This window comes from Triturus cristatus, chromosome 11 (genome assembly GCF_964204655.1).
Source record: "Triturus cristatus chromosome 11, aTriCri1.1, whole genome shotgun sequence".
Lineage (NCBI taxonomy): Eukaryota > Metazoa > Chordata > Amphibia > Caudata > Salamandridae > Triturus > Triturus cristatus.
The window spans coordinates 560,204,349-560,276,437 of NC_140594.1; the positions used below are offsets into that span (position 1 = coordinate 560,204,349).

The window sequence follows — 72,089 nt, forward strand, 5'->3', positions numbered from 1 at the left end:
GTGGCATAAGGACAGAGCAGCCGACCTTCGAGGTGAGAAAACAGGTTCGAGCCTGACTCCTGTGATTCAAAAAAATGACTATGCCCTTGTGTAATGTAACTGGCGCTCATGTAAAGCGCTCCACAGGGCCGGCGCTAGGCATGGGCAGTGTGGGCAGCTGCCCATGGCCTCGCACTCAGCCCAGTACTGAAATAGCATCGGGAAGGGTGGCTCAAAACCCAAAATGATCCTAGCAAAGTGGGCATGACGGGGAGTACAAACAACTCTAGAAGTCCGAAAGGCAGATTTACTAAAGTTGCACGGCCTGGCTTTGCATGGAATTCTAGCACCAAATGAAACCACGCGCAGACAGATGGCAATTGCATTATTGTAATATTTTCAACTGTAACGTGTCATTTCTGAGGTATTACAAATTGTGTGTGGCTTACCCTTGGATGGTTGTCTGTGAACGCAAAGAAAGGGACAAATCTCATGTAAGCCGCCAATAGCTCGCGTTTGCACAGTGGCGCAAAATACGAGCGTTGCGCTATTTTTAAAGCAAGTGTGGTTGATGACAATATCCACACGCACCTCCTAGCAAAAACAGAGCTGCTCAATTGTCTTCTTTTTGTGCAACCTTGCTTTTTCACTAATAGCTGCTTTACCGGATGTTCAGTCAATGTTGGCCATACTTCAATACATCCGGCCACATAGCGAAAATATGCAAACTGTATTGCCGGATGATGAAATGAAGTTTCGAATAGAGAACTCCCCAAAATAAATTGTGCGCCAACATATGTTGTACAGACCAACCATTTTTCAAACTCAGATTTCTGTTTAAAGGAAAAGACAAGCATTAACAGGATCAGGATTGTGGATAGTGCGATGGTATGCTGAGTTTTCCAAGGGTTTGGCTGAGAGACCTTGTTCCAAAGTTGGGTCTTCAGGAAGGACTAGCAAGTGACTTTGTGGTTATAGGTGGCGAGCAGAGTGCTGGGAAGTGGAAGACGTAAGAATGAAGCCAGAAGCTGTGGCTCTGTGAACATAAGGTACTATAAATTGAAGGATGAGGAGGGGATCAAAGCATGTTCTTTGTAAGGCAATGAGGGTTTAAATCACTCGATGCCCGATTCACAGAGCCCGCGCTGTGGCGTACTCTTGCAGTTCACCTGGTTTGCTCGTGATTTTCAGAAATACTTGAACCCTGGAGGATGCTTGTATTCCTCGAAGAATTCAGATGTAAGCCAGAAATACTATAGCCTTATAGCCCGCCGTATCGGGCTATACCGGCTATTAAAGGCCCGCTCGAGAGTTAAAGGCCCGATCCGAAGGCGATAACTTTAACAAGGGGGAGGGACTTTAATAGCCAGTATAGCCCAGCTATGAAGGGCTATAAGGCTAATTTAACATTCTGCAACTAGAGGGCAGAATGTTCTAACAAATAAAAGAATGGTTTCAGGGAGCGGGAGGGGATTGAAATCCCCTCAGGCTCCCTGAAGCCTTTGTTCACAGCCACAGCTGTGAACAAAGAAACATTGGAATGTTGGAGCTCTGGGCTTATACCAGCCATTATCAGCCCGGAGCTACTCCATTGTTTTCAATGGAGCTTCCAATATTCCAATGTTCTAATACAAGAGTAAGAGACACTGGGACTGGGACTGGTCTCACCGCTGCTTTTTTGGCGGCCTTCCCTCCCGCCGCTTTGGCAGTCAGCCCGCCCGCCCGATTTAGATGTTGGCTAGGCATTGGAAGGAAGGCCACGCTGTCCTGCTGACTCCAACAGGAACTGTCTCCCGCATCGATGGTGTCAGAGGTTAAGGCAGCTGTTGGAGGGAGTACCTCTAAGATTCCCGTCCTCCAGATTATGAAGTGCCTTTCTGTCAAGGCAATTGTTGTGGGAAAACCCCCGAGCTTGGTTTGGTGAAAATGAAGGAAAAGAGGTGAAAACTCACCATTTTTCAGGGTCCCACCACAAATTCCATCTTTAACGCCATTCTCCAGGTTCTCGCTGTGCTGCAGCTAATTGACCGTGACGATTAGCCACCCTGTTCTTGCTGGAATGTAAGGTAGGCTTTTGTGGTGGGTGTGCATGTACAGTAAAGGGTGTGCATATGCTGTTGGTGTGCAATGTTATATGCATACACAATGGCCAGTTCATATTACATATATGTACATATTGACGTATACACAACATATACGTGTAGTCAGATGTAATTAAGTAGTTCTTACCTGTTTCCACACCATCATTTCATCACTACTGCAGAACTCTGCCACAAGGACACTGGCAGCACAACGGTAACATCTAAATTGGCTCAGCGCAATCCCGCCGGCCTGACGGAGTACTGCTATCCAGCAGAGAAGACCGCCACCACGATGGTTCCTGTCTCTAGCCGCAACATCTAAATACGATGTGCAGGCTGCCGTCAACTCGATGGAGTACTTAGGACCGCCGCCAAACGGCGGTAAGACCGCCAAGATCTAAATCAGGCCCTTAATGTTGAAGTACTCTTGGCTTACACAAGAATTCCAGGAGTTAGCCAAGAGGGTTACGAGCCTACACCTGGATTACTTCTGAATCCCTGGAGTAAGCCAGGAGTACTACAAAAGCAAGCCACAGCAAAATGTGTGAATTGCCCTAATTGTTTGGAACTTTGAACAGCAGTGAAGTGGCTCCAGTTACCTTTATATTTAGTGCCAGGATTTCTCTATAGACCAGAATCCTACAGCATACTTCTGGGCCTTTAAATTCTGCCCAGAGACTTTTTAGGTGGCAAAGGTGGATCGGAAAGGCTTATTTTAGTTTTGAACCACTCTAGGCTCAGGCTTTGTCTTAAGCTGGGATGAACGAGAGAGAATCCTGAAGGAGCAGGAACTGGTGGTGGAAGGCATAATGGGCGACTTTCATTTGTGGATGCAGAGTAAGATCACCCAGACTCCAACGGGCGTAATTATGAGCCCTTGCGTCACTTTTGCGCCGCCAGTGCGTCACTTTTTGTGACGCATAAGCGGCGTAAAAAATTAGCCTTGTTGCACCATATTTACAAATTGGTGCATTCTATGCAGATGCGTCACTTTGTAAACCCCTGCGCCACATTATAGCTGCGCCAGGTATAATGTATGCAGGGGGGCGTTCCGATGCAAGAAAGGGTCGTAGAAGTGACGCTGTGAAATCTATAAGATTTCACTGCGCCACTTCTAGGACGCAATAACTTATGCCTGCCTAATGACAGGCATAAGACTGACGCAGGCACATTTCACATGGGACTTGCCCATGTGTAATGCCCTATTGCTGGAGTTGCGTCACTTTTGGGGGACACTCCAGCAATGCGTCATTTTTGCACCTACAGATACGTCAGAAATACTGACGTATCTGTAACTCTTTGCGTCATGATGCATCATATTGTAAATATGACGCATCCAGCATGTCGCAAGGAGGGCGCAATGAAAAGTGACACATCGCTGTTTTTACGCAGCGATGAGTCACTTTTCATAAATGAGTCCCCAAGTGTTTTGGCGATTGTTTTGGACTTGGACAAGAAATTAAAAATGTTGAACGACTTAAGTGTAGTGGATATGTTTAGCCTGGTTTTGGGAGGGGGCAAAGTTAATTTTGTTTTGGAGGCATTACGGTTGAACAAATATGATGTTTCACTTGTCCACATATTCCAGACCTTCGGTTTGGTTGTTTCAGTTGCCCAGATACTCTGTCACTTTGAAACAAGGCTGTGCGTCATCAGTGTAATTGGCGCACACTAACATTTGATGCTCTAATAATTTCGAAATGACTCGTTAGAGACATTGAGAAGATCAGAGAGACTGGGCGCGATGGGCCCATCTGCATTTCTCATTAATTGCTAGGTAGGAGAATGACTGATCTTTTATTGTGACCTTTGCTTTGGCTGCTTGTGAAAAATAAGAATGTATATTGCTTCTTTGACCTGCCCAGGACATGCTCATCATAGTGTAGATTTCTACAATTGTCATTCCATACATGTGTGGACACTTCTAACATGAAGACTGGATTAGCCATGAAGTGTAAAAATGCTCTACAAAAGCTCTTATGGCTGCAGCGCGAGGCTGATTCTTCAGGACCAACAATTTTTCTTATTTCATTGACCAGAATATATATATTTTTTTTAAATTCTTTTTATTAAACATATTTAATATCTTCAACACAGGTACAGTTCCATCAGATCAATGACAGGGCATACAGCGGCATCAATGTATACAGAATTAGGAAAATGAGGGTTGGGAGTTAAGATGTGGGGGAACTCTCACATTCGGGGTCGTCTGGGGGGGCACATATATAACCTCGATATGCATTCCAGGGAGGACCAGAATATTTTTTGACCCATCTTTGTTATTGGTTTAACTGAGCACGCCATACAATATACGGGGCACAGTATTTCACAGCAATCGCCTCAAGCCCTTCACCTCATTGACCAGAATATTTATACTGAGTTACTTTTTTGGCCGGGAGGGCATGTAGCATATCAAATCATTGAGTGGGTGTAAGAGAGGTGTAGATTTTTCAGAAGAGGATTTCATAAGATGCCAGTTGAGCTACTACTGAAAATCCCACATGCTCCAGAACATTCGTGAGCTGCGTTTTAACGTCAGTGATGGCACCCCCCCTTTGAAAATGGTATGTTATCTATTGGACATTTTTCTGATTAGAAGAGGCAATAGCGCCCCACGTAAAACAAATTACCTAATTTTTATTTCCTCCCTTTGCGTTTTTAATTGTCAGATAAGATCTAAAAAAATATATACACACAAACACACACACACACAGTGGGCTTTGGGTCAGCCTCTGTCTGTCATTGTATTTTTATGCCACTGGACTCATGGGCTACTCGATTGAGACATTGTCAATTACATCTTGGATCAGTCGACAGGAGGATTATAGGTTCAATATCATTCAGTTGACTATTTGGCGGTATGTGTTCTCCTATGGGATGCCGCGGGCTCTATTTTACATCTACAATGTGCAGTCAATTATCACAGATTCAGGGCCTTATTTATGAAGGCCTTGCAACACTTTTGCGCCGCCGTTGCATCACTTTCCGTGACGTAGCAGAGGTGTAAATAATGCGGCACATTGCACCATTTTTACTAAGTGACGCATCTAGGCAGATGCGTCACCTTATAAAGCCCTGTGCCACATTATACCTGCATCAGGTATAATGTGTGCAGGGTTGGCGTTCCCCAGCAAGAAAGCCTTGTAGAAGTGTTGCAGTGAAATCTATGATATTGCGCTGTGACACTTCTAGCACGCCAATGAGTCAAAACCTTACGCCTGCCTCATGGCGGGAGTAAAGTGGCGCCGTGCCATAGGCACATGCATACCCCATGCATTGCTGGAGTTAAATCATGCTTGCGACACAACTTTAGCAATGCGTGACTTTTGCGCCAACAGATACGTCAGGATTCCTGACGTATCTGTCTTTCCTTGCGACATGGACCGCCGTAAATTAAATAGGGCAAGGAGGGCACAGTGAACCTGTTGCATCGCTGTTTTGTCGCAGCGATGCACCAGTTTTCATAAATGAGGCCCTCAATTCTTTTCTCATAAGAAACGTCACTCACTAAACATTCAACACAAAATGCTCCTAACCTCTCCCGTGGAGCTGTGCCCAGAGACTCTGCCTTAATCCCTTCCAGCCGGCTCCTCCCACTTGACACTGGGATGCTGCTCACACAGTGAGCATGCCTTACAGCTCTTCTCTTTATCTATGTGATCCAGTTGTGGGCTGTGCCCTTTATCTCAGTGTCATGAAGACGTTGGGCTGATAGTTTGTGGTCAAAGGTGATTCGAGGTCAAGCAGCAGCAGAGCAACATCCCATTTTTTGTCAACAGTCTGCATGGTCATCCCAAACAGAGATTAGTGTTGATTCCATGCATCTTCCTAGTCTGATTCCAGTAACTGACAGTTGATTGCTTTGTTCAGTGAAAGGTGATAGCTGACTGATGGATGCCATACATTTGCCTGAAATGGCACCATTAGCCATTTGTATTTAATTAGTCATGTCTTATCAGGTAAGTCAGCCTGAACACATCCCTGTTTCTTTGAAAGGGTTTAATGCAGGGCATTCGTTTAGGTCACATGGAAATTCACCAGTCGATAGGGAAGAGCAGTGAACTCTCTGATAGCAATGGCTGAAGAAGACTCAAGTAAAGTTGTTTTGAAGATGATTGGCTGGCAAGGATTCGATGGGGCACCAGCTACATATTAGTCGGTTTAATTAGGTCATAGTTTCCTTTTTGTGTTGGTAAGTTGAATAAACTCATTATAGGTCAAGGGCTCAGGCTAGTCTTTTTGTCTAAGGAGCCAAAATGTGAGAAGGAGGTTTGAAAAGTCGGAAATGAACACCTTCATTAGGCATTTTTTGGCTTGAAGAGAAAAACATTTCTCAAGCAAGTTATGGCTATGCTAAAGCAAAGATTTCTATTTCACACTGTCACTTTTGTATTGCTTTTGGAGCCGCTTTTTACCACTGGGAGTGAGTGTTTTCCTTCAAAGTCGTTCAAGGGGTTGTGTGTCAGTTTTCCATAGTTTTACATTCAAGTTAAACTAGCCATCTCTCCTTCTTTTAAGTCAGAGGCATATAGTTTTCAAAGTGACCACATTTTCAAAAGCCCCTAATAACCATTAGTGAAACTGTTTTACATACCATTCCATGTCAGTGTGTAATGGATTCTTATAATGAGCTGAGAACACATTTATCCCAGGATCTTGCAGGTTGCATTCAAGACAACAGAAGGTTTAGTTGCCATGAAGATATCCATTGAAAATAACCCTAACTAAACCAGTCTTGTCATTCCCCAAAAAGTGCCAATCTAGTGCAATGTGATCCCACAACCTGAGCACCACTGCACCATTGCCAGGCGATCACGCAATCTGAACGCCAACCAGGAACAACCAAGAAACTGATCACTGAACTTCTCTACCCTTTATTCATCCATTAATCCAACACCATCCCCGAGCTCCTGTTTGCCCATCAAGCAATATCTAGTTATGTACTTCAAGGCTCTAAGGTACTAAGTGCAGATCGGACACCCATGGAAAAGTGTGAGATTAAAGGTGGTACCCAGGAACAGCCTTGGAAAAAGGAAATTCCAAGCTATAAGTATTTGCCCAAATATATATTTGTACTTCTACTTCTAGGCACTAACTATATCACCGAGCACTTCAAGAGGCATTATGTTGTTGCCATGCCTAATTTATCATTTTAGGTCGAATGGGTATTTTAATTTTATTTTGTGTGCCTTTTTACTGTGATCAAGGTACATTTTTACATTACTTGCTGGGCAGGTCTGAAAGGAAAAGAGACAAGGAGGAACACACAGAAATAAATACCAATGAACACATACCTACGATTTGCACAACATACACATATTAAGTACCATCCATACTGTGAAACAGTATTAACTAATTTAATCAAAATTACCTAAAAGTCACCAGCTTAGTTTGTTTATATTACATCAAAAACATTCCAAGAGTTTCTTCACTGGACTATTGTCTCTACCATACGTACCACCAAGAGCACAAGTGGTGACCAGTAAGCTAGTGGTCCAAAATGTTCGACTCCAAAGAGCTATGGGGAATATCATCAAGACAATTATCGCCGCTTTATCGGCTGTTTTCGTCCGGAAAGCGGCGATAATTGTATCGCCCTATCAGCATGGACACGCTAACGCGTGTTTCCATGCCTCAACGCCCTTTCCCTTAACACCCAGCTTTGCATCGCTAATGAAATGCAAAGTGGGAGTTCCTCCCCAAAATAACTGGAGAAATGTCGCTAACCGACATTTCTCCAATTATCAAGTTGCACGCTAACATGCAGAGCGATAAGAAAAGTAGCGCTAACCTTGGTTATCGCTACTTTCCTTACGCCTGCTTTCAGGTTGACTTAGCCATTATATCCAATGGAAGGTGGATATAATGGCTAAGTCCACCCTGCCCTATCAGCAAGGTATCGCCTGTTTTTTGTGCGATTATCGCTGGTTTTCCAGCGATGATTGCACGTTATGTAGCTATCGCTGGTATTTTTATCGCTTTTGAGATGGATAAGCGTCACTGATAGCGTGCTATATCAGTGATAAAACACAGCGATAGCAGGCGATAATTATCCTAGCGCTAAGTGCGCTTAGCGGTAATTATCGCCCCCTCTTGATGATATGCCCCCAGGTTTTTTGAATTTATGTGTCAGCGCTACGTTCTGTTGCAAAGCACTATAGATTTCGTTCTTCTTCTGTATATGCTATTACTCATTTTATTATACAGTTTTAAAAAGTGAACAGAACCAAGACGTTCTGTAACTCTTTACTATAAAACATGAATACTATATAAAACATAACATATTATGTTTATTGTGTTTTCGTTTATTGAATTTGTGAAACTTAATTGTAAAGGCAATTGTTTATGTGCTCAACCAGCAACAGTAATTAAATTAGCATACATCATCCACTTTGTAACTAAAATACATAAAACAGAACAAACTGCACAGACAAGAATTAGAAGTGGCCTTCAGACAGCAATAAAGCGACAGCAATTAAACACTTAAAAGAATGAATCCCGTTAAACAGTAGTAAAATAGATAAAAATATGATAAGATAAAGTCAACAAGCATTGGCATAGCCAATAGGTCTCGCTTTTTGCTATGTAAGTGATTTTTCATAAGATTTTTCTTTGTAGTGAGTTGTATTATGTGTTGTGTCTGTGGTATAATTTTTTTTTTTTTTAAATGTGTTATGTAATTATATTGTTGTGGTAGAAGGGTAGATGGGTAGTATAGGGGTAGAAGAGGGTAGAAGGCTAGAGGGTTATAACAGAGTAGAGGGCTAGAAGAAGGATAGTAGAGGGCTGTAGGGTTAGTAGAGGGGTAGAGGGGTATTAGAGGGCTAGAAGGGTAGTAAAGAGGTAGATGGCTATTAGATGGGTATAGGGTTAGAAGGGTAGACGAGGGGTATAAGATGGGTAGAGCGATAGTATAGTGTTTGAGGAGGGGTAGTAGAGTGTTAGAGTGGTAGAGGGGTAGTAAAGGATTAGATTTGTAGAAGATGTGTATAAGTGGGGTAGTATAGATGTAGAAGAAGGTTAGTGTAGGATTTGGAGAGTGGTAGTAGAGGGGTAGTTGAATGTAGGTGATAGGTTGTATCCCAAAGTTTTTTGAAAGGTGCTGTAGTGGTAGCTATGCAGATCTGCCTTCTGTTTAATTAGCAAAGCAATGTAATGCATTACAATTTTAATATTATGTAATCTTATGAGTTACCAATTAAAAGGAGACTTGAATATTAATTTTTGTACAAAAATATGTATTTATGTTAAACACACTGTACTTCTCTGTTTATGAGGCTAGAGGTTAAAGCATATCACTCACATTTAATAGCATATAGTAAATTACCGTAATCTATATTGATCCGTAGGGGTGTAATAAAGTAACTAAAGTAAACAAACCCGGACACATTCATTTGTAGCAAGCAAGGGGGAGTAAGTGATTTACCCTGAATCACAGGATGTTCAGCCGACGCCCAAAGACCGCAGCCGGCAATTTTAGCTGTGTGACCTATCCCTCGCATTGCGTACTCCCACAGGCCACTAACCAACACTTGTTTCTCCAAGGTAAGCTAGTAAAACTAGCGCCTTCTCGTTAGCAGACTAAAGTGGTGTGTGCAGTGCTCACAGCTCCCCTCACGAGACCACACTTAGCTCCCTTCTCAGAGAACCTTCAGGGTTATCCACAGCCAGAGATTACAGTATGAAGCCTCTTCGAGCACCCTGATTGGCAAAAGCATCCAAACCCTCTGAAAAGTAGCAGAAAGCTTGTGTTGCAACTAGCCTCCCAGAGCGAGTCACACGTTTCCAGGCCAATAGCAACACAGCATTAATTCAGAGTGTTGTATCGTGTGCATGACCTGCAAATCCTGGACTGTTGCTGTTACCGAAATGACCAAATATAGAATACGGGCGGGTTTGACACGTACATCTGTCACTTACACTGTCTGCGGAATGTACAACGTAAACATTTAGGTGTGGCAGCAGGGGGAGGCGCGTGCGCACGCCTTGCGCTGCAGCAGGGGAAGGCGCGCGCGCAGCGCCTTCTCGTTAGCAGACTAAAGTGGTGCGTGTAGTGCTCATTAACAGTTAGGTGTTACTAGCACAGTTTTTTTGTAAAGATGGCAGACGGTTGATCCTGTCAATTGGTGGCTCCTTTCATTCAGTTTAATATGTAAATGTAGGTGGTGCCAGTAACCTACAGATGTCTAGGTGGATGTAAGTCAAATGTAGACGTTTAGAGTGCGAATGTGTCTGTAGGCAGTTTCTATGGAAGGAATCGCTCTGCAGGATATGGCGACTGTCTTTGAGATAAAGTATGGTGTTTGAGGTAGGGGGGTTGATGTAAGTAGTAAGAGCAATGCAACATCAAAGGTTTTGTGTTATATGTTTGAGCTTAAAATGCTATTTTTAAAAGAACCCTGTAAGAAATGTTGTTAACGTTATTCCTGCTGAAGACATGGAGGGCATGTAATGTAAATTATTTTTATGGATACAATTATTTGTAATAATTTTTTACAACGTGACTGCAGGGAGTCGTAAATGCTGTGTATTTCTTTCTGCGCGATGCGCGTGCTCATATTTGAAATACATTTGTAATGCTGCAGCAGCAACATACTTAAAAGTGGCTTGGTATAGATTTTTTTGTTGTTGCTGTGAATGGCATAGCAAACGTGCAGCTGCAGCATTACAAATGCATTCAAACATCAGTGTGTAATGGAGGGCACAAAATGGAAGCAAGGCCTATTGGCTTTCCAAATGCATTTTGTAACCCATCCGAGACGGCACCAAGTGTTGGCGACATTACAGAGGCTTTATTACTGCGTTGGATGGATGCTTAGTTTCACAAAGATGGCCCAACTTTTTAACCTTATCCTTTACCTCCACCCAGTGTTAATATTGACATAGTCAGAGTGTTTCTTTGCCTACAATTGTCTCTTCGAAGAACTTGTAGAGCGAACCTGAAGCATTACAATTTTACACTCCGGGCAACAATAAAGACGAATCCTTGTTTTTATGTAATTTTTTATGAGTCATTTTAGATATCAACTTAATGCAAGTTTGACAGAACTTGCCCTCTGAGCACCTTACCCTAATAGCTGATGCTAAAAAGATTCTTTTGAAGTTTTTCTTATCAATTCAACAAAATCAACCATATAAATGTGAATGAAAACAAACAAAACGATATTACACGATCTCTCAATACAGAAATGACATTTATTTTGTTGAAGTCACAAAAAGTGTCTTGATTGTAGTCTGAAACATAATAACATATCAATCCATGATTTTCGTATTCATGCCTGCCCAATGCATTTCGGGCCTCTTATGGCCCTTCTTCAGGGGAAATAGTCTGCAATCAATACAAACAATGTAAAAAAAATTTAGTGTACAGGGTAGCACTTTTATCAAGAACTAAAATACAGTGTTGTGTCATGAAAAGACAACTGAGTATCATCATTACTTTGATATAAAATCAGTATTATTGCCAGACTGTTTCACAAAGAAATTTGCACTAAGACACGAAAGAAGATCCCATTCACCCCGAGTGATGGTGAAGTAATAAATAAATAAAGTGACTGGTCTAGAATATAATGTGGCAACTACTTATATAAAGAAAAATACCTGGTATGATCCGTCCTCATGGACTACCTAAAATGCAACAATGACAACAACTAAAATTACTGAAAAAGGTTTTTCACCAACGGTACCCTCTGCAGATAACATAAACTCGAAAGTAACTGACCTACAATTACTTCTTCGATCGGTATGCACGTTCGGATTCCAAATCTGTACTGCAAGCCGTTAAACAATGAAGCTACAAAAGTTAAAGAACGAAATGAGATCCCAATTCAAATGAGGTAAGCCTACATCACTACCGTTATGTCAAATATCGTGCTCACCTTAAACGAAACCCGCAAGAGTCCGTACTATATCAACAGCGAAGAACCATTTCCAATAGTTAACAAGCTACCAGTTATTCCTCATTGCTACCGCGTCTGACGTATAAGGCTTTCCGGACTGGAAATTAAAAACGGACTTCACCTCGCTTCACAGTGGAACAATTCCCGCCATCTTAGAATGGGGAAACCATTTAAGATAATAATCAGAATTCTAATACGATACAGTGTGATGCATAGCCGACGCATATTTCCCAATACCTCTGGCTCGAATAAATAAGTTACAAATACTATTCCTAAAAAACAACACAAATGCGATGAGAAAAATAGTGAAAGAAATGTGAACAAGAAAGTTCAAAATGAAGTAAAAAAAAATGGAAAAACGTACACTTCAAATTAACAAATGTACTTCAATCTGGCATACTACAAAATTCTGGTCCAACATAAACAAATATTGGCTACTAATATACACAAAGATACTACAATAAATGAGACTGCGTCTACATGTCCTCTATCTAAGTAGAGTATATCTGGTTACAAAAAACATCCTAACTCTACTTTATCATTAATCCCCTTGGGATCTTGGGTGTTTAGCCTCCTTATCCAAAATATTTCCCTCTGTAGCAGCGTTTTAGTTAGATTTCTACCAGGGGCTGGGACCACATGCTCTATTACTTGAAATTTAAGTTGTGATATGGAATGTTTAAATTTCATCCAATGGACAGCTAGACTACTTTTTGTGTTGCCATTACGAATAGTACTTTGGTGTTCTGAGATACGAGTTTTTACTTTCCTCTCAGTTTTGCCTATGTAAAGAAGTCCACATGGACACTTTATTGCATATATCAAATTCATGGAATTGCAATTTGCATTGTGTCTCAGTTTGATCGTTTCGCCAGTTAGTGGGTGATGAACCTCATTTTCACTTATTACATTGTTGCAATGCACGCAATTGTGGCAACGTTGAGTCCCTTTGAATTCTGTCATGTTTTCCATCGGAATGGAGGTAAGCATCTCTTTCAAGTTCCTTGATCTTTTGTAAGCGTATAAAGGTTTGTCTTTAAACAAATCTTTAAAGTCTTCCTCATTTTGTAACATCTCCCACCGGGAATTAATCATCTTTTTGATTTGTCTAGAGCACGTGGAGTATTTAGATACATAGATCTGTCTGGTCAATTTCTTTTTAGGTTGAACTGTAAGCAAACTTTCCCGTGTTCTCTGTTCTGTTTTTCGAATTGCTTCTTTGAGAATATCCTCCGGAGAGCCTTTAGACAAATATCTGTCTTTTAAAATGGTAATGTTTTTCTGTAGGGTTTGCACAGTTGAACAGATCCTTTTTGCTCGTAAGAACTGTGAAAATGGAAGATTATGTATCAAATTTTGCGAATGGAATCTTGTAAACAATAATGCATTATTCTTATCTGTGGGTTTATGATATACTTCAGTGAAGATCTTTCCCTTTTCTGTGGTCACTAGTACATCCAAAAACGGTAATGATTTGTTGTGAATTGTTTTGGTGAATTGAATATGTTCATCTTTCAAATTCAGCTGAGCGATCTTTGTCCCCAAAAGTTCCCGACTATTATTCCATAATATGAAGATGTCGTCTATGTATCTTCCGTACAGTAAAAGGTTTTCTGTCCATTCATTGTCGTTGTATATATGTTGTTCTTCAAAATTAGCCATGTAGGTATTTGCATACGCTGGTGCTCCCGCAAATCCCATTGAAGTGCCCTTCAATTATAGATAGTATTGATTATCCCATTCAAAATAACTGTGGTGAAGACAAAAATGAAGCATTTCCAATATGAAAACTTTGTCTGCTCTTACAGTGGATTGCTTCAACAGAGCTCATTCAACTGCCTCCATTCCTCCTGAGTGAGGAATGGAGGTGTATAATGCTTTAACATCCAGAGTACAAAGTAGAGTGTTATTAGTAATCTGGATTGTGCGGAGCTTTTGTAGAAAATGTGCAGTATCCTTGATGTAAGATGCCCATTCCTGAACAAATGGTTGTAAGAAGTGATCTATGTATTGGCCGATTGGTTCGAAAATGGTCCCGCAACCTGTGACAATTGGTCTAAATGGTGGATCATGAAGATCTTTGTGGATCTTTGGTAGCATGTAAAATCCTGGTCTATTTGGATTCTCTTCAGTCAAAAACAAACGTGTATTATTCGTGATCCATCCCATCTCAATGGCTTTGTTTAGAATGATATTCAGTGTAGAAGTCAGTTGTTGTGTAGGATCCCTTTCTAATAAAAGATAAGTGGTAGAATCCAAAATGTGTTCTTGAGCCTTCCGTCTGTAGAATGTCTTATCCATGATGACGATTGCTCCTCCCTTGTCTGCCTTTTGTATAATTATGTTGGTGTCATTTGTAAGGGTTTTTAAAGTGAAGTATTCTTGTTTGGTGAAATTGGTGTATTTCGACCGTTTAACGTTGATTTTAGAAAGGTCTTTTTTAACTTGATTTTCAAATGCATCTAAGATTTTATGTGATACTGGAGCTTGGAATGTAGATCTCCGTTTAAACTCCTCAAATTCTCTCTCCGAATGTTTCGACTCAGAGATGTGTAATGTAGAAAAAAATATTGTAGGCGTAAGATCCGCATGAATTTAAATAGCGTGATCTCATTCTCAAGAGCATTTGTTTGATATGTAGGAACATATCCTAAACCTTTGTTTAAAATCCTTGTTTGATGAGAAGTTAATTCTTTGGTGGAAATGTTAATTACTAGGTCATTTTCTGACTTCTCAAGTTTTGTCGCAATTTTTCTTTTACTTCTCCTTGTTTTCCTCCTGTTTTTCCTGGTGGTTGGCTGCTGTCTGTTGCCTGGACTAAAAAAGACCTTGATGTGGAGGGATGTACCTCTGTTTCTCCCATGGATGCTGTGTTGTTTTTATCACAAGTTTTTTCAATATGCGGCGGTGGTCTATTGATATTGGTATCTCCTTCTGTTGCCAAACTTTCCTCAGATGATATATTGGGATTTTTCTTGAAAAACACTCTTCTTTGGGCAAAAGAATCTTTTTAGCATCAGCTATTAGGGTAAGGTGCTCAGAGGGCAAGTTCTGTCAAACTTGCATTAAGTTTATATTTGTTTTAGGCATGTTCAGACAGCATGCCGGCCTCAGAAGCACACCAAATAAGCTAATTTAGAAATCTAAGTTTCGCTAATTTAGGGAGTGCCCTTCTTAAATTATAGTAGTTTCATTTTAGATATCGCCACCTCGACCCGAAGGTTTTTGAGCGCTTTACACGAGCAGCAGTTATGTCACACCGGGACACATTCATTTGTAGCAAGCAAGGGGGAGTAAGTGATTTGCCCTGAATCACAGAATGTTCAGCCGACGCCCAAGGGCCGGAGCCGGCAATTGTGGCCGTTAAACCACATCCTATCTTCGTTCTGTACTGCCAGGCAGAGCAAAGAGCGAAAGAGAGGGCTTGTCCCTGCTAAGCAAGCTGCTCCTGTATTACAGGCTCGCGCCCAGTCAGTAGACCGCTGATGGTGGTCGTAGGTAGTCTACAAAGTCACGGAGCAGCGATGGAAGCCAGCATGAGGGTGCATTTACTTCAGCCTAAGCCAACATTGTGTATGGCAGCTATGGCGTGCCACTGACCCCTCAGCGTCCGACACTGAAAACATCCTGCGGCCGCGTCCTTTATAATAAAGGCATTTGCTGCAAAAGTGCTTATCTATGGCCACTAGCTGAAATTAAATTATTTTGTAGAAACATACTGCGGCCGCGTCATGTGCAACGTGGCTGCAGGGAGTCGTAAATGCTGTGTATTTCTTTCTGCACGATGCGCGTGCCCATATTTGAAATACATTTGTAATGCTGCAGCAGCAACATACTTAAAAGTGGCTTAGTATAGATTTTTTTGTTGTTGCTGTGAATGGCATAGCAAACGTGCAGCTGCAGCATTACAAATGCATTCAAACATCAATGTGTTGAGATAAAGCAAACACTGTCGACACTGTTCAGCGCATTAGAATTTTTAAAATTGTAATGTAGGGCACAAAATGGAAGCAAGGCCTATTGGCTTTCCAAATGCATTTTGTAACCCATCCGAGCCGGCACCAAGTGTTGGCGATATTACATAGGCTTTATTACCGCGTTGGATGGATGCTTAGTTTCACAAAGATGGCCCAACTTTTTAACCTTATCCTTTACCTCCACCCAGTGTTAATATTGACATAGTCAGAGTGTTTCTTTGCCTACAACTGTCTCTTCGAAGAACTTGTAGAGCGAACCTGAAGCATTACAATTTTACACTCCGGGCAACAATAAAGACGAATCCTTGTTTTTATGTAATTTTTTATGAGTCATTTTAGATATCAACTTAATGAAAGTTTGACAGAACTTGCCCTCTGAGCACCTTACCCTAATAGCTGATGCTAAAAAGATTCTTTTGAAGTTTTTCTTATCAATTCAACAAAGTCAACCATATAAATGTGAATGAAAACAAACAAAATGATATTACACGATCTCTCAATACAGAAATGACATTTATTTTGTTGAAGTCACAAAAAGTGTATTGATTGTAGTCTGAAACATGATAACATATCTATCCATGATTTTCGTATTCATGCCTGCCCAATGCATTTCGGGCCTCTTATGGCCCTTCTTCAGGGGAAATAGTCTGCAATCAATACAAACAATGTAAACATTTTTTAGTGTACAGGGTCACACTTTTATCAAGAACTAAAATACAGTGTTGTGTCATGAAAAGACAACTGAGTATCATCATTACTTTGATATAAAATCAGTATTATTGCCAGACTGTTTCACAAAGAAATTTGCACTAAGACACCAAAGAATATCCCATTCACCCAGAGTGATGGTGAAGTAATAAATAAATAAAGTGACTGGTCTAGAATATAATGTGGCAACTACTTATATGAAGAAAAATACCTGGTATGCTCCGTCCTCATGGACTACCTAAAACGCAACAATGACAACAACTAAAATTACTGAAAAAAGTTTTTCACCAACGGTACCCTCTGCAGATAACATAAACTCGAAAGTAACTGACCTACAATTACTTCTTCGATCGGTATGCACGTTCGGATTCCAAATCTGTACTGCAAGCCGTTAAACAATGAAGCTACAAAAGTTACAGAACGAAATGAGATCCCAATTCGAATGAGGTAAGCCTACATCACTACCGTTATGTCAAATACCGTGCTCACCTTAAACGAAACCCGCAAGAGTCCGTACTATATCAACAGCGAAGAACCGTTTCCAAAAGTTACGAGTTATTCCTCATTGCTACCGCGTCTGACGTATAAGGCTTTCCGGACTGGAAATTAAAAACGGACTTCACCTCGCTTCACAGTGGAACAATTCCCGCCTTCTTAGAATGGGGAAACCATTCAAGATAATAATCAGAATTCTAATACAATACAGTGTGACGCATAGCCGACGCATATTTCCCAATACCTCTGGTTCGAATAAATAAGTTACAAATACTATTCCTAAAAAACAACACAAATGTGATGAGAAAAATAGTGAAAGAATTGTGAACAAGAAAGTTCAAAATGAAGTAAAAAAACAAATGGAAAAACATACATTTCGAATGAACAAATGTACTTCAATCTGGCATACTACAAAATTCTGGTCCAACATAAACAAATATTGGCTAGTAATATACACAAAGATATTACAATAAATGAGACTGTGTCTACATGTCCTCTATCTAAGTAGAGTATATATGGTTACAAAAAACATCCCAACTCTACTTTATCATTAATCCCCTTGGGATCTTGGGTGTTTAGCCTCCTTATCCAAAATATTTCCCTCTGTAGCAGCGTTTTAGTTAGATTTCTACCAGGGGCTGGGACCACATTCTCTATTACTTGAAATTTAAGTGCCAGCTATGGCGTGCCACTGACCCCTCAGCGTCCGACACTGAAAACATCCTGCGGCCGCGTCCTTTATAATAAAGGCATTTGCTGCAAAAGTGCTTATCTATGGCCACTAATTAAATTATTTTGTAGAAACATACTGCGGCCGCGTCATGTGCAACGTTGCTGCAGGGAGTCGTAAATGCTGTGTATTTCTTTCAGCGCGATGCGCGCGCTCATATTTTAAATACGTTTGTAATGCTGCAGCAGCAACATACTTAAAAGTGGCTCAGTATGGACTTTTTTGTTTGCTGTGAATGACAAAGCAAACGTGCAGCTGCAGCATTACAAATGCATTCAAACATCAGCGTGTTGAGATAAAGCAAACACTGTCGACACTGTTCAGCAGAGTTGCATTTAAAAAAATGTAATTCAGGGCACACAATGAAAGCAAGGCCTATTGGCTTTCCAAATGCATTTTTTAATCCATCTCTGATGGCACCAAGTGTTGGAGATGCATAGTTTCCCAAATATGGGCCAACTTTTTAACCTTATCCTTTACCACCACCCAGTGTTAATATTGACATAGTCAGAGTGTTTCTTTGCATACAATTCTCTCTTCGAAGAACTTGTAGAGCGAACCGGAAGCATTACAATTTTACACACCGGGCAACAATAAAGACAAATCCTTTTTTCTATGTCATTTTTTAAGAGTCATTTCAGATAACGCCACCTCGACCCGAAGGTATTTAAGTGCTTTACACGAGCAGCAGTTATATCACACAAGGACACATTCATTTGTAGCAAGCAAGGGGGAGTAAGTGATTTGCCCTGAATCACAGGATGTTCAGCCGACGCCCAAGGACCGGAGCCGGCAATTTTAGCCATGTGACCTATCCCTCGCATTGCGTACTCCAACAGGCCACTGACCGACACTTGTTTCCCCAAGGTAAGTTAGTAAAACTAGTGCCTTCTCATTAGCAGACTAAAGTGGTGCGTGCAGTGCTCACAGCTCTCCTCACGAGACCACACTTAGCTCCCTTCTCAGAGAACCTTCAGGGTTTCCCACAGCCAGAGATTACGGTATGAAGCCTCCTCGACCACCCTCATTGGCAAAAGCCTCCAAACCCTCTGAAAAGTAGCAGTAGGCTTGTGTTGCAACTAGCCTCCCAGAGCGAGTCACACTCTTCCAGGCCAATAGCAACACAGCATTAATTCAGAGCGTTGTACCGTGTGCATGACCTGCAAATCCTGGACTGTTGCTGTTACCAAAATGACCAAATATAGAATACAAGTGGGTTTAACACGTACATCTGTCACTTACACTGTCTGCAGAATGTAAAACGTAAAAATGTAGGTATGGCAGCAGGGGGAAGCGCGCGCGCCTCGTGCGGCAGCAGGGGGAGGCACGCGCGCGCCTTGCACGGCAGCAGGGGGGAGGAGGCGGGCCGGCGCTATTCACTTGCGGGAGCAATAATTGCTACCATATGGTGGCGCTCGCTCCCGCAAGTGAATCTCCACACGTGCACGCGTTGCCATTGAAGGCAATGGAATGCGTGCATGATTGTGGGTGAAAAAAGGGGACCGATGGCTTAAGGTCTCCTCCTATGCAGCGCATGCGAGACCTAAAAATCAGAAGGAAACTAGTTAACAACAACAAAAATAACACTCAAGCAGTCAAGCTAATGGCCCAATTCACAAATCCATATAGGTCATAAACGTAGGTTTACAGCCAACAATGGCTGGATCTTTAATTGTAAGGTATCTACAAAAGGGTACCTGCTAGGCGTAAATGAATACTTCTACGACAGCAAAAAATACCACACCCAGGTACAATTGTGCAATTGTAAACTCCTCGGAAGGGGTGGCAAGCGGTGGGATAACGTCGTAGTTTATCTTGTGAGTTTGTGGACTCCCTCATACATATGAATGTGTGGGCAGTCCCCTCACACTGTAAACGGGAGTGAGGAGTGAGCTCTTCTGAGGCAGGGAATAAAACAGGAACAAACTTGGTGGAGGTGACTGCAAGAGGAATCTTCGTTGAGAAAAGGTTTTCAGCCTAGAGGGAAAGACATGTACAAATCTTCCCCCTGCACAGTTATACTGCATGTACAGTTCTACATTGGGAAAAAAGCAGTGTGTAAAAATGTCATCGTGATTTGCCTGGAAATCTGTGACTCGGTCAATTTCCAGGTGTACTGATGACAGTGTTTGTGAATTGCAAAAAATAGTAAATCTGTCCCTGTTCTTAGAAGTAGTATTACAAGGGTGTTTTTTGTAAACCAGGCCCTGCTGGTAATTACAAATAACATCAGTCACATTGATCCACCCATATGAAGCACTGACGCAAAAACCTTCAACTCTTATTCATTAACTATTTATTAATTTATTAGGTCCATCCAAAATGAAAACAATTGTGAACTGGAGTAGGCAGTGGAAATTAAGCCCTATTCTAGTTAATAGCAAGTACCATATACGGTCCAGCACAATCAAATCATGAATCATAAGGGCAAATGTCATAGAGACTGCTCAGTCCTAAAGTCAAGAGAGAATTATGAAGAATCTCCAAGTATTAGATCAAGAGAACGCTGACATTAAGTTTGTCTAAATAAATAAGGAATAAAAGCATTGGCACACATCCTAAAAACAACTGTTTGATAGTATTTCAGTGGCATTAAGCACGGTGTGAAGTGGCACCATGGGTTGCACTAAAAAAGGACATTTACATCAAACAATCATTAACTACACAAAACAGCTCACTTTAACCAACCTCCCAAAATTAATAAACAGGTAGAACCTTTAGCCTAAGTACAAGTAGAATTGACATTGAATTACTGTTAGAAATCGTTTATTTAATTGACAGAGATATGCACCCTGGAACAAGTAGGGTCACAATCCTAGTGCAGGGTAAGTCACAACACAATCCAAAATTATCCTGTGCTCACCCCCTGGTAGCTTGGCACAGAGCAGGCTGGCTTAACTTAGAAGACAATGTGTTATCTAATTGTGCAATAACTCATGGAACAACACAGTAAATACACCACTAAAAGACTTCACATCAGTTTAGAAAAATAGATAACATTTATCTAAGTATAATAAGACCAAAATTACCAAAAGCCATCAAGTAGAAGACAAGACTTTGAAGGTTGCCGAAATAAATGCAATAAAGTGATTAGAAGCAGGTAGCGCTAACAAGGTTACTTCAGTTCGCGAGGGTCCGGTGCAAATCCAAAGTTCAGGCTGACCACGATGGAGCACAAGACGGTTACAGGGACCCACTTAGGCCCACTGAACACAGTACCTTGGATCCTGGGGCGTAGTCTGCATGGCGAGGCTGGGCGTTGTCCAGCGTTGGTTCCAAGAGGCTGTGCAGCAAGGCTTTGTGAGGCTTCGCGCTGATTCACGACGGACTTGGAAGTAATTCAGCTCCAGAACCCACTTTTAAGGCCCGAACTTGGATGGGGCACATCAGTCAAGGGTAGAAATCACAGAAAGAGGAGTCCATCCGCACCAGCAGAACTGCAGGAAGTCTTTTGTGTCCCTAAGATTTCAGAAACAGGAGGCAATCTAGCAAACCCTAGAAGATCACTTTGGAGGGCAGACAGAGTTCAGCTCTCCTTCAGCAGAGCCAGAGAGCCACAGGCCACCGGGCATCAACCAGGCAGCAGTCCTCAGAGGAAAGCAATCCAGTTGAGTCATTTGAATGACACTGTAGTTCTTCTGGCAGAGATTCAGTGTCGGTCCAGAAGTGTCTGATTTGGGAGGGTCAGTGAACCAGTACTTATACCCAAATGTGCCTTTGAATTTGGGGGAAACTTCAAAGAGTGGTTTGGAGGTGCATGAGTACCCCTTTCAAAACAGTCCTGTGTGCTGGGTTATCTACAGGGATCACCTGCCATTTGTGTGGAATCCGGTCATTATTCTTTGATGTCCTAGTGTGAGCCTCCTTTCCTCCCGGCCATCAGATTGCAGATTGATGCAGATGGGTGCAGTCACCCCTGGCCTTCCTGTGTTTATGGCTGTATGTGCCGAATGCACGATTGGGAACTGTTGCCCCGTCCAGCTGTGTATTGGAGACAGGCTGGGGCACAGAGAGCAAAGTTAAGCGCAGACAAATGCCCACTCTCTAAAAGCATTTGTAAGAGTGGGGGGTTGGGACCGTTCCTAGCACCCAGACTGAGCCTCTTTAAAATTATTATCAACAGTTTCAGTGTCTAGGTGCTGAAATCAAATTATTATGTTTTGCTGTAAGAACAACATTTACAATTATAGTGGCCTTTGTGATTTATTTCACACTAATTTCTCTATTTAGAAAACGATGACAAACATTTATCGCATGTCTTTTTTGAAGGGCAAACTTTTCTCTTTTTTTCATATATACATTTTACAATGATGATTAAACATACTCAATAGTTCAGCTTGACTCACAGCCAAACAAGTCTCACATTCCGTGATGTAGAGGTCAGAGCCTCGGATATGGGATTAATAACCACTCTATACACAAAACCTAGTGAGAAAAACACTGCCCTTACCTTCAAAAGTTTCCACCCTAAAAGTTTGAAAGACAACCTACCCATTTGGTCAGTTTTTGAGAGTGAGACGCAACTGCAATAAAGGGAGGACTATGATCTACATTCATACACGTTGATGGAAAAATTGAAAGAGAAAGGCTATCCTCACAAACTATTAAAACACTCAAGGAAAAGGGCTTTGTTCACACCAAGAGAAGAGTTGTTGCACAAAAAGTCCAAAACTCCAATGAATAAATTGGTATGTGTATCAACATTTGGCCCACACACAAATGCGTTTCAAAAGATTATTCGTCAGAATTGGCATCTCATTAAAGGAATGGATGATGGATTTGATATACCACTCTTCGCCTTAAAAAGGATCACCAGTATTGTTGATATCTCTCTCTAAAAGCAGCATCTCTACACTAGCAGTGTTAAATCCAAGCTTACCAGCAAGGTCTTTTCATCACTAATTTCCAATGCGTAGTCTAAAAGTGGAGTAGGACTCACAGTAGTGAAAACAAAATAGGCTACTTTTCACTACATGGACCGCTGAGGTTGCGGCTTGGGAAAAGCAGCCGCCATAGAGCGGTACAGGGCAGTTTCACTGTCATCGTCCGTATTAGGAGTTGGCTTTTCTACGAGCTGGCCATGGAGGTGAGACTGTCAGCTTCAATTCGGCAGAAACAAAGTATTTGTGGTGTGCATTTACCCTGTTCCTGTGATTTTGGTCAGAGTTTGACATGGATCTCTTTCTTCAGGTCCCCCTTCGCAGCAGCATCTTCACCCCGAGGATTAGGACCCTGTTTGTGGTGATGTACTGGTGAGTCATTTTAGTACCATATACCCATTGCCTGAACTGCCCACATATGGGCCAGACTCCAGCCAAGAATACGTGGTATTTTTCCACATGTATCATGCATATATGTGCGTCTGATACAAATACATTTGAAATGCTCATTCAGGTATCGATACATATGGAAAAATAATCACCACCATTGCAAAATCTCTGCAGCTACAATGCGGGCACCACAATAAACTCGTAATAAGGCAGTCAGAAGACCACTGGCGCTGTAGTCTCCTGGCGCCCTCAGCCGCTGAGATTGGACGGTCGGAGCGCCAAACATAAAAAAGGCCCTTAGTCTTGTTTTTGATATCATTGTAAAATATATTGTTTGCTAAAATTTCGTTGTATATAATATCGATATTTACAATATTTTTGTTAAATAGTTGGGGTAGTTTTGAATTACATTTTTATGTATTTAATTCTAAAATATTTGATGAGGTGTTGATTTATTTTAAATAGTTTGTAGTAGTGTATATTGTATTTCATTTTTTATGTGTTCATTGTAACATTTTAAAACAAAAATATATGTTTAATACATTTTTCAGCAGTGGCATGTTATTTTTATAGGGGAAAGTGTGGGGAGATTTTAAAGTATGTTTTTGTAAATATATTTTGTTTGCATATTTATGTTTTTAATTTAGTTATTTTATATTTTTGGAAATGTACATTTTAAATACCGTTATTTATACTTAACAATTGTTTTTGCTGTTTTTCATAATGTTTTCATTTTATGGTTCAATTCCGTTTTATTGTTACTTCCCAAAACAAACAGAAGATAACAAGAGTAAACAGTGCTCAAAAGACTGCCAGTTGGCAGTAAAATGCAATTATGGGCTATGCAAAGCCCAAGTACACAGTCAAGCAAGCCATGTATGAACAATAAAAGAACATAACCCCCCCGCCCTCTTCCCCCCAACCTCCATTCAACCCGGCATTAGGTTCAGTATATCTTACACCCCTATACCCCCATGTTATTCTGAGGCGGGCGGTACTGCATCCTCTCGTAACCGTAACAGGCGTAAGAATCTAGGACATGTAAGCTCGCGGAACTCATGCGCCAACAGAGACAACAAGCATTTACAATGCAATGGTCTCGGCATTAGTAAAGTTAGAGCTATTGGCATTGTTTATGACATTGTTTTTGGGTAAGTTTTTGTTGTTAAAACATTTAAACAAAAGGTATTGTTATTTCCAATGTTAATACCTTAATAAGTCTTAAATGCAACATTTATTGCCTTTGTACTTACAGACAGAGTTAGCTACACATATATTGAGTTAGCTATTGATACAGTAAATACTAATGTTTTTTGTGTACTGTTTTCTAAAGATAAGCAAACCATAATGTCATTAGCAATTCGAATAGCTGTAACTTTAACAATAGTAGTATTGTTGGGTGACCTACTGTTTAGATAGTGTACTATTAGTTGTGAAGAGAAAGGTTTGAATAGGACGTTCTATATTCTAAATGGAGGAGTAATTATCCTTATCCAAGTGCATTAAGTAATATTTAGAAATTATATATTTTTTTTTTTTTAGTAATACTAGTACCCAATTCTTGCCAAATGTATACATAAGTCATTGTGTAATTATTTATCCGAATGGCGCATATAAATACATGCAAGTACATATCAAACATTATTTCGTAGAAAAAATAAACAGTAAGTCAAATGTGATTTAAGATTTTTATTAACTAAAATATTTATTTTGTATGTATCCATTTTATTCAAAGTTACAAAAGTAGTTATCTTTTTGCATATTGCATAATTTAATCTTCGTCAAGAATTTCGACAATGTGTTCATTTTGAAATATTATATTTAGTGTTTTCGGTAGATGTGGCATAAGAGCCTCTGAAAAGTCCTCAATATCTGCTGGAATTTGTAGGTGGTCCATTAAAAGCGCATTGCTTATTTGTACCGATTTTAAATGTTCATTATCTTGAATTTGTATGGTAATGGTGCTTTTTTCCTGAGTTGTATTTTCGAGTCCATATATAGTTATCTGCAGTTGTTCTTGGGGTGGCTCAATTTTCTGCAAATAGAAAAAAACATCAGTTATAAAACCCATTTTTTACTGTCTATTTTTTTTTTTTCTATATTTTAACGTGCTTTTCAGAGAAATAAAAAATTTCTTTAGATGCTGAAGGAATTTCTCCAAGATTTTTCTGTGAATTGCATTTGTTCTGCGCGGTTCAGAGAATGTGAAAAATGTAGTTGAAGGCAAAGACCCAAAGTGCGTACTTATGTGTTCTTACCTATGGAATTTATGAAGGCAGTGTTGTATTTTTTTTGATGCAGAGTGTTTCTAAATGTAATGCAAGATGATGTAAAGGTGTCAGATATTTATAGAAATGTATGTTTATATGGCACATTTTGTGAAAAATTTGCAATAGAATTCGAATATGCACAGGAAAGTAGTGAGAGAGTGCAAATAAACTCCAAGTTAAGTAATAGGTAATGTAAAATCGAAAAGTGCATTTAAGGCAGTTTTTGATTAGTATGTATTCCAAAAAGGTAAATATAGACATAGATAGAGAGTTGGATGTTGCTTTGCTTGAGATGTAGTAATGTATGATTCTGGTGCTTTTCTAATAGTAAGTTAGTGCTATATATAAAGTAAGATATTTTATGTTTCCATGTGTTTGTAGGTAAGGTGTAGATATGGACAAAAATAGTTTATATGGCATGGTTATGGACTAGCATTTTAAAATGTGTGCAAAATTATTATAATGAAAGGTGTAGTATGATTTGCAATGTATTGACCTACATGTTTTGAAGTTTGTCGTTAGGTGTTGAGCTGTAGGAAAGGTAAACAGAAAAGTTGTTTGTGATATTTCGAGAGTGTTTTGTATGAATGTATATGCATGTATTTAAAGGCTATATAGTATTTTGGTGTTTCATCTATGTGTATGAGATTTATGTGTAGAATTCCAAATTGTATGCTGAAAAAAGAGCAACTGATGTTACTACGTGTGATATAAAAATGGTGAATTTAATGAGTCTTCTGTTCTAGATGTGTAAGTAATTTCTTTGCAAAGAATACATTTTTTGTTTTTCGCATTGTCTTTTTACTTTGTACTTACTTGCAATTGTGTATTCCGAGTAGAATTTAATATTTTTTCGTTGTTAAATTCATGCACTGTCAGATGGGTTATTTTTATGTAGCTCCCAAGTTCGATGGGAAAGTCCGCTGCGTCCCTCCACAGTGTTATTTTCACTGAGTCTGTTGCATCGTTTACTGTTATTGATTTTAGTTTTGTTTCTTGTCCTCCAATGAATACAGTTTTGGTTTCTTCCTCCTGTCAAATTTGATAAACAATCATTGTTATTGGTTCTTGCATAGATAGTATACACTTGTGCTGTATCTTTGTTTATTGGAGAGAACATGCGAGTGAAAAGTTTGTTGATTGTTGTGGTGTATTAGTTGTGTAATAGTGTGTGCTACAGTGTGTATGTTAGAGAGTGTGCGTTAGAGACTTTTGTATGGAAGTATATATATGATATAATTTGTAGGAGAGTGCACATAAAAGAGTAGATGATGATATTTTGTATAGCTATCATTTTTACAAGTGTTTGAAATAAATAGTAAAAATACTTTACATGTTTGAAACTTGTGGGACTGTTCCATGTAATCAACACTTTACAGTGCATTTAGTGTCCGATGTGTATTTTTACAGATGTTAATGTTTTTTTTCGTAAATTATATTAGTTAAATATAATTTAGATTGTAAAATGAGCGAGTAGAGTTGCTAGGATATTGTATGTGTTGTGCAGTAAGTATAGTGCTATTAGCAGCAATGTTGTGTATTCTATTTGAGTTTCTACATCGATTAGTCCTAAATATAGCCTTTAGATGTTATTTCTCTATAAAAAATTGTTGTATGCTTGTAGTAGATTGTACTACAGAGTATTGGCAAAGTTTAAGTAGCAATGAATGAGATGGAGAGTGTCCGTTTTTAACTATATGTAACCTTGTGGTGTGTGTAAAAGGAGTAAGCAACAGCTATTACTTGAAATGTTTGTAGATAGTATGTGTGTTGGAGTGAGTGTTGTATATAGTTTATAGTAAAGTGTGCTGCTAATAGTGTGTGTTTTAAAGAGTTGCAGTTACTAAATGGGTTTTGAATGTATGGTATAGTGGTTTGAAGAGTGTGATTACAAAGTGTGTGTGGCAGATAGTGTTGCTGATAGTATGTAAGTTTACAGACTACTACATGCAATAGTTAAGCACCTTAATTTTTTTATGATACGTACCTCTGATATTGTCCCTAATATGCTCATCAATGTCCGTAAATTAGCTTTTCTTATAGTTTTTATTGGAGAAACTGGGGGTGCAGGCGGCTGTAGCAAATATACTGCTTCTTGGGTTATTGTTTCCGGGAGCGTTAATGGTGGCATTCTCGAAATCTTTGTTTGTTTCGTTAAGATGATGACATTGTTCTTGTTTATAAAATTCCGAATTATAATTCCATTCCCTTCTTTTGTTAGCTTGAAAAAATCATCATTGTAGCAAGTTCCTTTAATGGACCCACTTTCATCAGCAAGAGCAATGTGGAATAAAATCTTATTTTCTTGCTTAGCGTTTTTGTAGTGTGTTTTTGCAGAGCATTTGACTATGTTTGCTCGTATTGCTTTTTGATACGGTTTGCTTTCCTCGTGTTTGGTTTCCTTAATTTCTTGTATAGAAATCATCTGCAACGAGACAAATAATGTAAGTAGACCTTCTGAATCTAGCATGTAAAGAAAGGAAATTCCTAAAGCAAAATAACATACAAATTGATAATTTCAGCTTATTAAATAGCTACCCATAATGCTTTGTGATCGCTATAGTAGGACTCTAGTATACCAAAGTGAGTTATCTCTTCATTAACATATATATGGTCTAAGGTTGAATTGTAGTCTGTTGTGTAGTTTTGTATTTTTTGGTGACATTGAAATTGGTTTTGCATGTATTCTAAAAGTAGTGTTGCATTATGTGATACTTGTGCTAAATCTATGTTGAAGTCGCCCATTATTATATATTTGTAGTTTGGGTAAAAGCTCAATACGCTAGTTAACACTTGAAAAAGTTTTTGTAGTTGTACATGTGGTGGTCTGTATATTATCACAAATAAGTAATCACAATTCTTTATAAATAAAGTAAAATGTAAAATGTCAATTTCGTGCTGTGTTTCATAAATTGGCAAAAGGCAAATATTTTTCTTGTAATAAACAGCAATCCCATGCTTGGTATTTTGATTATGGAATTTATCAAATAGCATCAGATGATAGTGGTCAATATATAATGAATGACTGTTCCCTTCCCTAGTTGTGTTTATTTCATTGAGACATATAATATCTGCCTTCATGATATTTGTGTCGGCTTGTATAGCTTTGTGATTTTTTTGTAGTGAACGTATGTTGTGTACAATAACATTAAAGTTTAGCAGATAATTACATAATTGTGGTACTGATATTTCTAATAGCATATCTGTCCTTAAGCGGGCCATTTCTTCATGAACCTTTGGGTGGACAACTATTTTGTCCTGCTTAAAGTTTTTAATATATATGTTTTCTAATGATTTTGCTCTGCTTAAAGCAACATAATGCAAATGATGTATTTTACTATTGTTAAAATGGATGTAAAGTGGTTCAATAGTTTCTCCTTGTGTTCTATGTATAGTACGTGCAGATGATTGGCGTAGTGGGAATTGCTTGCGTATTATTGTTATAAATTTTTGTGTAAATTGAAAATGTCTAGAGATAACATGAATTGGTGTCCAATGAGGTGAAATGTTACTGTGATATATGTGCCTATTTTCCTGTCTTGTTAATTTGCCAACATTTTCTTTATCAAAAAGAATCCATATCACATTTGGAATGCTATTGATAGTTTCTACTAATTCAACTATACCTGTTGCACCATTTGTTAAGCCATCGTTAACATTGATATTGCATGTTAGATCGTATCGTAATTTTAATGCAATATGCAATATAAATGGCAGGCCCATGGTCTTAGTTGCATCTGCAGGTAATTGCATTAGTATTTTTTTTTTTACAATTTCGCTTAGGTCAGATGCAACTGTATCTATTGCGGTTGATGTGTATACAGGGTATTTTGTTATATGTTGTAACAAAACTTCATTATTAATATTATTAACCTCTTTGTTTGTTGCCATTATATAAGGGATGGTTTTGGTAATGTTTTGGGGTGGGTCTTGCTCGCGTGTTTGTATTTGTATAATATCGTCATTAGTTTGTTTTCCTTCTCTTAATCTATTTAGTAATTGAGCAAATGGTAAGTCGTTTAGCTGTCTCATAATTTTTGTTAATTCAAACAACTTAAAGTGTGTTTGCCATAAATTTGTACTTACTGGTCTGTATGAATGCCTAGAATTTTCAAATATGTATGTGTCAAATACTGGTTTTAACTGATAAAAATCTCCAATAGCTAATATGGATATCCCACCAAAAGGGAGTTTGGACATTTTAATTTCTTGTAACCTGTTATGTATAAAATTGAAAAGATTTGCGCCTACCATTGATATTTCATCAATTATCAGCAATTTAAGATGCAATAATTCATTTTGAAGTGCACTCCTGTTCTCATGAGTGAGTGGTTTATGAGATAGCGATTGCGAAACTGGTATTTTGAATGTACTATGTAGCGTTTTACCATGGATGTTATGTGCTGCTTTGCCTGTTGGAGCTGTAAGCAATACATAAATGTTATCAGGATTTTCCCCTGCTTTGGTATTGTAATAGCGTAGTAATGTTTGGTAAAGGGCTGTTATAAGGAAGCTTTTCCCTACTCCTGCACCACCTGTGCAAAACGTATAGCAAGGTGTTTCTTTGGTTTTTATCCAATGCAAGTGATGGTATATAAAGTTAAGTTGCTCATCTGTAAGATTTTGCATCAAACTGTGATATTGGTCATCTGGCATTATATTATTGGTTAAAAGTTCATCATTACTTGTACTTCTAATGCCTAAATCAAATGATAAGTCATATAATAGTGGTTCATTTGTTTGAACTTCAGGACAAATGTTTTCGTCAGTTTCTATATCCATTGGAGGTATAAGTAATGCGTCCAATGTACAGTCTCCATTGGCATTAGGTGTTAAAGGGGTATTATGCCTATTATACTTAGTATGATTAGCGTCAACTATATTTTGAAGTTCTAGGTATTTTTCATAATATGTTTCCTTATTACCAATAATTTGATTTTCTACTCTCCAGGGATAATAAAGCATTAGCAATTCTCTGTAATAATTTTCAGGGTCATTTTTTTTATTAAACCTGCAATACCGAATTATTTTTTGTTTTTGCCGCTTTGTATAATCTGTTTCTGCAGTTTTATTTGGTATATTAATTTCAAGTTCTTCCTCATCCGAGCTATAAAAGTTGTTTTCGGTGAGGAAATTATCATGGTCTGTTGCATTTTTCTGCTTTCTATTTTTATGATTTCCATGATACATAGATGCATAGTCAGCTAATGTACACGTTTCCAAATCTGTAGGACGTTTGCTGTACTTTACTATTACATTATCATATTGTATTTGATTGGATGTATCAGGTAACAAATTTATAGTCTCAATGTCTTTTAATAAGTAGGTACGCTTTTCTGGAGGGCTTGTATTAATGAAAACATACGATCTAGAACTTTTGCGTAAAGGAATTTGAAGTATAAGATAGGCTGCTTCTTGCGCGCTTATTTCTGTACAGTTTAGGAATTTGTTACCTATATGCTTAAGCTGCTCTTTTATGCTTGGATTGTGATAAACTTCTTTTGCTGCTTGTGCAATCAACTTGCTCATTCCACGCTGTGATTTACTAATATATGATACTATATATACGGCACATGCATATGCGTCTAAGATGTATTGTATATCAATGTTTGCTTGCCATGCTTGTAAAATTGTCGTATTGTAGTTATTAATAAAGCATTCAGCTGGTGTTCTTTTTAGGAAAATTGTATTTTTTTCTATAATGCAGCGTATACATCTAACATATTGACTTAGATCTAGTTTCATTGTATCTAAAAACTGTTCAAAGGAATAATGTGAGAACTCTTGCGTGTTCATAGTTAGGTGGATTAGTTCGATTTTCTGTAAGAGCTCTTGATCAGTTTTGTCTAGTGGTAATGGTTCCAGTATAAAAGTTTCTGGCATTGGATATTTTGGGTACTGGTATTTGCATGTTCTTTTATGTTTAATACGACAATTTTTGGTATGTCCATGCTTTTGTAGTGGCAATAAAGCCTCGATATTTGTATCTTGTTGTTTTGCACAGGTTATATATTTATCTATAAAAGCTGTAACAGTAGTAACTTCTGAAGTTTCATACTGTGGAGCTCTTTCAATCCATATTATAGCATGTATATGTGGTGATCCTCTTTGTTGAAATTCTACTCTATAAAAGTAATCTATCACCTTGCCAATTGGGTTACTTTTATGCAGTAATATACAATTAAAGAATTTTCTAACTTGAAAGTCAAAATGTCGGGCACAAGTAATGGGATTTCTCTGTATTAATTTGCATTTTTCCTCCCATGACATTTTTTTGAATTCTTCTTCTGTACATTCTTTTTTTTTCTCAGTGCGTAATAGTATGTTGATTAAATGATACCATTTAGTTTCTGCTGCTGATAATGTTAAAAAAAATGTTGGTATCCCTAATTGTCTTATCATAGCAAATAAGTCTTTTTTGCATTGCTCCCAATATGGTGGTGAGCCACGTATTGTTTTTAGTATTTTATATCCCTCATTAAATTGGAAAATGCTATCTAATTTTTGTTTGATGTCTTTTGCTGTAATAATGTTACCATTGGTAAAATATTTTCTAAGTGAGATGTATATTTTGCTCTGTATTTGCTTAATATGCAACTTTTTCAATTTGAAGAAAACATTTGTCATGGACTTTGCTACTCTTAAATCATAACTTCTTAATTCCCATTGACATATTGTACTGTAATGTATTGGTACATGCCTTTCTTTGTTTGTTGGCCTTCGCTTCCCACAAAAAATAGTGGGGAAAGCTAAATATTCAGAATCTTTGTCTTCATATAGACCCCTTGGTGTGTTATATTCTGCAGGTGCCAAGTTAATAATGTTAATGCTTTCTGTAGTTATAGTTTCATTAGATAGCATAGTATCTAAATTCCCAGCTGCAATGTTGTCTGATGAATCTGATGTATTGTTTGCATCAGAAGTGGCATTACAAGGTGGCATATTCTCTGGTGTATATTCCCAATCTTTATTAACAGTGACTCCATATTCTTGGAACATACTGCTAGTAGTTGCTAAATATAGAGCTGCACGCTTTACTTTGTTTGGCCTTACATTTTCGAAATGGGTATAGGATTTATAGCTTAATTTGCGTTTTAATTTTATTGGAATCGTCATGTTATCATTAATTTGTCTTGGTAAAACAGTTACAGTTGTCATAACATCGGCAGGAACGTTAACTACTGCACCTGAGAGAGATTTTTGGAAGCCTCGCGGCAGCGTTCTGATTTGTAAAAAAGGTATTCTTGGCGATACTAATCTCTCTTCTAAATTATGCAAGTGTAATTCAGGTGGGATATCAGGAAATGTCATCCCATTATAGAAAGAACATGGTGGTATTTTGTCCTTGGCAATATAGTTGTAACATGTCCGGCATATATCTTCTGTTTGATATTGACTAATGTTACATTCTATGAATTTAGCCCTTTTTTTTAACTTGTGCGTAGTTTGCAAACTTTGTTTATGCCACAACTGATTGCAAATAGTGTAAGCATACTCTGGGCCATATTTAATTTGTGCATGGAAAGTACTAATTGTGGCATTTGTCAAAGATGTTATATTTGTGGCATTAAGTGTATTTTCTGTTTCTTGTTCATGCAATCTTTTTCTGTTACAGTTATTTGGTTGTACTTCTATTGCATTTGGTTCATTGTGAATCCCAGCATTATGTGTAAATGTGTTTGTTATTGGATTGGGATTGTTAATAGCTATGATAGATTCAATATGACTTGTGGTTGTGGAATTCTCTGTATGCATTTGCCTATCGCTGTTGAGTGTTTCTGTAATTGTATTTTCTAGTTGTAACTCTATAGGTGTGATATGTATAGAGGCATGTAGAGTTAACTTAGTAGTATGGATATACATGTCTCTTATAGGTGTAACTTTTTTCTCTCTATGTTTTCTTTGTGTTGTCTCAAGTGACAATTTGCTAATTTTGCGTACTGTAACTGGAGTGAAGTATAAAGTAAAACTTAACGAATGTGGTACTTTGTTCTGGAGAGCCAACGTTCTGATGTAATCAATAACCTGCTCAGGTGATTTGATTTGTAAAGCAATAGAGGTCCCCTTAGCAGGAGGTTTTCCTCATTTTGGCTATTTGAATTAAATACAAAGTATGCATGAATCGTTTTGAATATTGAAATAGCGTATGCATTAAAACAAATCAATATACCACTGTTCAAATGCATTGAAGTAAGGGTTCTCAAAAGCCTTGCATTTTGCATTTCTGTTTGCTTTTCCTCCAACGTTATGCTCTTTTTTTGCTTAATTGCATATATAACGCCATTGTGCTCTATGTAATTGGGTAAATATTGTGGTTGCATACAATTTTCTTTATTAATTGACTGCATTTCAATATATAGTGCATTTCCAAGTCCCATAATAGATTGCAAGTCTTGACTATCCCAACTATGTGCGGGTTTACAGTAGTTATGTAGAATAGCAAATAGACTATTTTGTATAGATTGTGTACACCTTGATGGTAGTGTAAGATTTGTTTGTGTTTGCTGTTTGTCTGTACTATTTACGACATTTATATGTTGTTGTGTTTGTGGCCAAAAAGTTTGTTCTATGTTGTTCCTGATGTTAATATGCATTTTGGACAATATAGTCTTGGGGTTATTTTTTGGGCTAAGTATTTTGTTACCCTGAGTGTTAGGTTTGTTTGTAGGATGGGAGCTTTGTATATATGCGTTATTATGCAAATCACTTGTTGAGCCTGTGATGTTTTGTGTCTGTATGTTTTTTGTATCACAACTCGTGACTCTTGTGTTGTGTCTAAGTGTATTTCTAAGTATATTTGCGTATGTCGGAGTATTATGTGAGTTACTTGCATATTCTGTTGTATCTATGCTAGTGCAGGTAGGTAGCGTCAGTTGTGCAGTTGTTATAGGCACAATGCAATTTTGTGAGGGGGGAATATGCTGATCACTAGCTAATGATGCTGATGGCTGAAGAGTACCTGCCTTTGATCTTTGGAGGCAATCTCTTTCATTTTGTATGCGAGTTCTTAATGTGTGTGTGAATAAATCTGTACATGCTTTAGTAGAATGCACATAAATATGCTTGTGTAATATGGCACTTGCATTTTTCTCTGCTATGAGCATTGCCTTATGTAGTGAATCTTTTTTAATTGGAATTATATCTATTGGAGTTAATTCATATGGTAAGTAATTACTATTGGGTCGCTTTAGACTATATGCCAGATTTGTTATGTACTGTATAAGCCCTTCAAATGATATTTGTATGGTAATACATGTCCCATTTGGGTGAGGCATTCCTGTGGTGTCGCGGCTATGCGAGTCAAATACAAAGTATGAATTTTCACTGTGCATAGTAGCTATAACATACATATCCATGCAAAGTAAAACACCGCAATGCAAATTGAGTGCAGCTCTCAATACTGTTTGCATATTTGGCGAAGATGGGTCAAACTGTTTCAGTATATCCCCATAAGAAGGTTGTTTAAGCTTAAGCGAATAGATAGTGTCATTGTGTTGGATATAATTTGGTAAATCATCAGGATGCATAAGCTGTTCTTGATTTATGGAATGCATATCTATATATAAAGCATCCCCTAAGTCCATAATGGCATGTAAATCTTCTACAGTCCATGTATTAGCAGGTTTGTAGCTATTGTGTATGATTGCGAATGTGCTGTTTGGCAAACATTGTTTGCCCCGCGAAGTAGGAGAAAATTTGTTATGCCCTTGATGATAAGCTGCCTGCAGTATTTCCATGATATTAATAGCGACACCAAAATATTGTTCAAATAAACTGCCGGTATTAAACTACCTATTATAGGTTTGTATTGTAGCGTTCTTTGGATGCTGTATTTTAGTGTTGTAAGTTTCTTGTATGGACTATATATCTGTATGCTTCTATACAAGTATAATGCTAACTAGCATATATTAAAATTTATATACACTTTCTAACTTTTCTGAGTAGTTACTATTTATTTGTATAGCTATACAAGGTTCATGCAACTTCCCTTGTGCTGCTAATAACAGTAAGTAATAAATAGATGCTGTTCAGCAAACTAATTTCTGTGAGATAGGTTAGATGTATACTTTATTAAATTTATGCTATATGCATAGGATTCTAAAATGAATAGAAGTGTTTTCTAAGCATGCATTTGTTGTGTGTTTCTATACGCTTGTAGTGTTTCCACGAATGTTGTGCTTTAAGCAAAGGTCAGTGTTTCTTAAATAGTCTGTGAATGATGTTTACGGATTTGTAAGCACTAGACTTTCTCAACAGCCTATAGGTATCGTTAACAGAGGTTATGCATGCTGAAAACAATGAGTATGTTTCAAAAAAAATATATATATATTCTAATGATCCCAACTGATTTGTTTTCACCATAGGCTGGTGTATCAACAATAAATTAAGATACTTTCACCTTGATGCCTTGAAAAAGAATGCGCAACTTCTCACAGTTATCTATGGAAGAATAAAAACAAGTATTAATGTTGATTTAGCATAGTAATATACAGTAAGTTGTCAATAGTAACGAAATTAAGTAATTTTTGCATGGCTCATAAAGTTGGTAGATGTAATGGAGGGAAAACACAAGTAGAAATTGTATCCCAAAGAGCAATACAGATGTAATAATATGGAGATGGTTTGTAGTGTAAGGTTTCTGTCGAGTATGGTAGAAAAAGTGTTGTAAAATGTAGCATAGTGTAGACAATGTGTAGCCAAAAAAGTGTACATCGAGAATGTGTAGCAGAATGTGAAGAAAAGAGTAGTAGAGTGTTTTTCTTAGAGTATAATATTTAAATAGTTTCATTAAAAAAGACAAACAGTACGGTACAAAAACAAAGGCAATAAAACTTGTCAGTGCTTCACATAATTCATCCCATGGTAGTCTGCAGCACGGAATTATGCAACATATTGGCGCATGCGCTAAGGTACAGGGGCTAAGGCAGAGGCGCAAAGTAACACGTGTCATGCCACATGTGTGAAGTCACAGAATGTGTGTGCTGTAAAGAGTAGATGGAAGAAATTGTGAATGAGAATGTATGCTAAAGAGTGTGTGGTACAGAATGTGTAATAGAGAATGCATGGTGTAAAAAGCATTGTGGCCAGTGTGTGCTATTACAGTTGAAAACAGGGACAGCAAACTGAAAAACTTTGAGAAAAAGTTGACAGAGCCTCACGTAAGTAACCCCATTGGAGTTTGCAGATTGGTTCTCACCTGCATGCTCACTTTCTCATCATCAGCTATTGTCAACTTAAAGGTTTAAAGTTTGAAAAAAGCTAGGTAAACAAAGAGGAGAGTAAAGAAGAGGCAGTGTGTCATACGTCAAGGAGTAGCGAGTGGAGTAAGAGTAATGTATGTACAGTACAATTTTAAAGGATAGTAGTGAGGATAAAGACAGTAGAGATGTAACCATTAGCTCTGGTGCATGTTGTGAAGATGTACACAAAAATGCGTGCAACAGGTAGTATGGTAAACATTATGTATAATCATAGTGCATGAGAGTGTGCAACAGAGCGCGTGCAATAGAGCGCATGCAACAGCATGCATGCAACAGAGCGCATGGAAAGGAAAGAGGGCGCGTGGAAAGAGGGCGCGTGGAAAGAGGGCGCGTGGAAAGAGGGCGCGTGGAAAGAGGGCGCGGGGAAAGAGGGCGCGGGAAAGAGGGCGCGGGGAAAGAGGGCGCGGGGAAAGAGGGCGCGGGGAAAGAGGGCGCGGGGAAAGAGGGTGCATAAAGAAATAGTCTATTAATGGCGCAAACACTGAGCTATCTAAAGGATAAACTTTCTTAAAAATTTGACAGTGCCTTACATAAGTAACATCATTGCATTGTGCAGATTGGTTGTCATGTGCATTCTGACTTTCTCATCATTAGTTATTGCCAACAAATAGGCTGGAAGTGTGAAAAATTTGGTGGAAAATAAAGTGAGAATAAAGAAGAGCCAGTATGTAGTATACATGGAGTAGAAAGAGCAGTAAGAGTAGTGTGTGTAGTGTTGGCTTGATAGTAAAGGCTAGGAGGATAATAAAGGTAGTAGAGTTGTAAGCATTAGCTAGGGTGCATGTAGAGGAGATGTGTATTATAATTTGCACAGTAGCTAGTATGTTAAAGTGCATACCAAAAGACAGCGTGTAGTATTGCATAGAGCGTGTGGCAGAGAGGCTGTGGTAAAGAGCTGGTAGTACAGAGAGTGCCATAGAGGCTGTAAATATAGTGCGTGCTATAGAGTATATGCACCATGTTGTTATATGCGCTAAGTTACACGCGCTAAGTTACCTGCGCTAAGTCACAGTTGCTAAGCCACATGTGTCAAGTTACACAATGAGAGTACTGTAGAGAGTGGCTAAAAGAGTGTGAATGAGAATGTGTGCTAAAGAATGTGTGGTACAGAATGTATAATAGAGAATGCATGGTGTAAAAAGCAGTGTGTGCTATTACAATTAAAAACAGGGATAGGAAACTGAAAAACTTTGAGAAAAAGTTGACAGAGCCTCACGTAAGTAACCCCATTGGAGTTTGCAGATTGGTGCTCACCTGCATGCTCACTTTCTCATCATCAGCTATTGTCAACTTAAATGTTCAAAGTTTGAAAAAGCCAGGAAAACAAAGAGGAGAGTAAAGAAGAGGCAGTGTGTCATACGTCAAGGAGTAGCAAGAGGAGTAAGAGTAATGTATGTACAGTACAATTTTAAAGGATAGTAGTGAGGATAAAGAGAGTGGAGATGTAAGCATTAGCTGTGGTGCATGTTGAGAAGATGTACCTAAAAATGTGTGCAACAGGTAGTATGCTAAAGATTATGTAAAATCATAGTGCATGAGAGTGTGTGTGGCAGAGAGCATTTAAGAAGTGCATGCAACAGAGTGTGTGCAAAAGAGTGTGTGCAAAAGAGTGTGTGCAAAAGAGTGTGTGCAACAGAGTGTGTGCAACAGAGTGTGTGCAACAGAGCGCGTGCAACAGAGCGCGTGCAACAGAGCGCGTGCAACAGAGCGCGTGCAACAGAGCGCGTGCAACAGAGCGCGTGCAACAGAGTGCATGGCAAAGGAAAGAGGGCGCGTGGAAAGAGTGTGCGTGGAAAGAGGGCGCGTGGAAAGAGGGCGCGTGGAAAGAGGGCGCGTGGAAAGAGGGCGCGTGGAAAGAGGGCGCGTGAAAAGAGGGGGCGGGGAAAGAGGGGGCGGGGAAAGAGGGGCCGGGAAAGAGGGGCCGGGAAAGAGGGGCCGGGAAAGAGGGGCGGGGAAAGAGGGGGCGGGGAAAGAGGGGGCGGGGAAAGAGGGGGCAGGGAAAGAGGGGGCGGGGAAAGAGGGAAAGGGAAAGAGGGAAAGGGAAAGAGGGGGCGGGGAAAGAGGGCGCGGGGAAAGAGGAGGCGGGGAAGAGGGGGCGGGGAAGAGATTGCGGGAAAGAGGACGCGGGAAAGAGGGCGCGGGAAAAAGGGCGCGAGAAGAGGGCGCGGGGAAAGAGGGGGCGGGGAAGAGGGGGCGGGGAAGAGGGGGCAGGGAAGAGGGTGCATAAAGAAATAGTCTATTAATGGTGAAAACACTGAGCTACGTAAAGGAAAAACTTTCCCAAAAAGTTGACAGTGCCTTACATAAGTAACATCATTGCATTGTGTAGATTGGTTGTCATGTGCATGCTCACTTTCTCAAAATTAGTTATTGCCAACAAATAGGCTGAAAGTGTCAAAAATGTAGGGGAAAATAAAGTGAGAATAAAGAAGAGACAGTATGTAGTATACATGGAGTAGAAAGAGCAGTAAGAGTAGTGTGTGTAGTGTTTGTCTGATAGTAAAGGATAGGAGGATAATAAAGGTAGTAGAGTTATAAGCATTAGCTAGGGTGCATGTAGAGGAGATGTGTATTACAATTTGCACAATAGGTAGTATGTTAAAGTGTATGCCAAAAGACAGCGTGTAGGAAAGTGGGTTGCATAGAGCGTGTGGCAGAGAGGCTGTGGTGAACAGCTGGTAGTACAGATAGTGCCATAGAGGCTGTAAATATAGTGCGTGCTACAGAGTATATGCACCATGTTGTCATATGCGCTAAGTTACACGCGCTAAGTTACCTGCGCTAAGTCACAGTTGCTAAGCCACATGTGTCAAGTTACACAATGAGAGTACTGTAGAGAGTGGCTAAAAGAGTGTGAATGAGAATGTGTGCTAAAGAGTGTGTGTTGTGGAGTGTGTTTTGGAGAATGCATGGTGTAAAATGCATGCTGTGGTGTGTGCGCAATTTCTGTTGAAAACAGGGTTAGTAAAAGGAAATAATTGTATAAAAAGTTGACAGAGCATCGCGTAAGTAACACCATTGTAGTTTGCACATTGGTTCTCACCTGCATGCTCACTTTCTCATCATCAGCTATTGTCAACGTTTAGGTTTAAAATATGAAAAAGAAACGAAAACAAAGAGGAGAATAAAGAAGAGGCAGTGTGTCTTTTACGTTAAGGAGTAGCGAGAGGAGTAAGAGTAATGTATGTAGTGTTAAATTGTAAAGGATAGTGTTGAGGATAAAGGTCAGTAGTGATGTAAGCATTAGATGTGGTGTATGTTGAGGAGATGTACTTAAAAAGGTGTGCAACAGGTAGTATGGTAAAGAGTATGTAAAAGCATAGTGCATGATAGAGCGTATGGCAGAGAGCATTTAAGAAGTGCATGCAACAGAGTGCGTGCAACAGAGCGCGTGCAATAGAGCGCGTGCAACAGTGTGCGTGCAAAAGAGTGTTTGTAGAGGATTAAAGTATATTATTGCTGGAAAAATTGACATAGGCAAAGTCCAAATCCCCTGGTAGTGTTGAGTGTTTAATGTCAGTAACACTATTGAGGTTTGCCAAATACTTTAATTGTATCTTCACTTCTTCATTGTTAAAATTCGGCAGCATATAGCTTGAAAGTTCCCCAAAGAAAGGATTAAAAAGAGGCGCGTCTAACGACCAACAGTAGTCTTAATGTAGGCATTAAGTATGATATATGTAGAGGAGGTGTCTCTAAAAAAGCGCGCTTTAAATTGTATTCTGTAAAATATAGCATGTTAAAGAGTGCATGTTAAAGATTGTATGGTAAACAGTGCAAACGCAAGACTGTTTGTAGAAAACTAAACTATATTGCTATCTAATAAATTCAACTGCTCTAACGTAAAAGTTGCCAGCGCCTCATGTTATTAACACCATTTGAGTTTTCCGATTGTTTTGCATGTGCATGCTTACTTCCCCATCAACAGCTAATGCCAAATGTGGTTTATATTCACATTTTCACGATGTCACACAGGCATTTACATAAACCTACACATACACACTGCTTCATTCAATCGTGAATTTAAGTACTCCATGCAAACTTCCCATTTTGCTAAATTCTTTAAAATCAATAATACATTATTTAATTGTGCACAGCCATCTATGTATTGTTTTTTTTGGCCCAACTCTTTTCTCTCCCCTTTCCCATAGCAAGCATTTGTTGAGGAAGTTTCCCTCAGCCTGCCCCACGCTCTTCAGAATCATGGGTGTCTTTTTTTGCAACTTTTCTCTTTTGCCCAGCCGGACCCATATTTGATGGTGGGCATGTTTCTTCTATTTTATCTTTGGCCTTTTCCGGCTTATGTTTATGGCTGTGAGGCAAATTCTTCCTGAAGCAGTATGGCAAGCAATGTGCTATGTTTTTTGGCTGTTTTGTTGTTTGCTTGCTTTTTATCTAACTTTTTGTTTCTCGAGCTTAAGCGGTGTGGGTCATTCCGGTGCAGCGGCGTGCAGGGAGTGCTTTCCTCGGTAAGTATGGTGCTGTTTGTGGGACTTAGGTAAGGCATATTGTAAGTAACTCATTTTTTTTTTCTGTTTCGTTACAGGTCTTCAGCAGTGAGGGTCGTTCCAGTGCGGCGGCATGCAGGGAGGCTTTTCCTTTGTAAGTATGGTGTTGTTTGCGGGACTTAGGTAAGGCATATTGTATGTTTTGTAACTAACTGTGTATCTTTGTTTGTTTACAGGGCTTCATCGTTCTGGGGTGCTACGGTGGAGATGCCTACATGGAGCACTTTCCCCAAATGTATGGTGCTGTTTGGGCTATGCATCTATTAAAAAAAGCTAGCATTAGCTACGATGTTTAAGAGGTGTGCTACAAATGGTGTGCAGTAAAGTATGTGTATTGAGAGTACGTGTGGAAGAGGGCGCGGGGAAGAGGGCGCGGGGAGGAGGGCGCGGGAAAGAGGGCGCGGGAAAGAGGGCGCGGGAAAGAGGGCGCGGGAAAGAGGGCGCGGGAAAGAGGGCGCGGGAAAGAGGGCGCGGGAAAGAGGGCGCGGGAAAGAGGGCGCGGGAAAGATGGCGCGGGAAAGAGGGCGCGGGAAAGAGGGCGCGGGAAAGAGGGCGCGGGAAAGAGGGCGCGGGAAAGAGGGCGCGGGAAAGAGGGCGCGGGAAAGAGGGCGCGGGAAAGAGTGCGCATAAATAAATAAATAGTGTATTAATGGTGAAAACACTGAGCTAGCTAAAGAAAAGTTGCCCACAAAGTTGACAGTGCGTTACATAAGTAACACCATTGCATTGTGCAGATTGGTTGTCACGTGCATGCTCACTTTCTGTTTATTGGTTTTTTTTGACAAATAGGCTGAAAGTGTCCAAAAAGAAGTGGAAAAAAGGTGAGAATAAAGAAGAGACAGTATGTAGTATACATGAAAAAGTAGTTTTGAGCAGTAAAAGTATTGTGTGTAGTGTTTGACTGATAGTAAAGGATAGGAGGATAATAAAGGTAGTAGTTGGAAGCATTAGCTATGCAGCATGTAGAGGAGATGTGTATTACAATGTGTACAGTAGGTAGTATGTGAAAGCGCCTGCCAAAAGATAGCATGTAGAAAAGTGTGTGGCATACAGTGTGTGGCAGAGAGCCTGTGGTAAAGAGCTGGTAGTACAGAGAGTGCCATAGAGGCTGTAACTAAACTGCGTGCTACAGAGTATATGCACCATGCTGTCATATGCACTAAGTTACATGCGCTAATTTACCTGCGCTAAGTTACCTGCGCTAAGCCACATGTGGTAAGTTACACAATGAGAGTACTGTAGAGAGTGGATAAAAGAGTGTAAATGAGAGTGTGTGCTAAAGAGTGTGTGGTGTGAAGTGTGTTTTTGAGAATGCATGGTGCAAAATGCATGGTGTGGAGTGTGAGCAATTACTGCTGAAAACAGGGATAGGAAAAAGAAAAAATTTCAGAAAAAGTTGACAGAGCCTCACGTAAGTAACACCATTGGAGTTTGCAGATTGGTTCTCACCTGCATGCTCACTTTTTCATCATCAGCTATTGTCAACTTATAGTTTGAAAGTATGAGAAAAGCAAGGGAAACAAAGAGGAGTATAAAGAAGAGGCAGAGTGTAGTATACATAAAGGAGTAGCGACAGGAGCAAGAGTAATGTATGCAGTGCACAAATAATAAAGGATAGTAGTGAAGATAAAGGCATTAGAGATGTATGGTGCTGTTTGGGCTATGCATGTAGTAAAAAAAGCTAGCATTAGCTACGATGTTTAAGAGGTGTGCTAAAAATGGTGTGCAGTAAAGTATGTGTATTGAGACTACGTGTGGAAGAGGGCGCGGGGAAGAGGGCGCGGGGAAGACGGCGCGGGGAGGAGGGCGCGGGAAAGAGGGCGCGGGAAAGAGGGCGCGGGAAAGAGGGCGCGGGAAAGTGCGCGGAAAAGAGGGCTTGGGAAAGAGTGCGCATCAAAAAATAGTGTATTAATGGTGAAAACACAGCTAGCTAAAGAAAATAGTTGCCCACAAAGTTGACAGTGCGTGACATAAGTAACACCATTGCATTGTGCAGATTGGTTGTCACGTGCATGCTCACTTTCTGTTTATTATTTTTTTTTGACAAATAGGCTGAAAGTGTCCAAAAAGAAGGGAATAAAAAGTGTGAATAAAGAAGAGACAGTATGTACTGTACATGAAGAAGTAGTTTTGAGCAGTAAAAGTAGTGTGTGTAGTGTTTGACTGATAGTAAAGGATAGGAGGATAATAATGGTAGTAGTTGGAAGCATTAGCTATGCTGCATGTAGAGGAGATGTGTATTACAATGTGTACAGTAGGTAGTATGTGAAAGCGCCTGCCAAAAGATAGCATGTAGAAAAGTGTGTGGCATACAGTGTGTGGCAGAGAGCCTGTGGTAAAGAGCTGGTAGTACAGAGAGTGCCATAGAGGCTGTAACTAAACTGCGTGCTACAGAGTATATGCACCATGCTGTCATATGCGCTAAGTTACATGCGCTAAGTTACCTGCGCTAAGCCACATGTGGTAAGTTACACAATGAGAGTACTGTAGAGAGTGGATAAAAGAGTGTAAATGAGAATGTGTGCTAAAGAGTGTGTGGTGTGAAGTGTGTTTTTGAGAATGCATGGTGAAAAATGCATGGTGTGGAGTGTGAGCAATTACTGTTGAAAACAGGGATAGGAAAATGAAAAAAATTCAGAAAAAGTTGTCAGAGCCTCACGTAAGTAACACCATTGGAGTTTGCAGATTGGTTCTCACCTGCATGCTCACTTTCTCAGTTTGAAAGTATGAGAAAAGCAAGGGAAACAAAGAGGAGTATAAAGAAGAGGCATAGTGTAGCATACATAAAGGAGTAGCGACAGGAGCAAGAGTAATGTATGCAGTGTACAAATAATAAAGGATAGTAGTGAAGATAAAGGCATTAGAGATGTAAATTTGCTGTGGTGCATGTTGAGGGGATGTATATAAAAATGTGTACAAAAAGTAGTATGCTAAAGAGTATGTGAAATGATAGTGCATGAGAGCGTGTGACACAGTGCGTGCAACAAAGCGCACGCAACAGAGCGCGCGCAACAGAGCGCGCGCAACAGAGCGCGTGCAACAGAGCGCGTGCAACAGAGCGCGTGCAACAGAGCGCGTGCAACAGAGCGTCACACGCGCTAAGTTACACGCGCTAAGTTACACGCGCTAAGTTACACGCGCTAAGTTACCCGCGCTAAGTTACCCGCGCTAAGTTACCTGCGCTAAGTTACACGCACTAAGTTACACGCGCTAAGTTACACGCACTAAGTCACACAATGAGTGTGCTGTAGAGAGTGGATAGAAGAGAGTGAATTTCAATGTGCGCTAAAGAGTGTGTGGTGTAGCGTGTGTTTTGGAGAATGCATGATGTGAAATGCATGGTGGCGAGTGTGCGCTATTACTGCTGAAAATAGGAATAGCAAAAGGTAAAACTTGTACAAAACGTTTGCAGAGCCTCACGTCAGTCACACCATTTGAGTTAGCAGATTGGTTCTCACCTGCATGCTCACTTTCTCATCATTAGCTATTGTCAACTTTTAGTTGTAAATTATGAAAAATCATGGAAAACAAAGAGAAGATTAAAGAAGATAAAGTGTGTAATAAACATAAAGGAGTAGCGAGAGGAGTAATTTATGTAGTATACAAATATTAAAGGTTAGTATTGAAGATAAAGGCAGCAGAGATGTATGCCAAACAGTGCATGACATTTTTAAGCTATGAACCATATGTTCTGAATGAAAAAATTCATTTTTTTCCAACGCGTGATTCCCCAAAAACAATTGCACAGTAGTATCTGCATTACTGCGGGTAATACATACATGAACGCCAATGTTTGTACAGCAAACACTAAAATTAAGTAACCTTCGAGGAGCGATGAAATAATTTAGAAAAGGATACCTCGTCCCGCTAGCGTACTTTGTGAAACCCCTCCCACCCCCTCCAAAAGTCTAACAAACATCACATGACAAAATGTCACTGCTAGTATAAGCTTAACCCCCCTCCCCCCTTTTCGCCCCCCTCATCACACACTTGTTTCAGTTGGTTCCATTAGCATAGAAGCCTTAGAGATTTAAGTAAGGTAAAGACGCGTTTTAGACGGTACCTATACGTAAACAATGTACCTTAAAAGCAAATGCAAAGAATCCCAACCGGAACATGGTAAATGTATTCAAATGTCAAGCCAAACGAATAGAAATAAACCCAAATCTATAGAATGCGCGCACCATAACTGCAATCATAGGCCAAAAGTCAGTTCCAAAAGGAGGCATGCATATGAAAACATTTCACATAAATGTTTCGCATCACAAAACACATTTTGCCAACAAAAGTAAAACAGTCGTAAGACATGTAAAAAGTATCAAGCGCATTAATATTCCTCGGGTGCGAAAATTGTATACTAGCATATAATTGCAGATGACTGGCAACAGTCGCAAATTTGCAATGCAATCGATGTTAAAGTATCTTATGCATAGAGTGTTTCAGTGAGGATGAAATAAGTGGCAAACTAAATCAAAACGTTACCGTAATAAGGCTAGCATTAGTGGTGCAAGCAAAAAGAGCAAGTCAATGTACTGCATGTGCATTCGTTAAAGTTGGCCTAATATGTTTCGAAAGCTGTTCGGTTTTAAGCTAAAAACAAAATGATGGCATCTAAACGTTACGCTTACAAATCAAAATAAGCAGGATACCCAACGATGGCGAAGCGGTACCGTAATGTATACCGAAATACTGGCGAAAGCCAAAAGCATCCAGGTTATGTGCTGTCTATGTGTGTCCCTTCTAAATTCTGCCCAATCTACGCTCACCAAATATTTTATTGCAAACTTGACAAAAAAGCGCGGGTCGGAAGTTTAAATGCATTCAGATACGAAGCGCACTGTGGTAACTACAAAGCGCCTAACATGTTGCCAAAGGTTGAGATCGCAAAACCACTGCACTTGTCATTAGCCAAACACGACAGAAAACGTTCAGTGACTTCATTGTGTAAACGGAAATACAATAGAAGCTGCTTACCTTTTAGCAATAGAGATCGTTTTGGTCGTACTGGATGACCCACGAAATGTCTTGAATGTCTGCTCTCCCAGTTTAGGTCAAGGAAAAGAGAAATAAAAGGGAGTTAGTTCAAATGTTTTCTGAAATCTAGCCATCTATTCGAAAGGCAAATGCATTGTAAGTTGTATTTTAAGTAATAATTGTACGATTTCGGACAACAGAGCAAGTGTGCAATGCAATCCAGGGAAACGTTTGTAATGCAGTGTGCGCCTCACAAAGTATGCAATACACGTGTACCGTAATGTGTATAGTAAGAGTGGCAAACACCCAAAAACTGCAAAATAACGTGGTGTGCGTGCGTGCTCCTTATAAATCGTGTTAAATCTTTCCTAGCAAGTGATTTCTTTTCAACGATTGTAATCGCGGCTTCGAAACTTAAAGTCAGCAAGATACCAAACGATGGCGAGCCGGTACCGTAATGTATATATAAATCGCGGCGAAAGGTAAAACATTAATGTAATGTGGTGTGTGTGCGTGTCCCTTGTAAATTCTGCCTAACATATGCTAGTAAATCTTTTCGTTGCAGCTTTTAAATAAAAGTGCGGCTTTGAAAATTTAAAGCCATAAAGACACTCAGTGAACTTTGCTAATAAATAAAGCAAATAACATGTTTGCAAAGGTCAACATTGGAAATTTACTGTACTTGTCATTAGCAATCCACGATAGAAAACGTTCGTTGAGTTTATTTTAAAAAGGGCAATACAATTGAATTTGCTTACCTTTTTGCAATAGAGATAGTATACTTCGTACCGGATGAACCACGTAATGTCTAGAATGGCTGCTGTTCCAGTTCAGGTCGAGGAAAAGAGAAATGAAGCGTATTTAATATAAATGATCTCAAAAATGTAACCATCGATTCGAAAGCAAAAGGCATTCTAAGTTGTATTTTAACTAATAAATGTACGATCCCTGACAACAATAGCAAGTCTGAAATGTAAAGCATGGTAAAGTGTATTATGCAGAGAGCGCTTCACTAAGTATGCAATACACGGGAAACGCTAGCAAATCGGTACCGTAATGTATTTATTAATAGCGGCGAACACAAAAAGCATGCAAGGTAATGTGGTGTGTGTGCGTGGTCCTCACAAATTCCGTCAAATATTTATTAGCAAGTGTTTTTCTTTTTAAAATGCAAGTAATCGCGGCATTGACAATTAAAGGGAGCAAGATACCAAACGATGGCGAAGCGGCCCCGTAATGTATATAATAATCCCGGAAAAAGCATAAACATTAAGGTTATATGGGGTGCGTGCCCCTTCTAAATGCTGCCCAATATAAGTTAGTCAATTTTCCCGTTGCCGATAGTAAATAAAAGCGCGGTTTTGAAAATTTAAAGGCATCAAGATACTGAGCGGACTTTGCTAACAATAAAAGCGCCCAACATGTTGGCTAAGGTTAACATAGTAAAACACCAGCACTTTACATTAGCAAAACACGATACAAAACGTTCAATGCGTATATTTACCAAACGGCAATACAAATAAAGTGGCTTACCTTTTCGGAATAGAGATAGTTTAGCTCGTACTGGATGACCTGGAACCAAGCAATGTTTTCGAATGGCTGCTCTTCGAGTTTAAGTACAGTCAAACCGGAGGAAAGGGGAGTTACTTTAAATGAATAACAATAGAGAAGTAACACTTGTTTACGAACAGCACGCGTGTGAAATCTTCTTGTTGTCTAGCCGTATGCTAATGTTTGGGTGGTGGTCTTCCTTGGATGAAAGGAATGTCTGCCTGAGAGTGTGTGCTATCGTTAGCGAGGAGGTGTGAATTCCTGGTGAATTGAATGTGAAAGCATGCATGAGACAGATAGCGATCCAGCAAAAGGAAACACGGCTCCAACCTGTCTGACCGCGTTCAAAGTTTTTATCAAAGAGAATTCACCGCAAATGCGCTGTAAAGCTTAAACCTCCTTTACGAACACAAAACATTCTAAATACAGGCAAAATACGAAAATAAGTAAACAGACTTACCTTTAGATGCCTTACCTTAGACCCGCCAAAAGATTAATACCTACAGAGTAAAGCTCCTAAAGCACGATGCTGCCCGGGATAGTCAGGCCCGCGGAAGTCCCTGTAAAACCCCCCCAAAAAATGTCTAAGTGAAATACGAATCAGACAAGATGTCTTATGAAAGATCCGCAAACACCAGCATACATACCGGCTGAAGTAATCTTTGCATGACGCTTCCCAAGGACGGATCGGCCCGGTGAATCCCTGTGAAAAAAAAAGTAAAAATACAAGCGTTAGATAAGGGACAGACAAGATGCTTTACTACAGAGGCGGCAAACGCATTAAACATACCCATGGAAAGCAGTGCAAGCACGTTGGTTCCCGGGAACGGGCCAGAGAGAGGCATACCTGGAAAACAAACAGAAAGTAATTTATTCCAATAACAACCTGAGGTAATGCCTACAATTGGTGAACAAACTTCAAGTGACCCGTTTATAACTGCGTAGCACCTACCATGCGATCTGCAAAAGACTGTCACTCTCCCCCAATAGCAGATTCTGTTAAAAAACGTGCCCTTATGATAACTCCCAAGCATTACAATCAAAGTAAACGCAATTTTACATTGAACATATTACGTTTCAAATAATTCAATTTAGCTGTCTGTAGCTGCGTCCGCCTACCGTGAGATCTAGAAAAGAGTGCCACTCCCACCACATCAGATCCAACCCAAAAACGTGCCCCACCCTCACCGTACGCAAATATTGAATTGCACACAATACACGTGACTGTACTTCCGTTAAAAATCCTGTATTCCAAAGAAATAAACCGCCTAACATACAACGTTAAAAAAGTGAACACATCCCCAAAAATTACAGCATCGATAACTCTCCAACATTCTAATTATCGTCAAAGTAATTTTAGAATGAACCTAAAAAGGAATAAAAGATTCGCACTTACCTGTCTGTAGCTGCGTCACTCCTACCGTCCGATCAGAAAAAGGATGACACTCCCAATACAGCAGATTCATCACAAAAACGTGCCCCACCCTGACGTAATCACATATTGAATCAAACACAATACACGTGACAGTACTTTCGTCACAAAACCTGTATCACAATCAAATAAACGTTCTAACATCCAGCAATAATTAATTCCCAAGAGAACATAACAGGTATAAAAGATTCGCACTTACCTGTCTGTAGCTGCGTCACTCCTACCGTCCGATCTTGAAAAAGATGACACACTCCCAAAACAGCAGATTCATCACAAAAACGTGCCCCACCCTCACGTACTCACATATTGAATAACACACAATACACGTGACAGTACTTCCGTTACAAAACCTGTATCACAAGCAACTAAACAGTGTAACACCGAGCATTAAATAAGATAACCTTTCATTACAAATACATCATCAATAACTCAAACATTATAATCCCATTAAAAATTCTTGCAAATTAAACATAACAAATATAAAAGATTCGCACTTACCTGTCTGTAGCTGCGTCACGCCTACCGTCCGATCTAAAAAAGGATGAGACACTCCCAAAGCAGCAGATTCATCACAAAATCGTGCCCCACCCTGACGTACTCACATATTGAATCAAACACAATACACGTGACAGTACTTTCGTCACAAAACCTGTCTCACAATCAAATAAACGTTCTAACATTCAGCAAGAAATACGAATAAACTTAGAATAAAAATACATCAGCAATAACTCACAAACATTCTAATCACAGTAAAAGTAATTTCCAAAAAGAACATAACAGGCATAAAAGATTCGCACTTACCTGTCTGTAGCTGCGTCACGCCTACCGTCCGATCTAGAAAAGGATGAGACACTCCCAAAACAGCAGATTCATCACAAAAACGTGCCCCACCCTGACGTACTCACATATTGAATAACACATAATACACGTGACAGTACTTTCGTCACTAAACCTGTATGACAATTAAATAAACAGTCTAACACCCAGCAATAAATACGACTAAGCTTTGAACCAAAATACATAATCAATCACACAAACACTATAATCACATTATAAATAATTCAAAATCGAACATAACAGGTCTAAAAGATTCGCACTTACCTGTCTGTAGCTGCGTCACGCCTACCGTCCGATCGGAAAAAGGATGACACACTCCCAAAACAGCAGATTCGTCACAAAAACGTGCCCCACCCTGACGTACTCACATATTGAATCAAACACAATACACGTGACAGTACTTCCGTCACAAAACCTGTTTCACAATCAACTTTACAGTCTAACACCCAGCAATAAATAAGATAACCTTGTATTACAAATACATCACCAATAACGCAAACATTATAACCACATTAAAAATACTTTCAAATCAAACATAATAGGTATAAAAGATTCGCACTTACCTGTCTGTAGCTGCGTCACTCCTACCGTCCGATCTAAAAAAGGATGAGACACTCCCAAAGCAGCAGATTCATCACCAAAACGTGCCCCACCCTGACGTACTCACATATTGAATAACACACAATACACGTGACAGTACTTCCGTTACAAAACCTGTATCACAAGCAACTAAACAGTGTAACACCGAGCAATAAATAAGATAACCTTGTATTGCAAATACATCATCAATAACTCAAACATTATTATCACATTAAAAATACTTTGAAATAAAACATACCAAATATAAAAGATTCGCACTTACCTGTCTGTAGCTGCGTCACGCCTACCGTCCGATCTAAAAAAGGATGAGACACTCCCAAAACAGCAGATTCATCACAAAAACGTGCCCCACCCTGACGTACTCACATATTGAATCAAACACAATACACGTGACAGTACTTTCGTCACAAAACCTGTCTCACAATCAAATAAACGTTCTAACATTCAGCAAGAAATACGAATAAACTTAGAATAAAAATACATCAGCAATAACTCACAAACATTCTAATCACAGTAAAAGTAATTTCCAAAAGAACATAACAGGCATAAAAGATTCGCACTTACCTGTCTGTAGCTGCGTCACTCCTACCGTCCGATCGGAAAAAGGATGACACACTCCCAAAACAGCAGATTCATCACAAAAACGTGCCCCACCCTGACGTACTCATATATTGAATCAAACACAATACACGTGACAGTACTTCCGTTACAAAACCTGTTTCACAATCAACTTTGCAGTCTAACACCCAGCAATAAATAAGATAACCTTGTATTACAAATACATCACCAATACCGCAAACATTATAATTACATTTAAAATACTTCCAAATAAAACATAACAGGTATAAAAGATTCGCACTTACCTGTCTGTAGCTGCGTCACGCCTACCGTCCGATCTACAAAAGGATGAGACACTCCCAAAACAGCAGATTCATCACAAAAACGTGCCCCACCCTGACGTACTCACATATTGAATCAAACACAATACACGTGACAGTACTTTCGTCACAAAACCTGTTTCACAATCAACTTTGCAGTCTAACACCCAGCAATAAATAAGATAACCTTGTATTACAAATACATCACCAATACCGCAAACATTATAATTACATTTAAAATACTTTCAAATAAAACATAACAGGTATAAAAGATTCGCACTTACCTGTCTGTAGCTGCGTCACGCCTACCGTCCGATCTACAAAAGGATGAGACACTCCCAAAGCAGCAGATTCATCACAAAAACGTGCCCCACCCTCACGTACTCACATATTGAATAACACACAATACACGTGACAGTACTTCCGTTACAAAACCTGTATCACAAGCAACTAAACAGTGTAACACCCAGCAATAAATAAGATAACCTTGTATTACAAATACATCCAATAACGCAAACATTATAACCACATTAAAAATACTTTCAAATCAAACATAATAGGTATAAAAGATTCGCACTTACCTGTCTGTAGCTGCGTCACTCCTACCGTCCGATCTAAAAAAGGATGAGACACTCCCAAAGCAGCAGATTCATCACCAAAACGTGCCCCACCCTGACGTACTCACATATTGAATAACACACAATACACGTGACAGTACTTCCGTTACAAAACCTGTATCACAAGCAACTAAACAGTGTAACACCGAGCAATAAATAAGATAACCTTGTATTGCAAATACATCATCAATAACTCAAACATTATTATCACATTAAAAATACTTTGAAATAAAACATACCAAATATAAAAGATTCGCACTTACCTGTCTGTAGCTGCGTCACGCCTACCGTCCGATCTAAAAAAGGATGAGACACTCCCAAAACAGCAGATTCATCACAAAAACGTGCCCCACCCTGACGTACTCACATATTGAATCAAACACAATACACGTGACAGTACTTTCGTCACAAAACCTGTCTCACAATCAAATAAACGTTCTAACATTCAGCAACAAATACGAATAAACTTAGAATAAAAATACATCAGCAATAACTCACAAACATTCTAATCACAGTAAAAGTAATTTCCAAAAGAACATAACAGGCATAAAAGATTCGCACTTACCTGTCTGTAGCTGCGTCACTCCTACCGTCCGATCGGAAAAAGGATGACACACTCCCAAAACAGCAGATTCATCACAAAAACGTGCCCCACCCTGACGTACTCATATATTGAATCAAACACAATACACGTGACAGTACTTCCGTTACAAAACCTGTTTCACAATCAACTTTGCAGTCTAACACCCAGCAATAAATAAGATAACCTTGTATTACAAATACATCACCAATACCGCAAACATTATAATTACATTTAAAATACTTCCAAATAAAACATAACAGGTATAAAAGATTCGCACTTACCTGTCTGTAGCTGCGTCACGCCTACCGTCCGATCTACAAAAGGATGAGACACTCCCAAAACAGCAGATTCATCACAAAAACGTGCCCCACCCTGACGTACTCACATATTGAATCAAACACAATACACGTGACAGTACTTTCGTCACAAAACCTGTTTCACAATCAACTTTGCAGTCTAACACCCAGCAATAAATAAGATAACCTTGTATTACAAATACATCACCAATACCGCAAACATTATAATTACATTTAAAATACTTTCAAATAAAACATAACAGGTATAAAAGATTCGCACTTACCTGTCTGTAGCTGCGTCACGCCTACCGTCCGATCTACAAAAGGATGAGACACTCCCAAAGCAGCAGATTCATCACAAAAACGTGCCCCACCCTCACGTACTCACATATTGAATAACACACAATACACGTGACAGTACTTCCGTTACAAAACCTGTATCACAAGCAACTAAACAGTGTAACACCCAGCAATAAATAAGATAACCTTGTATTACAAATACATCCAATAACGCAAACATTATAATCACATTAAAAATACTTTCAAATCAAACATAATAGGTATAAAAGTTTCGCGCTTACCTGTCTGTAGCTGCGTCACGTCTACCGTCCGATCTAAAAAAGGATGACACACTCCCAAAACAGCAGATTCATCACAAAAACGTGCCCCACCCTGACGTACTCACATATTTTATAACACACAATACACATGACAGTACTGTCGTCACAAAACACCAGTATTACTATAAAATAAACAGACTAAAAATTAATCCTTGCTAATAAGACCTGTCTCTTACCTTGATACGAGACTAAAAAACAGTAAACGTATACAAACCATTCACTTACCTGTTTGTAGCTCTCTTCCGCCCAATGTAGCATCTAAAACTCAAATTACAGCCAACAATCGCAGATTCACAAGAAACCGTGTGACGAAAAGAGACATAACAGACAAGTCGAAAACAATCCTCAACATATTATTTGTACCTCCTAATTACTCGCCAAGTTCTACTTTAAACGTATAAAATATATACACTTACCTGTTTGTCGCTTTTTTCCACCTGCCGTCGCGCCGTGAAAACAATGAACAGTCAACATCTGCAGATTCGCAACAAACCCGGGCACAACGTCCCTAAAAATACACAACCCTTTCGACACCCAAAAACCCTATTGCTATACTACAACAATCCATAACAAACAAAACTACTTAAAAACAAATCGTCTAACACTACACCCAAAAGCAATTAAATGAAAAGATGTAAATTTGCGTACTGTTACCTAATAGCCGAAGTGACGCCGCTGCACCGGACCAACCGTACAAAAATGGGCACCTAACAAAGAATTAGATATTACGCATAGACATATTATATTTACCTACAAACAACTCTGAAAGTCCAACTTTAAACGTAGATACAAAATGCACTTACCTGTTTCTAGCTGCCTTCCGCCTTCCGTAGCATCTGAAAAACAATGAACAGTAAACATCCGCAGATTCACAACAAACAGCGGTCCAACCCCACCAAAAAGTTCCCCACACTTCCGACGCCAAAAACCCCTATTGCTATCCTACTAAATCCATAACAAAGAAAACGACATAAAGATAAAACGTCTAACACTACACCAAAAAGTTAATGCAGTGATGTAAAATGGCATACTTTAGCTATTCGTTGAAGTTACGCCGCAGCACCGGCACGACCTTACAAAAACAGACACATAACAAAGAATGAGATATAAATCATACCATATTCTATTTACCTCCCACTAACTCTCAAAGTCTATCTCTAAACGTATATTAAAAATTCACTTACCTGTTTGTAGCTCTGTTCGCCTACCGTTGCATCGTGAAAACAATGAACAGTCAACATCCGCAGATTCAGAACAAACCCTGGCCCAACCCCACGAAAAAGAGCCCACACTTGCGACGCCAAAAACCCCTATTGCTATACTACTAAATCCATAACAAAGAAAACGACATAAAGACAAATAATCTAACAGTACCCCAAAAACTATTTAAATAAAACGATGTAAAATTGCGTTCCCTTACCTAATAGCCGAAGTTACGCCGCTGCACCGGGAAGACCCTACCAAAACAGACACATAACCAAGAATTAGATATGAGACATAACATAATCTATGTACCTCCCACTAACTCTCAAAGTGCAACTTTAAACGTAAAATACAAATGCACTAACCTGTTTCTAGCTGTCTTCCGCCGACCGTTGCATCGTGAAAACAATGAAAATTCAACATCCGCAGATTCACAACAAACCCTGGGCCAACCCCAGTCAAAATACACAACACTTCCTACGCCCCAAAAACCTCTTGCTATACAACAAATCCATTACAAACAAAACTACCTAAAGTTAAAACGTCTAACAGTACCCCCCAAAAATCGAGAAATGAAATGAAAAAAAAATGGCGTACTCTTACCTAATCGCCGAAGATACACCGCTGCGACGCCACGACCCACACCGCTGAAGCCCTGTAAATAAACAGAAAACAAAACAGAATTACTTCAAAAACATACAATATGCCTTACCTAACTCCCGCAACCCCCACCATACTTACCGACTAAAGCGCTCCCTGCAGCCGCTGCACCGGTACGAACCTCCTAAAACAGAGACATAACAAACACTTTAAAAAAATCACAAACATATTTTATTTGCCTCATAATTACTCTCCAACTGCAACTTGTAACGTATAAAATATATACACTTACCTGTTTGTCGCTTCCTTCCACCGGCCGTCGCGCCGTGAAAACAATGAACAGTCAACATCTGCAGATTCGCAACAAAGCCTGCCCCAACCCCACTCAAAACACACACTTTCGAGCACCCAAAAGCCTTTTGTTCTACTACAAACCCCATAACAACCAAAAAAAACTAAAAATAAAAAGTCTAACAGTACAATCAAAAATAATTGAATTAAATGCTGAAAAATGGTGTACTCTTACCTAATAGCCGAAGTGACGCCGCTGCACCGGACCGATCTTTCAAAACTGGACACATAACAAAGAATGAAATATTAGGCATAGACATATAAAATTTACCTACCAACAACTCACCAAGTCTAACTTTAAACGTATAAGAAAAATGCACTTACCTGTTTCTAGCTGTCTTCCGCCTACCGTAGCATCGGGAAAACAATGAACAGTAAACATCCGCAGATTCACAACAAACCCTGGCCCAACCCCACGAAAACGACCCCACACTTGCGACGCCAAAAATCCTATTGCTATACTACGAAATCCATAACAAAGAAAACAACAAAAAGATAAAGTGTCTAACACTACACCAATAAGTTAATGAAGTCATGTAAAATGGCATACTTTTACCTATTCGTTGAAGTTACGCCGCTGCACCGGAACGACCCTACAAAAACAGACACATAACAAAGATTGAGATATAAATCATAACATTTCCTATTTACCTCCCACTAACTCTCAAAGGCTATCTCTAAACGTATATTAAAACTTTCTCTTACCTGTTTCTAGCTGTCTTCCGCCTACCGTAGCATCGGGAAAACAATGAACAGTCAACATCCGCAGATTCACAACAAACCCTGGGCCAACCCCAGTCAAAATACACAACTCTCCCGACGACAAAAAAAGCCTATTGCTATACAACAAATCCATAACAAACAAAACTACCTAAAGTTAAAACGTCTAACAATACCCCCCAAAAATCGAGAAATGCAATGAAAAAAAATGGCGTACTCTTACCTAATCGCCGAAGATACACCGCTGCGACGCCACGACCCACACCGCTGAAGCCCTGTAAATAAACAGAAAACAAAACAGAATTACTTCAAAAACATACAATATGCCTTACCTAACTCCCACAACCCCCACCATACTTACCGACTAAAGCGCTCCCTGCAGCCGCTGCACCGGTACGAACCTCCTAAAACAGAGACATAACAAACACTTTAAAAAAATCACAAACATATTTTATTCCCCTCCGAATTACTCTCCAAGTGCAACTTTTAACGTATAAACTATATACACTTACCTGTTTGTCGCTTCCTTCCACCGGCCGTCGCGCAGTGAAAACAATGAACAGTCAACATCTGCAGATTCGCAACAAAGCCTGCCCCAACCCCACTCAAAACACACACTTTTGAGCACCCAAAAGCCTTTTGTTCTACTACAAACCCCATAACAACCCAAGCAACCTAAAAATAAAAAGTCTAACAGTACAATCAAAAATAATTGCATTAAATGCTGAAAAATGGTGTACTCTTACCTAATAGCCGAAGTGACGACGCTGCACCGGACCGACCTTTCAAAACTGGACACATAACAAAGAATGAAATATTACGCATAGACATATAAAATCTACCTACCAACAACTCACCAAGTCTAACTTTAAACGTATAAGAAAAAATGCACTTACCTGTTTCTAGCTGTCTTCCGCCTACCGTAGCATCGGGAAAACAATGAACAGTAAACATCCGCAGATTCACAACAAACCCTGGCCCAACCCCACGAAAACGACCCCACACTTGCGACGCCAAAAACCCTATTGCTATACTACGAAATCCATAACAAAGAAAACAACAAAAAGATAAAGTGTCTAACACTACACCAATAAGTTAATGAAGTCATGTAAAATGGCATACTTTTACCTATTCGTTGAAGTTACGCCGCTGCACCGGAACGACCCTACAAAAACAGACACATACCAAAGATTGAGATATAAATCATAACATTTCCTATTTACCTCCCACTAACTCTCAAAGGCTATCTCTAAACGTATATTAAAACTTTCTCTTACCTGTTTCTAGCTGTCTTCCCCCTACCGTAGCATCGGGAAAACAATGAATAGTCAACATCCGCAGATTCACAACAAACCCTGGGCCAACCCCAGTCAAAATACACAACTCTCCCGACGACAAAAAAAGCCTATTGCTATACAACAAATCCATAACAAACAAAACTACCTAAAGTTAAAACGTCTAACAGTACCCCCCAAAAAGCGAGAAATGCAATGGAAAAAAATGGCGTACTCTTACCTAATCGCCGAAGATACACCGCTGCGACGCCACGACCCACACCGCTGAAGCCCTGTAAATAAACAGAAAACAAAACAGAATCACTTCAAAAACATACAATATGCCTTACCTAACTCCCGCAACCCCCACCATACTTACCGACTAAAGCGCTCCCCGCTGCACCGGTACGAACCTCCTAAAACAGAGACATAGCAAACACTTTAAAAAAATCACAAACATATTGTATTCCCCTCCGAATTACTCTCCAAGTGCAACTTTTAACGTATAAACTATATACACTTACCTGTTTGTCGCTTCCTTCCACCGGCCGTCGCGCAGTGAAAACAATGAACAGTCAACATCTGCAAATTCGCAACAAAGCCTGCCCCAACCCCACTCAAAACACACACTTTTGAGCACCCAAAAGCCTTTTGTTCTACTACAAACCCCATAACAACCCAAGCAACCTAAAAATAAAAAGTCTAACAGTACAATCAAAAATAATTGCATTAAATGCTGAAAAATGGTGTACTCTTACCTAATAGCCGAAGTGACGCCGCTGCACCGGACCGACCTTTCAAAACTGGACACATAACAAAGAATGAAATATTACGCATAGACATAAAATTTACCTACCAACAACTCACCAAGTCTAACTTTAAACGTATAAGAAAAAATGCACTTACCTGTTTCTAGCTGTCTTCCGCCTACCGTAGCATCGGGAAAACAATGAACAGTAAACATCCGCAGATTCACAACAAACCCTGGCCCAACCCCACGAAAACGACCCCACACTTGCGACGCCAAAAACCCTATTGCTATACTACGAAATCCATAACAAAGAAAACAACAAAAAGATAAAGTGTCTAACACTACACCAATAAGTTAATGAAGTGATGTAAAATGGCATACTTTTACCTATTCGTTGAAGTTACGCCGCAGCACCGGCACGACCCTACAAAAACAGACACATAACAAAGAATTAGATATCAAACATAACATAATCTATGTACCTCCCACTAACTCTCAAAGTCCAACTTTAAACGTAAAATACAAATGCACTTACCTGTTTCTAGCTCTCTTCCGCCGACCGTTGCATCGTGAAAACAATGAAAATTCAACATCCGCAGATTCACAACAAACCCTGGGCCAACCCCAGTCAAAATACACAACACTTCCTACGCCCAAAAACCCTCTTGCTAGACAACAAATCCATAACAAACAAAACTACCTAAAGTGAAAACGTCTAACAGTACCCCCCAAAAATCGAGAAATGAAATGAAAAAAAATGGCGTACTCTTACCTAATCGCCGAAGATACACCGCTGCGACGCCACGACCCACACCGCTGAAGCCCTGTAAATAAACAGAAAACAAAACAGAATTACTTCAAAAACTATAATATGCCTTACCTAAGTCCCGCAACCCCCACCATACTTACCAACTAAAGCGCTCCCTGCAGCCGCTGCACCGGTACAACACACACTGCTGAAGACCTGTAAGAAAACAGAAAAAAAAAAAGTTACTTACCACACATACAATATACATCACCTAAGTCCCGCTAACCCCACCATACTTACCGAGGAAAGCGCTCCCTGCAGCCGCTGCACCGGAACGACCCACACATTTACCTCCCACTAATTCTCAAAGTCCAACTTTAAACGTAAAATACAAATTCACTTACCTGTTTCTAGCTGTCTTCCACCGAGCGTTGCATCGTGAAAACAAGAAAAATTCAACATCCGCAGATTCACAACAAACCCTGGCCCAACCCCAGTAAAAATACACAACACTTCCGACGACAAAAAAGCCTATTGCTATACAACAAATCCATAACAAACAAAGCTAACTAAACTTAAAACGTCTAACAGTACCCCCCAAAAATTTAGAAATAAAATAAATAAATAAAAAATGGCGTACTCTTACCTAATCGCCCAAGATACACCACTGCAACGCCACGACCCACACCGCTGAAGCCCTGTAAATACACACATAAAAAAATTATTACTTAAAATACATACAATATGCCTTAGCTAACTCCCGCAACCCCCACTATACTTACCACTTAAAGCGCTCCCTGCAGCCGCTGCACCGGTACGCCCCACACTGCTGAAGACCTGTAAGGAAACATAAAAAAAAACACAGTTACTTCCTCACATACAATATACATTAACGAAGCCCCGCAAACCCCACCATACTTACCGAGGAAAGCGCTCCCTGCAGCCGCTGCACCGGTATGCCCCACACTGCTGAAGACCTGTAAGGAAACATAAAAAAAAAACAGTTACTTCCTCACATACAATATACATTAACGAAGCCCCGCAAACCCGACCATACTTACCGAGGAAAGCGCTCCCTGCAGCCGCTGCACCGGAACGACCCACACTGCTGAAGACCTGTAAGGAAACATAAAAAAAAACCAGTTACTTCCTCACATACAATATACATTACCGAAGCCCCGCAAACACCACCATACTTACCGAGGAAAGCGCTCCCTGCAGCCGCTGCACCGGAACGACCCACACTGCTGAAGACCTGTAAGGAAACATAAAAAATACACAGTTACTAACAAAAGCTACAATATACATTATCGAAGCCCCGCAAGCCCCGCCATACTTACCGACTAAAGCGCTCCCTGCAGCCGCTGCACCGGAACGACCCACACTACTGAAGACCTGTAAGGAAACAAAAAAAAAAAAAGTTACTTACAACACATACGCAAACACCACCATACTTACCGAGGAAAGCGCTCCCTGCAGCCGCTGCACCGGAACGACCCACACTGCTGAAGACCTGTAAGGAAACATAAAAAATACACAGTTACTAACAAAAGCTACAATATACATTATCGAAGGCCCGCAAACCCCGCCATACTTACCGACTAAAGCGCTCCCTTCAGCCGCTGCACCGGAACGACCCACACTGCTGAAGACCTGTAAGGAAACTTAAAAAATACACAGTTACTAACAAAAGCTACAATATACATTATCGAAGGCCCGCAAACCCCGCCATACTTACCGACTAAAGCGCTCCCTGCAGCCGCTGCACCGGAACGACCCACACTACTGAAGACCTGTAAGGAAACTTAAAAAATACACAGTTACTAACAAAAGCTACAATATACATTATCGAAGGCCCGCAAACACCACCATACTTACCGAGGAAAGCGCTCCCTGCAGCCGCTGCACCGGAACGACCCACACTGCTGGAAACCTGTAACAAAACAAAGGTCAAACAGTTAGTTCCCAAACATAAAGGATGCCTTTACCAACCAACCCACCCAAAAAAAGATCGCTTACCACACAGCTCCAGGAATGCTTCGCCTCACAGCAACCAACACAAAATGACCTTCCAAACAGGGAAAACCCCAAAAAAAAAAACACGCCCATCAGCTGCAAAAGGGGTGAAAAAGGGGACGGCCGGCACGATTGAGACTTCTCGGTAAAACCACGCCCCCCGATCCGAAAAGGACGGGGCTTCAACGGAGTGACTGGACCTCTTCTCCAGTGGCTGGCCTGCATTTAAGAGGCCAGCCAATGGAGAACAGGAGAGAAGAGGGGCGGGTGCAAGCCCCTCTTCTCAAAGTCACTCAAAGTCATTAAATCTCGCGAGCGAGACTGCGCAAGCGCAGCCTTCGCTAGCCGAGACCTAAAAAGGGGAGCCAGGCTTCTCGGAAATCAGCACCCTTCCCGGCAAGTGTGAGCGTTATTTCTCCCATTCCCAGAATGTGCCATAGGCGGGACAGCCAGCCTGTATGTGTGGGGGTGTACGGGGTTCCCCAATGTGTCAAGATGTTCTGCATTGCGGTTCCCAACGCTAACCCATCAGACGGCCTCTCTTGGATTTTCAGTGGTTACCTCAGCGGGTCCGGCACCCCCAATAGAATATGAGCTGGAAATCAAAGTAATTGAGTCTCTAGATGTTTGTCGGTGTCGTCCAATATTTGAACCCAGTAGTTTTGGATCTGGGGGCAATCCCACAAGAGGTGTATCAATGTGCCTGTCTCACCACAATTCCTACAGCAGGCTGCGCTAGTGGAAGGGTTGATCTTTTGTACACTCTCTGGGGTATAATACCAATAGGTAATCACTTTTGAGAGTGTTTCTGTCAGGACCATTTTACTGGCCGTGTGATGAGCTCTATAATATATACCTTTCCACTCCTTGTTGCTAAGGGGCCTCCCTAGATCTCGTTCCCATCTGTCCCATCTGCATTACGTGTATGTGTGTTGCGCTTATTCAGCATTTTATATAGATCGGAAATTATTCCCTTATCTCAGGTTTTTGACAAAAGCCATTTTTTGTAGACAGTGAGATGCTGACTAGCTGTGATTCTATTATGTAGCTGCATTACCCAGTGCCTGTGTTGTAAGTACCGTAGGCGTTCTGCTTCCAGAATGCAAAAATCAGCCTTGATTTGTGGAAATTAAAGTGCCCCTGCAACATCAAAAAAATGGTCCATAGAACGGCACTGGGATTGATGCCACACCATAAAGCTTGTCTCCCCCATTCCTGGCATTAAGTCTGGGTTATTTAACAATGGGGTTAGTGGTGACGGGAATGTTGTGAGCTTGTGTTTGATATTAGTCGGGTCCCATGTCATCATTGTCGTCTGAGTGATATCTGAGATATATAGGCTCCGGGGTCTATGGGCTTTCTTTAAAAAGGAAATTTTCTTTAGGGATGTGCCCGCCACTGCAATGTCTTGAAATAGCCAATGTTTCCCTGATTCTGTTCGGTTCCATTCCACTAAGTGCCTCAGCTGCGCCGCTTGATAGTACAGTTGTATATCGGGGATTCCAAGCCCACCCTCAGCCGGGGGCAAGACACTAAGGCTCCTTTTCATCCTGGGTTTATGCCCCTCCTGTATGTATCGCGTGATTTCCGTTTGTAATTTAGGAATCATGCCCGGGGGCGTGGGCGGGCGCAGTGGAAGTGCCTGAAACAAATAAAGTATCTTAGGGAGGACCGTCATTTTGATAGCAGCTATTCTTCCCAGCCAGGAAATCGGGTAGAGCTTCTACCGCTGTATGTCAGCACGTACTTGCCTGAGAAGTTTGGAGTAGTTAGTGACAGCAGTAGCGTGCGTAGAGGCAGCTAGTTGAATTCCTAGGTAGGAGATTGTGCCCTGGCACCATTGGAATGAGTGCTTCCTTTTAAGTCATTCTACTGTTTGCGGGGGAAGGAAGAGATTAAGGGCTACCGATTTCTCCACGTTCACTTTGAACCCTGATGTCCTGCCAAACTCGTCCAGATCCTGTAGAAATGCCCCCAGAGAAGTGTCTGGCTCCTTTAGAGTCACTAAAACGTCATCTGCGTAGAGGCTTATAATGTGGTCGTCCCCCCGAAAGGAACTCCCAAAATCTGTGGGTGCGTCCTCACCCTGTGGGCCGGCAGCTCCATGTATAGTGCAAATAGCAGGAGCGACCACCGGCACCCCTGCTTGTGCCCTGTGCTATCTGAAGTGGAGTCGATCTGTGGCCATTGACTCTAACCATAGCTGTGGGAAGGTGATAACAATTTAAGACCTGGGTGCAAAATCGTTCCCCAAGCCCAAAATGAGACAAAACCTGCTCCAGATAGGGCCAGTGCACCTTATCAAATGGCTTTTCGGCGTCTATTGCCATCATCATGTATCTGTCGGGGAATCTGGATGCCTTATCCACTGTGTGTAGTACCCTCCTGGTGATGTCGCTAGTCTGTCTCTGGGGGATAAAACCTGCCTGGTCTGGGACAATCAGGGCTGGCATGTACTGACCCAGTCTCTTTGCTAATTTATTTTATTTGTTTTTAAAGTTTTTTATAGCGCTAGCTTGACCCGTAGGTATCAGAGCGCTTTACATAAACACTGTAAAAACAGACGGAAATTGCATTACATAGTAGGAAGGTGGTATGGAAGCAAAACAGAGATTAAAAATACAACATGAAAAATAGGTAAACAGTTCAGGGGAGGGAGAGAAAACAAACGAGGGTGGCTAACACAGTCCGGTCACCAACTATCCTTGAATATCAAGAGAGAGAGGAGTCACCTCGGATAATGAAGTCTAGGTTAGTTGACGTTGGTCAGGAAAGTATTTGTTAAGGAGATGGAGTTTCAGGTCCCTTTTAAAACAGGGGTTGCATCTGAGGACTCTAGGGAGAGCGTTCCATATCCTGGGAGCGTTGCCAGAAAAGGATCGATAATGGGTGGTTTTCTTTTTCAGTTTCGGAGGGATAAGAAGGAGTGAGTTGGAGCTTCTCAGAGTTCTGGATTGAATTGCTCTTACCAGTTTGTTGTTCAGGTAGTTGGGAGCCGGAGAGTGAAGAGTTTTGTTTGTGATGCAGGCCAGCTTGTAAATACACCTCAATTCCATGGGAAGCCAGTTGAGGGAGTTTAGAGCTGGAGTGATGTGTTCAATTGTTTTTACTCCAGATATGAGTCGAGCGGCCATGTTCAGCACTGCCCTTAGTGGGGCTAGGTGAGATTTTGGAGTCCCTGTTAGGATGGCGTTCCCGTAGTCGATTTTAGAGAGAACTAGGGATTGAACTACTGTCTTGAGGTCATCATGGGGAAGAAAAGGTTTCAATTTCTTGAGGTGTTTTAGTGAGAAAAGAGCACCTTTTGCAGAGTTTTTGATGTGGGCCTCCATTGATAAGTTCTTGTCAAGGGTGATGCCTAGAGACTTAACTGAGTCTGATAGGACGAGGGGACAGTTTAGGGCAACCAGATTCTTGAGCCACTCGTGGATTGGTCGGTGGTTGCTTTTTGGAGAGAATAGGATTAGTTCAGTTTTATCTGGGTTGAGCTTCAAGTGATTAGCGTTGAACCAAGTTTGGATCTCGGTTAGAGAGACATTGAGGTCATCAGCGTAAAGGTGGTAATTCACTCCAGCTTTTTTCAAGATGATTGTGAGGGGTCCATGAAGAGATTGAAGGGGGACGGGGATAGGATCGAGCCTTGCGGGACCCCAAGTGTGACTTTTGTTGGCTTCGAGAGACAGGAGTTGATTTTAATTTGTTGCGAGCGGTTTTGGAGGAAAGAGGTGAACCATTTTAGTACTGTGCCATTAATGCCGGAGCACTTCGACAAGGTCTCCAGAAGAGCTGGATGAATGCCGCAGATAGGTCAATAAGGATGAGTAGGCAGGCATCACCTTCATCTAAAGCCTTGTGAATAATGTCAGAGATGTTGAGCATAGCTGTTTCAGTGCTACAGCCTTTCCTGAATCCTGATTGAAAGGTGTCGAGGAGGTTGAACTCATCAATGTATTTGTTGAGTTGAAGGAGAACGCATTTCTCCAATGTTTTTGCAAGGAACGGGAGATTGGAGATAGGTCTGAGGTTGTTAAGATCATTTGGGTCGGCCCCTGGTTTCTTGAGAATGGGTGTGATTTGTCCTAGTTGAAGGGAGTCTGGGACACAGCCTGAGATGAGAGAGGCATTGATGATTTTTGTCCAGTAAGGGGAAATGGTGTGGTTGAGTTCTTTTATCATTGTGGATGGGAGGGGGTCCATAGTGTGGGAAGAAGGTTTTAGGTTAGAAATTAATCTGAAGACCTCGTTTTCCGACATTAGCTCAAAGTCTGACCAGTGCGTATTGTTTTTTAGCTGGAAGCAGACCTGGATGTCCTTGGTAAGAACTCTTTCTGATTGGTCAAGGGTGGATAAAGGGGGGCGGGTTAAGAGGGAAGTAGGGTTTGCGGTTTGGAAGAAGGATTGATCAATTTTTTAGACTTTATTAGTGAAGAAGGTGGCAATTTCTTCACATCGTTCTTTGGTGGCTTTGATTTCGTGAGAGGGAGTGCAGTTTGTTTGGCTTTTGACAATATTGAAAATATTCCTGTGTATAGTTTTAAATCTATATTTTGCAAGGAAATGGGCCGGTAGGCACTGCAATGTGTTTATCTTTCCCTGGCTTGGGGATCACTGCTATTATGGCCTCAAGCATGGAGGTCGGGTTAGCGCCCGGGGTTGTGAAGGAGTTGAAAAGCCTAGTCAATATAGGGGCAACTTCTGGACAGAAGGCGTTATAGAAAGCAGCGGAAAAGCTGTCTGCGCCAGGTGATTTGGCCAATTTCAACCTGGAAATGGCTGAGATCACTTCTTCAATTCGGATCTCTTTTTCTAAGAACGTGGCCTGGTCTGGGGATTTTTTCAGAAAGGTCACCCTTCTCCATAGGATACCATCCTTTGAGGTATCACGAGCAGCGAAGACCTCATGAAGCAAGTGCTACATTTTAGTTAGGTGAGGCATCCCACCGCGTTTGTGTTTCAGCTTTGGTTTTAGTACAGATTGATCCAGTCATCCTTCTTTTCCAGTTTAAATACTTTTTAATGACAATTGCATTTTAAGTTACGTGAATGCACTCATAAGATGGACACTTGTGAGGGGCTGTGAGGATGACTACACGTTTGCACTGACACTACCACGTTCATCTCTGTTGTGTTTTTTGTCATCCTCCTTCCAGGTTTTCACTAGATCTGGCGGGACCACGTGCTCGCCGTAAAGAGTAGGGGTAGGTAGCAACTCCTCCACCATCCCCTCTGTGTAGATAGTTGTTGTATAGTTGTTGTATATAGGTCCTGAAGAAATGCAGAGTATTACCTTTGTACTCAATGCGTGAAACATGTCGACCACTTTTCTAGAGCTGAGCATTGCTCTACTGGACCATTAATCCAGCGAGCAGCCACTCTTGTATAGTTTTAATAAAGGTGGATAACCATCCCATTAAAACTTGTTTTTTGGATAATCCAACCTTTTTTAATATATCACTCACTCACGTCACATCTACACCTTCACCTAGTGCCATTACATCCACGGCACCATACGGCAAGAACAGAAGATCTCCGCTAAAGAGCCCCTTTATGGGTGACCGTCGGGTATTGCACCGCCGACCTGATGAGGAGCGAGTCCATATGATGAAGCATGACACCTAGCTTGCTGGGTGTGTGAGGACTCTAGTTCCGACAAGGAGGATTCCCCTCCGGTGGCCCTCCCCACTTGCTGTCCATCCACTTGGGGAACAGAGTACCCTTTTTTCTGCCAATAAATGTCCCCACACTCTGGGCGCCCCAGTCCTCTTGTGTATATTTTCTAGCTCCCTGACTTGTAGGGACAAACTGTCCCTTTTTTCCCTGCGTAGCTTATTGTCCGCTGCCAAGATTGCTATGAAAGTGCCGCATACCATCGTCTTAAAAGCTCCCCACAGTGTGGCTATACCAATATCTGGGATGTCATTGTGGGATAAGTAGTCCTCTATAGATCTTTTTATTTGCTCTAAGACCTCTGGACGCTGAAGTAGCATGTCTCTAAGCCTCCATTGTCTACGAGGTACCGTCTGGGGAGGGAGCGAAATGTCTGTAACCACCGCTGCGTGATCGGAAAGGGAAGCTGTGAGGATTTCAGTGTTTGTCACTGAGGTGTATATGTCCCTAGTGCCCAGTAAGTAGTCTAATCTGGCATAAGTTTTATGTGCATTGGAGTAGTAAGAGTATTCCCTTGCATGTGGGTGGAATGCCCTCCAAAGGTCAACCAGGCCTTGGCTCTGCAGCCGAGAGAGCCCTTCCTTGGATAACGCGCCTATCTGCCCATGCTGCTGCACAGACCTGTCTGTCATATTGTCAAGAACTAATTTGAGGTCTCCACCTAGTAGAATGCATCGGTTGTCTGTGGCTAAGACCTCTGTAAGCGCGTTGTGTAGGAAATCTTCCTACCCTTCATTCGGAGCATAAATTGTGCCTATTATCAATCCTTGAGCTCCAATTCCAAAGCGATACGTAAGCAATCTACCCCTTTCTCCACCTCTTTCTGGACCACTCTACCCTGAAAGGCCCGGGATACTAAGATAGCCACCCCACCGTTTTAGTTTGACTAGAAGAAAAGCTGGGTAGGGAATGCTCTCGCTTTGAGCCTATGACAGTCCCTGGCCAGGAGATGGGTTTCTTGCAACAGACAGATATCTGCTTGCGTCTGTTCCAAGTAAGATAGCACGGCCCGGCGTTTAATCGGGTTATTAAGACCCCTCACATTAAGGGAGAGGATTTTAAATCTAGAGGACTGCATAAGTGACGGTAAAGCCTGCCCATCTGTTGCGCCCTCCCATGACCTCCCGCTTCCAGTGTGCCCCTTCCATCCCCTTCAGGGTCCCTAATGTGTATACCGTGAGGTGGGTGGGAGTGTGCCAGAGTGAACGGAGGACCCAAACATTATCCCCTAAACATATAAAGAACAAGAATACAAAATATAAGAACAAAGTCCCCATTAGAACATGAACAAGTTTACCCAGCATGAAGTCTGCCGTCAGTCCAATGACCTCACGAGGCCATTCGGGAGAAGTCATGGGGTCTATATTGTGGCCAAGTTCCCGCCACCTCCCTCCCCCCGCCGCCCACCGCAGTCAAAGCCATGAAAGTTCCCCAAAAGGGCTCAGGTGCCCTCGGCTCTCGCCAATGCAGACGGTATGGTTTATAGGGCTGCTTGCTGACCTCTCGCAATTTCAGCTGAGTCTGGTTGGCTCAAGTTGCGGCATCTTCCCTGTCTCCGTCATAAGGGCCAATGCTCTTCCCGTGCTGGGGATCTTCGATCTCCATGTTCTACCGGCAGGTCCAGACCCAAAAACTTACAAGCTTCCTTCAGTGAATGCAGCTGTTGGAGTTTTCCCTCCCAACAAAAGATGATGCGAAAAGGGTGACCCCAGGAGTAAGCAATGTTCTGATTCCGCAGATGGGCGGTCAAAGGTCGAAAGTCTCTGTGTTTTTGCAACGTTAAGGCAGATAAGTCTTGAAATAGAGTGGGGTTCTGATCTCGGAACGAGATAGGGTGCATCGCCCGCGCCTTACATAATATGACCTCCTTGGTTTGGAAATCATGCAAGCTGACCAAAATGTCTGCCCTGGGCCTTGTCTGAGCGGGGTGCGCCAACCCTGTGTACTCTGTCCAACCTGAGAGCTGTGTCCTACGGGTTGCCAGGGACGTGATTAAAAAGGTCTTTCACAAAGCCGGCTAGTTCAGTTCCCTCCGTCTTTGACGCCACTCCCCAGATGTGGACATTATTCCTGCGGGACTGTTTTTCGAGGTCCTCCAGTTGCGATTGCAGATTGCTATGGTATTCTTGGAAGCGAATGATCTCTTGCCTCATGGCCGCCGACTCCTCCTCCCGCGTGTCGGTTTTATCTTCCAGTTCCGCCACTCTGTCTCCGAGGGCCTCTATGTCTCTTCTGATCTCCTTTATTTCAGATGTTAAGTCCCTCTTTAATATTTGGAGGTCCTCTTTAAGCAACGAGAAGAGTGATTTCATGAACGCCCGTGTGATCGGCTCTTCCGCCGCCGTGTTCGTTAGGCCCTGTCGCTTTCCATCCGTGGATTGCTGCACCACCAAAGCACCACCACTGGGCTTCGTTAGCATATCCTTGAGGGAACGGTCCTTCTTCCCCCTTCCAGCAGCCATTACACTGCGCTATCCCCCACTCCATAAGGGCCGGGGGTCCAACCGCTCCTCGCCCAGTATGGCGTTGCGCAGATTTAGGGGATACCAAGCCCGTGGCCCAGATGGTCGGACTGCCTTTGCAAAGACCAGTGTCTCAGCCTTGGGCCTCCCTTCTAGGACGCTGAGAGAGGGTTATAGGGCTGTAACATCCTCTGCAGCAGTTCGCCAGCCAGCTGCCCTCTCTCCAGGGCATGGATCAAGAGCTGCCCACTGCCTCAGATGTGTTCTGGGTTTGAGCCTCCTATTGCCGCCTCCTGCTCGTGGCCGACCCTGCGCTTCTCATTGCCACCCAAGCTACCACCTCAGGGGCATTTGCAGTCACCATCGCTAGCTCACAGGTCAAAGTCTCATACAGCTAAGGCTGCCACAGGCTCACCTTCGTCTCTTCTGTGGGTCCGTGTTATGGAGCTCCCCGCTCTCCCTCCAGTACACCTCGCCGTGTGCAGCCACAGTGCTTCTGGGCGCACCAGGCCACAGTCGTTTGGGCCCCCTGGTTACTCTCACCCTCTGAAGTCTCGGCCAGCCCCCAGCGGCGGCAGAGCGCTGCTTGCATCTAGCGTGGCTTCTGCGCCCTCACGGCGCTACCAGAACCGCCACCAGGCACACTGCCCCTCCGGTTTCTGCTGCTCTGGCTGGGCACGCACTTGGGCTCCTCCATGCAGATGGACAGGGCCAGCCACTCATGTCATCCAGGACCACTTCGCGGAGTTTGCTGGGAGCTAGGCCTTTTAGGGCCGCTGTCCTTCCGGGCCCCCTGCTACTCCCACCGGAGTTCCAGCATCGCCGGCCATCCAGCGGGCATCTTCATACGCTGCTGCTCACCTCTCGATCTGCAGTCAGCGGGCCCTCCTCACACCTTGCTGCAGGGGTGCTTCCCGCGGCCTACTCCGTGATCGGGCCTCTCAGGCCCAATGCCAGACCTCTTCGGTTCCCCGAGGAGGCAATCCGCAGGAGCCTCTTTGTGTGGAATCACCCGGTGGACACCCACGTCACCGCCTCAGGCGTCCTGGGGTTCCCTGCCACTCCGCTTCGCCGCTAGGGCACTCAGGCGGCCCCCACTGTGATCTCCCAGGCTGGGGCAGCTGCGGATGAATCCGCTCCGCGGCCCTTCAGCCTGTCTTCTGATCACAGCACCACCGACCGCCACCCTCAGCCTCTGTCGTGTCCCGTTTAAATCCACAGGGAAAAAGTCATGGTTTCGGCGATGCAGGAGCTGTAGAGCACCGAGGAACAGTGCTAAAGATCGGCGGCGGGCGGGAGAGACAGCGAGAAGCGTCCTACATTGCTGCCATCTTGGCCACGCCCCCATGTTTTTGTTTTTAAGGTTTATTTGATTTAGGCTATAAATTTATGTTTTACATTTTCTTATTTCAAAATGTTTTTAAATGTAGCTATTATGTATTTAATATTCTGTTTATGTTACATTATTTTATGCATCATTTGTTTTTGATGATTAGAGTGTAAATTTATTAAAGATGTATTGAAGTATAATTAAATTTTTTAGTTAACTTTTATTTCAAATTCTAAATTCATGTATTTGTTTTTATAAATAAATGAATTTACATGTGTATATAAAAATGTGCATTTAATATAATAGGTCAATAAAATTTTATTTAATGTGTTTTCATTTTTTCAATCTTAAGGAAAATGATTAATAATATTTCGTGGGATGGTGGGTCTATAGGGGAACAGAAAGAGAAGATTTTAGAAGTATTTGATATTACATTTGTATTTTATGTAATGTTTAACATATTACGTATTGTGCAATTTATTTTTGTAAATGTTACATTTTTACATTGTATTTGTTTACAATTGTTACATTTTATCATTTTACATAAATATTTTTTTACATTTAAATAATTTTTTATTTTATATGCGTATATAAAATATTTTTTAAATGTTTATAGTGTAGTCACTGTTTGCATATATTGTGGTAATTTTTTAATATATTATGTTATTTTAATATTGATGTTTTCTTAATTTATATAAAATATATTAACTAAATTTGTAAATTTTTAGTTTGTAATTTATATGATATTTATATTGTAAGAACATTTGTTGCAGAAAATTAAACTATAGTTTATCAATATTTCACTTATGTCATTATTTACATTTTTATTTCTAATATATAAAATTTATAAATGTTAGTTTTTCTTCGTTTTTAAATATTGTTCACATTTGTTCTTGTGTTTTATTTTTTATATTTATTGTTTGACTAAATAAATCATCTGTAAATATTTATTGTAAGTTATATATTATTTTTATTGCTATTCATGATTTTGTTTATTAATATTTGTATTGAGAACAGGAAAAAACAAATATAAATTTAATCAACCAATTAATAAATCAAAAAGGGCATGTGAAATCAAATAATTAGACAACAATACCATTACTTTCAACAGAATATCAAAAAGAATTTTGATGAAATCAACAAAAATTATAATTATCATGAGAATCTTTTACACAATCAATTAATAATAAATACAATCTGTCTGGTATACAGCAACATTTTCCCGGTTGCGGATTATCTAAGTATACTCCCTTGATTTTATATTATGACTGACGTGATCATAATCATAATCAAAAAACAAACTGATACAAAGTACATATGATTCTAGGAACAACAAATATCTCGAATCACTTCGTATATAATTCAGCATTTCCTAAAGTGCATTGTGCAGTATAAAATTAG

At 40.6% G+C, this 72,089-nt stretch overlaps 1 protein-coding gene across 1 annotated transcript; it reads right to left on the bottom strand.

The window, feature by feature from the left end:
- Window positions 1-24,814: 24,814 nt before the first annotated feature.
- On the bottom strand, window positions 24,815-46,203 carry LOC146785058 (uncharacterized). The gene is made up of 5 exons (XM_085636069.1): window positions 46,153-46,203; window positions 35,809-35,849; window positions 27,397-27,834; window positions 26,226-26,441; window positions 24,815-25,174 (listed from the first exon to the last, which is right to left on the bottom strand). Exons 3-5 carry the CDS (start codon window positions 27,832-27,834, stop codon window positions 24,911-24,913), a joined length of 918 nt encoding a protein of 305 aa, XP_085492195.1. The 5' UTR covers window positions 35,809-35,849; window positions 46,153-46,203; the 3' UTR covers window positions 24,815-24,910.
- Window positions 46,204-72,089: the final 25,886 nt, after the last annotated feature.

What these genes read in the sequence shown, in the direction of transcription:
- LOC146785058 (XM_085636069.1), bottom strand. Translation starts at nt 27,834, where the DNA reads ATGATTTCTATACAAGAAATTAAGGAAACCAAACACGAGGAAAGCAAA. An exon ending in TATTAGGGACAATATCAGAG is followed by an intron (nt 26,442 to 27,396) that starts GTACGTATCATA and finishes CAAATTTGACAG; the next exon opens with GAGGAAGAAACCAAAACTGT. An exon ending in CTCGGAATACACAATTGCAA is followed by an intron (nt 25,175 to 26,225) that starts GTAAGTACAAAG and finishes TTCTATTTGCAG; the next exon opens with AAAATTGAGCCACCCCAAGA.